At 35.7% G+C, this 51,054-nt stretch overlaps 3 protein-coding genes and 1 long non-coding RNA gene across 7 annotated transcripts; 2 read left to right on the top strand and 2 right to left on the bottom strand.

Moving 5' to 3' along the window:
- The first annotated feature begins 10,265 nt into the window (after positions 1 to 10,265).
- LOC132640647 (uncharacterized) lies at positions 10,266 to 13,929 on the top strand. The gene is made up of 3 exons (XR_009582311.1): positions 10,266 to 10,976; positions 12,340 to 12,392; positions 13,389 to 13,929. It is a non-coding gene; the product is annotated as an uncharacterized LOC132640647 (long non-coding RNA).
- A 928-nt stretch (positions 13,930 to 14,857) lies between these two features.
- Positions 14,858 to 17,131, top strand: LOC132640646 (probable polygalacturonase). Its single transcript, XM_060357325.1, has 5 exons — positions 14,858 to 15,501; positions 15,601 to 15,775; positions 15,875 to 15,945; positions 16,028 to 16,369; positions 16,697 to 17,131. Exons 2-5 carry the CDS (start codon positions 15,696 to 15,698, stop codon positions 17,059 to 17,061), a joined length of 858 nt encoding a protein of 285 aa, XP_060213308.1. The 5' UTR covers positions 14,858 to 15,501; positions 15,601 to 15,695; the 3' UTR covers positions 17,062 to 17,131.
- Positions 17,132 to 17,918: 787 nt separating this feature from the next.
- On the bottom strand, positions 17,919 to 24,421 carry LOC132640645 (mitogen-activated protein kinase homolog MMK2-like). Of its 3 annotated transcripts, none has more exons than XM_060357322.1 (6): positions 23,190 to 24,421; positions 21,859 to 21,988; positions 20,574 to 20,711; positions 19,643 to 19,975; positions 18,699 to 18,882; positions 17,919 to 18,328 (listed from the first exon to the last, which is right to left on the bottom strand). In XM_060357322.1, exons 1-6 carry the CDS (start codon positions 23,351 to 23,353, stop codon positions 18,156 to 18,158), a joined length of 1,122 nt encoding a protein of 373 aa, XP_060213305.1. In that variant the 5' UTR covers positions 23,354 to 24,421; the 3' UTR covers positions 17,919 to 18,155. The 3 variants fall into 3 exon arrangements, with proteins under 3 accessions (XP_060213305.1, XP_060213306.1, XP_060213307.1); XM_060357323.1 differs by lacking the exon at positions 23,190 to 24,421 and adding an exon at positions 22,998 to 23,167; XM_060357324.1 differs by lacking the exon at positions 23,190 to 24,421 and adding an exon at positions 22,498 to 22,808.
- Positions 24,422 to 24,981: 560 nt separating this feature from the next.
- Positions 24,982 to 38,935, bottom strand: LOC132640644 (CAAX prenyl protease 1 homolog). 2 transcript variants are annotated; one of them, XR_009582309.1, is made up of 15 exons: positions 38,779 to 38,935; positions 34,629 to 34,776; positions 34,443 to 34,527; positions 34,258 to 34,353; positions 33,924 to 33,989; positions 33,695 to 33,793; positions 33,353 to 33,466; positions 33,110 to 33,220; positions 32,407 to 32,469; positions 31,400 to 31,492; positions 27,124 to 27,237; positions 26,010 to 26,081; positions 25,851 to 25,916; positions 25,475 to 25,671; positions 24,982 to 25,352 (listed from the first exon to the last, which is right to left on the bottom strand). XR_009582309.1 is itself a non-coding variant. In XM_060357321.1 (14 exons), the coding sequence occupies exons 1-14, from the start codon at positions 38,807 to 38,809 to the stop codon at positions 25,555 to 25,557; spliced, it is 1,275 nt and encodes a 424-aa protein (XP_060213304.1). In that variant the 5' UTR covers positions 38,810 to 38,935; the 3' UTR covers positions 24,982 to 25,554. The 2 variants fall into 2 exon arrangements, 1 of the variants encoding a protein (XP_060213304.1); XM_060357321.1 differs by having other exon boundaries at positions 24,982 to 25,671.
- Between the last annotated feature and the right edge of the window lie 12,119 nt (positions 38,936 to 51,054).

Raw genomic sequence — 51,054 nt, 5'->3', positions numbered from 1 at the left:
ATAAATATCATGTATGGAGGGTTTCGGAATATTTCGAGATCGAGCAAGTTGAAGAAAATAAGTTCGACGAAAATTTGAGAAATGCTGGACAGATTTTTAGTCAACTTTGGAGGGGTATATCTCTATGCATATTTGGAGTTTTAAGGCGTTTCAAAAGCCTAAAATGAAGTTCGTCAAGTCTAGTTTATGATTCAACAAACCACTCATCGATAGGACGTCGGAGTAGAGAATTATAGACGCTACAAACTGAACTGTCGCGCAGAAACAGCACTGCTACAGTACGCTACAGCACTGCTACAGTACTGTAGCTACAGTGACGCCGTTTCAGCCCTTATAAAAAGGGGCAAACCCCCATTTTTATCATCTAAAAACTTCTCAAATTTTCCAGAAAATTCAGCAACAAAAAGGGGCCTAAATCTCACATAAAAGTGAGGATTGTGAGTGAAATTTCAAGCTACGAAGTACTAATCGAAGTCCGGGCAACGCATAATCACGAATATAATTTTGTTTGGAGTTAGAGGAGCATGGGAACAATAAGATGTTGAAGAATTTGCTACTTTCATAAAAACAAGGTAAGAATCAATTCCTTTTTCTTATGTTATGAAGGTTTGTTTGTGTTGTAGTATGTAGAAATGAGTAGAATTTATGGAAATATGGAAGTTTGCAAAGTGGGTATGTATATATATTATATATGTAGCCATGGGTGTATATATGTTGTATACATATATGAGTTGAATTTTAAGTTGTATACTAGTTGTGGTTATTGTGGAATTTGTATTGGAAATGGAAGTTGAATGAAAATTGGATGAAATTGGAAAGAAGCCATGTTGGCCGTGTGGTAGATTGTTGTTGGAGATGAATTAGTAAGTAGAAAATGTGTTGGAATGGTTTTGTTGCATATATAAGAATTTTGGATTGAATATGGAAGTTGATGGAATTGTTGAATATTGAATATATAGCTTGGAATACTTTTGGTTTATGTTTGAATGGTCTTGTATTAGTATGTGAATATGAAAATATTGATATCGGGTTGTAAGTGCAAAGTTGGATTTGGAATTGTCGCATTATTTGGAAAATAAGACTATTTACGCTAGAATGCGTTCCTAGTCGATTATTGATGTTGTATATATTGTTGTTGGTATGGTTGTTGTTGTTTTAGCCGAGTTTTAACCTCGGGGATGATATATATATAGGGGAGATGCTGCTCAAATTTTTATAGACAAGAATTGGTTAAGGTTGAAATTTTAAGTCTTATGAATAGTAAATTGGTAAATGTGACCATTTGTAGGTTTTGGACGAAACGGGATTTGAGTTTTGGCAAGCGTAAAGGGCAAGAAAGGTATGTAAAGTTATCCCGATTCTTCTCTTGGCATGTCCTAGATGTACTAGGCTTGGATTTACGCCTCGGGGAATATTCTGTCCATCGGAATCCGCGTTTGAAATCGTCGCTTTTTCATTCAATAGAATTGAATTCCTTAAGTATGCTTTGATGAAAAATTATGAAAATTTTTTCCCAAATTGCTTAGGAAGTTATGGAATGTCCTAGAACCTTTGTAGGTGACCCCATAAGCTTAAAAATACGTAATTTGAGCCCACCGCTTCATTGGTTCCGAGGTGGGCCCACTATTTCCAATTTTACCCTTTATGTGTCTATGACTTGTCTTCGAGCGTTTTCGTTAGAGATACTCTAACTACTCCTTTATCTACTAAATAAAAACTATTTTAAATATTTCATTAGGTCTTATAAATTGTTTTGAATCTTGAAAACGATCTCGGATAGATTATGCCTCCGTAACCCGTTATGACATCTAAATTTACTTACTATGTTTCCGTCCGATTTCATTGATTTGATTTGACATTCGATATGCCTCATTGAGTCTCTGGAAATATATATATGGTATTTTTAGTGCATTTAGTTTCTCACTACTCCGTTCGTGGATGCCTCAATGTTTCCCCCACTGAGCCCGGGCCAGGATATGTTGTCAAGCGTGATCCTTTGCATTGTTCGCCGTGCCTCGATGTGAGGGGGCAGGTATACGCGTACATGGGTTTGTGGAGTATGTTGTGCCATGTACGCTTGTTCTGATATGATCTGATATGGCCATCTGATATGATATGCTATGTTACGGGGTTATTCCCCTTTTCTGATCCTTATGTGTTGTGGCACCAGTGTCGGGGGGTGACCACGTTCTGTCTGCCGAGTCCCTTGGCAGGGGCCGGATATGATATGGCATATGTTTCTGTACATACTCTTCATGTTTTGAAAATATGCATTTGATACTCTGGACATCTCACTCACATTTCTGTACGTTCTGTTCCGGTTATGATTTTGTTCCGTAATGGGACCATGTATGACATACGTTTCCTGTAAGTACTATTTATGCTTTATGATCAGCATTTTGCTAATCTGGATATTCCGTTCATTTTTCTGTACCTCCTGTTCCGATTATGACTTTGTTACTACGTTTCATGCTTTACATACTCAGTACATATTTCGTACTGACCCCCTTTCTTCGGGGGCTGCGTTTTCATGCCGCGCAGGTACAGACTACAGATTTGCTGACCCACCTGCCTAGGACACCTATTCTGCTATTCTGGAGCGCTCTTTTGTCCAGAGCCTATACTCTGGTACAGTCTGCTGCTGTTGGATATATGTACGCTATTCAGGGGTACGACGGGGCCCTGTCCTGTCTTATGTTTCTGTTATGTTCTGTAGAGGTCCGTAGACATACATGTGGGTTCTGTATATGTTTTGGGTTGCTATGATTTGTGATAGCCTTATCGGCTTCCATGTGTTATATATGTTCCTCTATGACACTAGTAATGTCGACTGACTTTTATATTTATATAATCTGCTAGTCTGCTGGTTTGGATTATTGGGTACGTTTGGGTGTCCAGCACGGACACTAGTCACGGCCTACGGGGTTGGGTCGTGACAATCTTCTTCCACACATAAGTACCTGATCCGCTAGGGGCTATCACAGCATGAAACTTCCTTAAGTACTTATTACTCATGAAAGTTCTCCATAAGGATTGTTTGGTTCTCATGTTCCACCACAGTTTAGCAAAGAGGGCTTTAGATATATCTTGTAGGCTTCTAAACCCCATGCCACCTTCTTCTTGTGGGTGACATAAGGTTGTCCAAGTTGCCCAGTGCTTACTTGAATTTCCCACAGAGTTGCTCCAAAAGAACTTAGCAAACAATCTATGAATCTGAGCAAGTATAGCACTAGGAGGGTCACAAGCGGATAGTAGGTGTATAGGCATGCTCTGTAAAACATGTTTAATCAGTGTTGTCCTTCCTCCAATAGATAACAGCTTACCAGTCCATGAACTCAGTCTATTCTGAATCTTTTCTATTATCTCCTTGTAGTGAATGTTCCTTCTTCTCCCATAGTAGATTGGTACACCCAAATATGTGAATGGAAAATCCTTTTTAGGAATCTGGGTGACAGAAAATACCAGCTCCTTAATGTTATGAGATGTCAAATGATGCATATAAACAGCACTTTTCTGCTTGTTGATCTTCTGACCACTCACCTTCTCATAATTACTCAAAGTCTTCATCACTAATCTCATAGACTGTTCATTAGCAGAGGTGAAAATGATAGTATCATCTGCATATGCCAAATGATTGACATATGGACTCCATTTTGGAATCCCATATTCCTTGTACTCATCCTCAGTATGCAGTGTATTGAGAGCCCTAGACAAACATTCTGCAGCCAAAATGAATAAAGTAGGGGACAGTGGATCTCCTTGCTTTACTCCTCTAGATGATTTGAAGAATCCATGAGGTTGCCCATTAATCAGAATGGAATACCAATTATTTGAGATAACTCTAAACACCATATCAATAGTAAATTCACCAAACCCCATTCTCCTCAGGACTTTAGTTAGAAATAACCATGATACTCTGTCATAAGCCTTTTCCATGTCAAGCTTAATGACAACATTTGCAGGCTTTCCTCTAATCCTAATATCATGTACAATTTCCTGAGCCAACAGAATGTTTTCTACAATACTCCTGCCTTTAACAAATCCTGATTGCTGAGGTGAAATGATCTCAGGTAGCTGATATATCAGTCTTTCATGAATGATTCTTGAAATAACTTTGCTAGTGATGTTACTCAAGCTGATTGGCCTCATATCAGAAAATGTATTAATTTCTTTCTTCTTTGGTATCAAAACCAAATTGGTACAAGTTACATACCTTGGGAGTTCATGCCCACAGAAGAATGATCTCACCATGGTCACCAAGTCATTTGCAATAATTTCCCAACAAGCTTGGAAAAATCTTCCTGTGAAACCATCAGGACCCCCTGCACTGTCTCCATTTAAACCAAAAACTGCTCTTTTCACCTCTGCTTCATCTGGCATTTCATAGAGTTGTTGATTTTGTTCTTCTGTAACCATTTTAGGAATCTTATCAAGCATAGAGAAATCTGTAGGGATATTTTCCTCTTTGAATTGGTCTGAGAAAAATCTGATTGCTTCCTGTGCAATCTCCTCTTCAGTGTCCAGCCATGTACCTGTATGATCTTGAATTCTCTGTAATTGTAGCTTTCTTCTCTTTCCATTGACATGAGCATGAAAGAATTTTGTGTTCCTATCTCCATCCTGAAACCACAGCATCCCTGCTTTTTGTCTCCAAAATTTTTCTTCAATAGCATAAAACCTTATCAGATCAGCTTGTACCCTTTGTAGCCTTTCCCTGTTAAGCCCTGTAGGATTCTGTTCAAATTCTTGCTCATGCACCTGCACCACTTTCTCCAGAGTTGCAATTTGCTTGAAGATATCACCATAAGTGTCCCTACTCCACTTAGAGAGAGCTCTTCCCACCTTTTTTAACTTATTATGGAAGTTAAAGAAGGGGTCTGGGCCATAAGATTCCACCCAATTTTCTTTGATTACATCTAGAAAAGATTCATGCTCCACCCAAAAATTAAGAAACCTGAAAGATTTCCTAATTGGTCTACTATCTGCTCTCATATTTACCAGCAAGGGGGAGTGGTCAGAACCTTGTTTAATGAGATGCTCTACCTCCAAATTAGGAAAACAATTCTGCAGAGCCTGATTTCCCAAACATCTGTCCAGTCTTTTAAATATACAAGCCTCATCCGATCTCCCATTCCACCGTGTGAACATACTTCTAGTAAAACCAAGATCCATCAGTAAAAAAATGTCTATACATTGTCTAAAATCCTCTGTTTGTGCAAACTGTACAAGAAGACCCCCAAATTTCTCAATGTCATCTGTAATGACATTAAAATCCCCACCCACAAGCCATGGGATGGTGATGTGTGAAGACATGTCATATAGATCCTCCCATAGAGTTATTCTCCCACTTCTATCAGTACTCGCATAAACAACTGTAAGCACCAACTCTTGCCCATCACCCAAATGAGTGAATCTACAGGATAACAGTTGTTCTGTATCTCTCATTATTTCTACTTGAATTTCTGCATCCACAAAAGCCAAATCTTCCCATTCACATTATGCCATGATGTCCCCATATTTAACCACAATTTGTACATGTCAATATGTCTAACATGCTGGAAAGGCTCTAGTAAGGCAACATAATTAAAATGTTTCTGTCTATGCAATAGTACTACCCTCTCAAAGGCCTGTTGAGTGTTTACAGACCTTATATTCCATATTAATGAGCTATTCATTGAGAAACTCCTTTAGAACATGCCATCCTTGTTTGTACTCCTCCCACTGTCTTGGGAGGAACACTTTTATCTCTTGGCTTGTGACCTTTTTTAGTTTTTGTCAAGTGTTTAAGGGAAATATCTCCTTTATTGTTGCCATCCATTAAATCAGAACTAATAGTTTCACCTGCTTCCTCCTCTCCAATATCTATTTTATTCTGATTCACTTCTTCTTGTGTTGTGTTTTCATGATCTTTGGCTACCAGTTGATACTTATGATTTCCTGAAATTGCCTGCATTTCTATGGTTGTATCTCTGTTGTTTTGATCTCTCTGATCCCTTGCTTGTGTTTCCCTTTCATTATTTTGTTCCTTATTTGCAGATGATGTTGTATCTCCTTCACCCATATTGTTTGTATGAGGAGGCTCTTCCGGTAAGTCCTTCATTTGATCCACTTGTTGTCTAGCTGATTCCACTTGCTGATATGAGCTTGAATTAACACTGTCATGTACTTCTATGGGTTGAAGTACGTCTTGGCCTTCAGTAATCTGTTTGTTATCATCTTCTTTTTTGTTATCATTTTCCACGATATCTGTAATTGTTCTTTCTGAATCTTGTATGGCTATCTCCTCTGACTGATTATCCCCTACCCCTTTCTCATTCTTATTATCTTGCTCTTGTCTGCTATCTATCTTTCCCTGCTCTTTCATAACTTTGTTATTTTCTGTTTGTTTCCCAAAGGCAGCATCCACCCATGGCCTAGCTGTCTCTTTAACAGGATTACTACTATGTGTGTTTCCTTCTTGTGTTTCATTTTGTTTTTCTTGTTCCTCCTCCAAGTCCACCAAAGTGTTAAATTTGTTGCATGTAGCAGTGACCGTTGTCTCTTTCTGTTTGCTATGATTTGCACTTCCCTTCTCAGCATTGAAGTTTCTGTTGTCTTTGATGGGATTCCAATTTCCCGAATTTCCTAACACTCTTCCACCTGCCAACACTCTAGCAGAATAATTGTATAAATTATTGTATCCTCTATAATTGTATTTTCCATAATTCTTTTTCCCTTCATATCCTTGTTGGTTTCCATCCTCTTGCTTTTGTTTGCCTTTGTCATTAGTCTGCTTTTTATTATGTTGTTCCTCTGCTTGTAATCTCTTGGCCTTTTTTGCTTCAATTTCTTTATCCTCTTGGAGATCTTTATTGCTTTCCTTACTATTGTGCACTTCATCAGAGCTTTTATGAGGTTTTGTCTTGCCATTCTCCTTTGGCATTTCCTCCCTTTCATTGTCATACTGAACACGCTCTGGATTTATAATTCTACAATCATATTCATCATGTCCCTGTAATTTACATTCCTTGCTATACTTAGGGAGGTAATCATAATGAATCTGAACATTAACGGTCATTATTGCTCCTGTTTTTTCATTTTCAATATCCATCCTCACCGTTTTGGGTAAATCCGCTACCAGATCTACTAAAACCTTGACCCTAGCACAACTAGGTCTAGTCTTGTTAATCGTAGCCATATCCAATTGTATAGGAATACCCACTGCAGATGCAATTGAAAAAAGAGTTTCCTTCACAAAGTATGTAGGCAATAACTTTGGGAAGGAAATCCATGCCATTGTCTTTGATGTTTCTTCATCAACCTTGAAATTCGAATCATAGATCAGTGTTCTCATTTGGTACGAGTATCCCTCTCTATCTTGAATGTAGTATACAGGCTTTGATGTGAAATTCACAAAGTCTTCAAAAAGACTTAATCTGATAAGCACATGGCGGTTTCTTAGAAAACCTGTTCTACACTCACCTTTTATTCCACATTGTGTAGGGATTATGAGACGAAGTTGTTCAATATCTGGTTGGCCATATGAGAACTTTCCTACCACAGCATACTGAAGATTTTCAATGATATTCATCTGATCAACTTCTACTTCAGTGTATTTAATGTATGGCACCCCATGTAGGTAAGTTACTGGTTTCATTGGAATTTGGGGCAGTGATTGGATCTGACTATGTAATGTATCATTCAAGGTTTTTGGTTTGAACAGATCTGAATATTGTAATGGATTAGGATTGGTTTTTGGAATAGTCGTATTTAGTGAGGGTTGGCCAGCCTCCATTGTGGACTGGCCACCGGCCATCACTTATTCCACAATTGAAGACGGAAAGTGATGCAAAGTACCAATCTTTAAGGGTAAAATTGATTCAGATCTTGAGTAAATCTAAAAATAAAAATTGATTGCACAAGAGAAGTAGCTAAAGAATTGTACCACTAAACAGAGAAAGAGTCAGATCTGATAAATTTGCAAATAATCTAAAAGAAAGAAGGTAGGTGAACCTTCAGATCTGCTTTTTCGGACAGTTTGAATTTTTAGTAATCCATTTTGCTTTGAATTTTCAACTTCATGAACAGACTTCTTTTCCAAGACCTTAAGGATCTGAATTCCAGCTTTCCAAATCTCAAATAGCAGATAGCACAAAATCTGTTAATGCATCAGAGACAGAGACGAAGCATATCTCAGAGGTTGGTGAGAAATCTTCTCCAAATGCTAAACTCAGATATCGATGAACATCATAACTGAAATCAGCCTGCTTTTAGCTGAAATCGAGCTTGTACTGCTATTGCGAAGGAATTTCAGCTGGATCTTTCAATGAGGAGGACGATCGGGCTAAGATCGGTGGGTGTGAATTTTGGTAGATGGAATCATTGGTTCCTGGTTTGTAATATTTTTATTAAGTTTATGTTCTACGGTGCTACCTTCATCTTTGGTCCGTTATTGAAGATTTTGGATAAGGAAGAATGCATGATTTCCAGTCTCCTATTAAAGAAATAGTTAGGTAATGGATGTGGTGTGACAACATCGTTTTGGATTTTTCATCTTTTTGACGTGTCGAACGATCATTAGAAACCAATATACTCCATTTCTCTCACATCAAATCATGCTGCTTCTTTTAACAAAAGAAAAAAGAAATTAACTAATGTCGCTTCAAGTGTCAATTCTCTAAAAAAAAAAAAAAGATCCCGACCAGGTTGAATTTTTTTTTCTAATCAGCTGTAGGATAAATTGGGCCATTTGTACAAATATTCGAATTGGATCTATCACTTCTATAGCTTTAATGATACCATTTTTTTCGATTTTCTCCATTTTCTTATTGTATTTTTAGATATGTAAGTGAGGTTGCCTAATTGATTGGGTAGTTACTAAAGAAAAAATTGTTTCGACAATGCTAATGGAAGCTTCAAACCGCTATAGAGAAGTTGATGGCGAAATTTGAAATTCACTATTATTGATACTTGGAGCTCCTAGGTTTAAACTCTGAAGGAGGAAAGAAGGATGAAGTTGGGGAAGAAGATGAGTTGGACAAGAAACCTTAGCTATGTCAGATGGGAGGGGTAATTCCGTCCATTTATTATTAACTTGAAGTGTTGAAGGATAAAAATTAAAACAATAAGATAGAAGGGACAAAAATTAAAGACCAGCCCAAAATAAGGGCATTTGTGCTAATGACCCCACAAAAAAAAAAAGATAATGTGATATAGCAAGGCCTAAATGGAAGGCCCGTGAAGTGGGTCGGCAATAGTGCGGTAAGGGTCACGAGAGTGAATAATGAAGAAATGCCATTGCACTAAAAGCCAACACAAATGGGAACCCACCAACTACTTTCCAACTGAAAAAGCCAAAGCACAAAACCTCCCTTTGAAATGTGCACACTGCTGACACTCAAAGGTAGTCACAGACCCACAGTTTCTTACACCCCTGTTTGACCCTCCTTTGTCCCCTTTCTTGCTGTTTCAAATAGCCAATGTTCTGCAACATCAAAAATGTTATTTATATACCCAAACAGCGGCGGATTCAGGATCGAAAAAATGACAAAAGCTAAAATAAAAAATAATGTTGTCACTGAAAATCAAACCTTGGACATTGGAGAGAATTTTGAACATCCCGGACCGCTTGAACTAACATTTTGCATTTATTTAAGGTATTCAAAACTTACATATCTACATAAACACAAAAAATCTACCCTACATATACCATGTAATTTTGCCAAGGGTGTTCGGGTGAGCACCCTCCCACCCTCCTAAGTCCGCCCCTATACCCAAAGGTTGTGGTGAGTATTTATATATTCTTAACCACAAATTTTGAGTTCAAGTTATGGGAATAAAGTCGTCTTTGATAGTTAAAGCTTACTCCCAAAGTGAGATTTTGTGGCGCAAATCTAAATTAATCGAGCCCAAAAACGAGTAACGTACACCAGGCGGAAAACAAAAAACTATAATGTTGTGTATATATCTGTTACACTCCATAATAATCCGTGCTACTGTGTTAAAACAAGAAAGAATGAGTTAAGAAGGTTCAAGGAAAGTTAATCGAGTTAGTAAGAATATCGTTATATATATGGTTGTCTTAAGTATCTCGAGGTGACATGGTAACCTAAAGGATTTGAAATCGCGTTATGAGTATGTATATGAGGTAATGCGAGTGACCTTTTAAAGTATTTGAGATTATTAGTAATGATATAGAAGATGGACAAAATATATGAACATACTTTTGCGATTGGAGTTTCGTCGAAGTTGTGTGAGTTCTCTAATTATGTTTAAAGTTATTGTGATTCTCTGGACCTTTCGAGATGTGTATATGGATATTTATTGATGTATACAAGTGTGTATATGTATGCATAAGAGGTTACATGAGGTTGGAAGAGGATTAGAAGTTAAACGAAATGAATCGGAACAACTTCAATAAAATCTCGGACCCGATTTTAGTCTATATTGTAGGAGGCATATCTCCTAGTATATGAGGAGTTTTAAGGTGTTTCAAAAGCCTAAAACGAAGTTCATCGAGTCTAGTTTTCAATGAAACAAACCGCTTGTCGAAACGATATCGGGGTAATGAGATATGGACGATGCAAGTTGGATGAGCGGGGATTAAGACTTAAATGTTCACAATTTTTCAATTGTGGCCGTGTGGGCCCCACAAACACATGGCAAAAATCAGATTTTTGCCCATGCTCAGTTGGGGGAACGTGCAAGACCCCTTGGGCAGAAAAATATCCAACTTTGTTGACCAAAAGTTGCATGCCAACTCATTTTTCCCAATGCCACAAATTGAACAAGAGAGAGAAGCTCTCATCTTCTCCAACTAGAGAAAGAGAGCCACGGTCATGGAAGCTCCACCACCAAAAAAAAAAAATCAGTTTTCTTCCTCAAATCAACTCCTCATCTAGTGTACAAGAACGTGTAGTAGTTGTTAGAAATAAACAAGGAGGTGTAGCACCTCAATAGGGTTGAAGATTCGGCCAAAGTGAAGAACAAGTTGTAAGGTAAGAATGTTTATTGTTCTTGTGTTGCATGATGATTTGAATGTATAGTTCATGAAGGTTGTTGTTGGATTGTTGTTGTAGTTGAAGTAGAGAGTTAGCCATGAGTATTGGTGAAGTCATGGTTGATTTCATTTTACTTGTATTGTTGATGAATTGAATATGTATCAACATAGGTAAATGAACAAAGATTGTAGAAGTTTGGTTGTGATGTTGCATGTTGGATATTGACTGTTTTTCTTGAAATGAAAATGAGCTGTGTGTTGAAGGTTCTAATGAAGTCATGATTTATCTTCTTGAACATGTATTGGAAATGGATTGAATGTATTGTAGTTGGATAAACGGATAAAAATCATGAAATTGTGGGAAGGGTGTTGTAGCCGTGAAAAAGGGACTGTTTTAGGGGAGATTTAGGGACTGCTTTATGTCACCTTTTGATTGTTGTTGTTATGGACATTGTGGTGTATTGTATGCATGTTGAATATGTGAATTAAGGTGTTAAAGAAATGAATTATGTTGAAGCATACGAGCAGTCCAAAAACAGTGGACTGTTTTAGTGCTAGAGGTGAATTTGTATGTGTTGAGTGTTGATTCTTGTTGTGAACGTTTAGTGAAAGTGAAGTGCAATGATTCAGGTCGAAATTGGAATGATTTGTGGGCTGTTATAAGAATGTAAATGATGCTAAAACAGTTCCAAGGATCATGAAAGTAATGTCATTAAACATGTTGTTGTCGTTGTAAGGTTTTAGTGTCGACAATGTAGCTATTTGCGTACGAATTTGGTGATATATTTATCTTGTGACTGCTGGTCGTATTTTACTGAAATTATATGAAATGAAGACATGAAATAATGTGTAAGAATCATATGTGGTTTGCTTGGTATGTTCGTAAACGTTTGCAAGAATTCCGGGCACCTTTATGTTGTTGGTTAGGGACTGTTTTGGGCGTGTTGATTGGTTAGGGACTGTTTTGGGCGTGTTATTGTTAGGAACTGTTTTGGACATGCTGTCTTCTATAAATTGGAAATACTAATGATAGTTAAGAATCTATATTGTATTTACGTTGTTTGGGTTGTTGTAAAGTTGTTACACGAAAACGTTAAGGCTACGGATTATTAGGAGTAACTTGAGAATGTAGTAGCCGTATGTGAATCGTTATGGAATGTTGTGAATGTGGGATATTTGGAATGTTATGTGGGCTGTCCGGGTTGGTATTGAACATATGATTATTGATGTTGGATTGGTTGTATGTAGTTGGTTTGAATGCGAACGAAACGTGGTCTAAATGTTTGAAAGGGATTGTTAACGTTAAGATACGTATTGAATTCCCTTGTAGACTAATTGTAGCTCTTGATATCTTGATATAGGATAAGTGTATTTGGGCAGCAAGTACAAGTTAGAATACAACTAAACGCTAAAGGTATGTAAAGCTTATTCCTTCTTTTCTTGGCATGTCCTAGACGTAAGTATGAAATGATATGAACCTTGGGGTAAATTCTATTCTCTAGTTCCATGCATGACTTATGATTCTATATTTCCTTAATGCTATTGTCACGAGCCTACTACATGATTGACTAATGAATGATGTATAGAAGTTCCTACTCTTAAAAGAATGGCATGAATAGAAGTATACTTGATTTTCAAAAGCTACATCATGAAAATTGATACATGTACATGAAAGCTGAAACGTTCCTTGCTATGGCTTATAATGAGAGTTGAAAAGAATTGAATATGATTATTATCCCAATACCTTAGAGTTGGTTAGTTGCTTATCTATTGAGTCTCAAAAGATGCATTGCATATATGTGGTTGCTTATTATTCTGCTCGTGCTTATCGCTATATCCTTCACTGAGTCCCGGGCCAGGACACGTTCTTGTGCGCACATCTACTATATTATTACCGAGTCCCTCATTAAAGGGCCGGGACACGTATATGTTTATGTTTATGATGCTATGACTATATTCACCGAGTCCTTCACTAGAGGGCCGGGACACGTTATATATATATGATGATATGATGATGTGATGATATGATGATATGGAGATGGTGGCCAGGAGGGCATATATATTCCTTATTACCGAGTCCCTTATGAAAGGGCCGGGACACGTCTATGTGCATGTTTATGATACTATGATTTTAATTACCGAGCCCCTCACTAGAGGGTCGGGACACGTATATATGTTATATACAGAATGATTATGCAGCTTTGATTACAAAACACTATATTGACATTGATATGAGAATGATACAGATGAAATATGTTCAAAGGCAAGTCTTTATGAAATTCTGTTAGTTGCATTGAGTCCTATACATCTTATCTCAGTATGAGTCTATCACTATGTTTCATGCTTTACATGCTCAGTACATATTCCGTACTGACCCCCTTTCTTCGGGGGGCTGCGTTCATGCCCGCAGGTACAGACGTTCATTTCGGAGATCCGCCAGCTTAGGACACTTATTCAGCTATTTTGACTGCTCCTTTGTTCCGGAGCCTAGCTTGTGGTATAACTCCCTTATATTGAATTCATATGAGTTTATTTGGGTACGGCGGGGCCCTGTCCCGCCATATGATACGGTCATTACTCTTAGAGGTCTGTGGACATTTGTGTGGGTCTGTTTATGGTTGTTGACGCGTTTTATGATTATGACATATGTTTGGGGCGTACCCATTCGTAATGGCAGCCTTGTCGGCTTGCATATATATGTATGTTTGGTATGTTGCATATCGTGGCAGCCTTGTCGGCTTGCGTAGGAATATATATATGTTGTTGTTTAAAAATTTTAATTCTTCAGGAGACAGGTGCCTACGACATACAAAATTTTGACAGCTTTAAAAATAACACCCTACCTGTTTATACAAATAAGTTCGTGACATGCTAGTGTTAAATGATTACAGTTAACAGGCAATATGAGTGTCCAATTCGGGCACTAGTCACGGCCTACGGGGTTGGGTCGTGACAATATCGAATCAAACAAGGTTGTGGCCATAGTGGAATACTTTTATTCGTATTGAGAGGATTAGGATTCGGCTTCTGAAAATAAAGAATTCCTTAATAAGTCGGATTGGGAATCTGAAATTTATGAATTTGAGTCCGAATTTCTACCACAATTCATTTATTATATTAATATATTGAGATCAAGATTAGTTATGCGTATTTATTTAGTGAATTTTATAACACATATAGAGATTTGGTACCAAAATTCCTAGGTTCGGATGAACTCATACCCATACATCCGCCTCTTTATACCTTCCTTGGTGGACCTACTTGACGTACATCCGGTTAGTTAGACCAATGATCCTTTGGCTACGGGATGTTTAAACCCAAAAAAAAAAAAAAAAAAAACGTATGTTATGTAAATACACCTAATAATGTGGAAATGTTATGACACCTAATAACGTGGAAATGTTATGTATATAAGCCTAATAGCGTGGAAACTGCTGCATTTTTACTTGGTCTGTAGACCACCCATCAAGAGGCCTACTATAAAAGAGAGGATTGACATCACTAAGATAAGGTAAGAATATTAAAGGACGAAGTAAAGTACTTAACTGGTAACTGAAGCGTAGGCTGAGTGACTTTATCATGAAAGTTGTTTGTACTACAATCTAAAATAGTAGTACTGTAATAAATTGAGTAATCAACTTTGTGATGGTAGGCTACTCGAGTGATCATTGAAATTCTATATTGTTATCTGTACGTATATATATAAAGCAAATAAAACAAAATCAAAAAGTGGAAAAAAGGTGCAGAAAAAATGTCCATTTCAGAGAATCTTTTACCTAAATCCAAACACGGCACAGATTTCAGAGTCTTGAAACAAAAAAGTTGCAACAGATCAGTTACAAAAAATGTGTCTATATAATGCCTCATTCTCCCCTTAAGTAAGACACATCCATACTATTTACTCTTAATTTCTCTTCTTTAGTGCAGTTTAGAGCAACAAGAACCAAAACAGTATGCTCCTTCTTCCTTCTACCAACTTTTATACCAAATGCTTCTTTAAAAAGCAATTCTTCCCTTTGTAAATGTGTTTTTTCCCTCCTTAAAACTGTATAACCTTTTCTAAAATTGAGTTCTTGCTATGTTCTTGCAAAAGACTTTCATATCACCGAGGAGCAAGTGGTGGTATGAATGAGACCCCTCCATCTTTAAATAGAAGTCTTGCGTTTGAGTTAAAACTCAAACTCGTGGTGGGAACGCTTTCCTCTTATGTGGGCCCTATGTAGTGCAAAAGGGTATCTAACGTTCACGTAGGGTCCGGGTAAGGGGTCGCATTCCAAGAGGTATTACGTAGACAGCCAATCCTTACACAAGGTTCAGTGGCTGATTTCACGGCTCGAACCCGTAAACTATAGTCTCAGAGACAAATTTACCATCACTCCACGACTCTACGCTGAATAAATACGAATTAATCGATCCAGCAGTTATAGACCCATTACCTTCATATGGTCATGGGAGGGATGCGGCAGGTGGAAGGTACATCAGTCTTTTATTTGGCACTAACCTTACTGATGTTATCATCACAGGTAAAAATAGTAACATTTTATATGCCTATCAGCCATTAATTTCTCAATTTTTTAAGGCATTTTAAAAAAGTTGTGATTCTTTGTTTTATAAATGATTAGGTGAGAATGGGACAATAGATGGGCAGGGTGCCCTTTGGTGGCAGAAATTTCACAGCAAAAAGCTAAAATACACAAGGCCTTACCGGATTGAAATTATGCATTCTGATAAAATTCAGATATCAAATCTAACTCTTGTCAATTCTCCATCTTGGAATATCCATCCTGTTTATAGCAGGTGATTTAAATTTTAATAAGCCAAAATCTTCATTTTTTTCACTTTTTATCTATTACACTCAAAGTTTATCAAGAATCTTTGGTTATTGTGAAATTTCAGCAATATCATTGTCCAAGGCATCACTATTTTAGCTCCAGTAAAATCTCCAAACACTGATGGGATCAATCCAGGTCTGTTTTTCCTATATATATATATATATCAATGAGAAAAAGCTAATGGTATATCGACTCTCTTTTTCGTGGTTCTTTACAGATTCTTGCACAAACATGAGAATTGAAGACAACTACATTGTATCTGGAGATGATTGTGTGGCAGTTAAAAGTGGTTGGGATGAATATGGCATAAAGTATGGAATGCCAACAAGTCACTTGATCATCCGGCGCCTCACTTGCATTTCACCTTATAGTGCTGCAATAGCATTAGGAAGTGAAATGTCAGGCGGGATTCAAGATGTTAGAGCCGAGGACATCACGGCCATCAACACGGAATCAGGGGTCAGGATCAAGACAGGTGTCGGGCGAGGCGGCTTTGTCAAAGATGTATATGTCAAAGGGATGACACTTCACACCATGAAATGGGTATTTTGGATGACAGGTAGGGATGTCAAATGGGCGGGTCAAAAGTTACTTGGGCTAAAATGGGTTGGGTTGAAATGGGCTAAAAAGCGGGTCTTAACTCAACCCGCCCAATTTTTACTAAGTTTTAATTTCTTTGTTTGTTTTGTTATAATTTTTTAGTACCTAATGCAATTATCATTATTTTTTATATTATGGCAAATGCCTTTTTGAAAATAATTTGACAAGTTTTCTCATGTATCACCAATTTTTGATGGGCTGAGCTAATAAATAGGCGGGTCAATGACCAGTCGAAACTTGGACGGGTTATGTTTGCATGCGCTAATTTTGTCACCCCTAATGACAGGCAACTATGGATCACATGCTGACACTCACTGGGATCCGAATGCATTACCAGAGATCAAAGGGATCAATTACCGGGATGTGGTGGCTGAGAACGTGTCGATGGCTGCTCGGCTTGAGGGTATTTCTGGGGATCCATTCACCGGAATCTGCATGTCGAACCTGACAATAAGTATGGCAAAGAAGGCCAAGAAGTATCCATGGACTTGCACTGATGTATATGGAATTACAAGTGGTGTGCAGCCTCCACCTTGCCAGTTGCTGCCTGATCAGGGCCCAGAGAAGACTGAAATGTGTACTTTTCCTACAGACAGTTTGGCCATTGATAACATAGAGATGCAAAGATGTTCCTATAGATTGAATTACTGATAAGCTCTCCTAAATGTATCAGCAATATAAGTGTAATGAACATCTGAAGTTTTAGTGTTTTCATCTTCAATGTTAACCCTGGAACATCCAGCAAAATGTGCATACAACAAGAACTACTACTATGCCTCAACTTCAAACAAGTTAGGGTCGGTTATATGAATCGACTCTGGTGGTGCAAATCGCCCTTAGTGCTCCCAAAACACCCTTTCGCATGCGTGAGCAACGGCCTCTAGCGCCCAGAGCAAGGGCCTTTAGTGTTCCCGACCACCTGCCTTTCGGCCTTATCAATCCAAAGAAACCAATAGTGTGACCGATCTGTGTTCAAAACAACACCGATGACTTGTGGGGCCCCCTAACGCCGAACAAGAATTACTGGTGCCATAACAACTAAGTGGTGTTACGGAACTACCACCCCACGAGTGATAATAAGGAACCGACGATGTCACTCTATTTAAGCTCACCGCAGGTACTAAAAGTCCGCTATATTTTCTACTAGCATATAAATCTCTAACATGACTAAAAGACTTCTATCCAGAAAAATGTGCATATCTTACAAAAAATTCCAAGGTTTTCATGTGGTGCTAGAGCAAATTCATTAATAAGAAGCCAAATTAATATACCTAACAAAAGGAAACTTATTCAGAAAGCACATTCATAAGGGACCAAGCAGAGATTCTTATCAACATGCAGAACACTTCAAGAACAATGAGCCATTCCATAATCCTGGCACCTTTTATAAATAGGCATACAACTTCAAAACTCATCCGCTCACTGTCCATTCTCACATGAACAATTTCCATGTTATGTCAAACCACTTGAACAGGTGAAATGTTCAGGCATCAAAGGAGGAGTCGGTATATAGAACCATCTGATCGCAGGCTACTCTTTGGCTTCTTTATACAATACCAATAAACCAAACATAACAAGGGAATAAGTATCTGACTTTAAGCCACTAACAATTTCTTGAACTCAAGAGCTCCACCATATTTATTCAGTCATCTTCAGGGGGGAACATTACTAGTCTAATACACTATATTAGAGAAAGCTAACCAAACCAAACGCTTATTGTTTTACATCATATAACCACATTTCTTTCAATGAGTTGGATCAGGATTAAATTTTGCAGCTTCCCTCCAGATGAGCTCCTTGATATTATCTTCAGTCAGAGATGGCTGCTCAAAATCCAAACTGAAAGGCCTTGGACAAACAGGCTCCTCATTGATATCATGAAGAGGTGCCAAGTACGGATGACTCAGAGCTTCATCAACTGCAATAATCCAGAAAAAGGTCATTAACCAGCAAATCTTAACGATCGAACAGAATATATTTAGTAGTCCTCTTTCAACTTTCTGTAGCATTTTAGTAAATTTAGACAGATTTTTGTGAAAATGAGCCTTAATACTCAAAAATCCCAGAAAATGTATAGGTTTTGTGTACTAAGTATAAATATACATATAATATACATATTGTATACTGACAATATACATATCGTATACCGATAATATACATATATGTATACAGATAATATAGATGTATATACATAAAAAAAACTACATAATCAGTGTATAGGTTTTGTATATTTTGGGTAGCGCCCGTCAGCCGACGGGCCAAAAATGAAAAAGGATCTAAATTGTTACCAGTAATACGCCTGCTTGGATCAAAGATGAGCATCTTTTCAAGCAAATCTACAGCTCGAGGAGATGAATTCGGGAATTTGGCAGAAATTTGTTGCTTTGGGTACCTTGGAAGCTGTCTAACGTATCTCCGGGCATTATTACTCCGGAGAAACCCAAGACTGGCATCATCAGGTGAGCCTATAAGCTATTGACAAAACAAAATAAAGCATGTCAGATTAGAGTGGCTCAACTTGAAGCCAAAAGGAACTTCTAACTGCATGCAAATTAACAGAAATCGTAAATAAGTGGCTACAAAGGTGCAAAAGTTCAAACAACAAACAAATATCAGAAGGAGATATCACACATGGAGCTCTTCTTGTTCAGAGTTTCCATCACAAATTAACAGAAATCCTAAATAAGTGGGTACAAAGGTGCAAAAGTTCAAACAATAAACAAATATCAGAAGGAGATATCACACATGGAGCTCTTCTTGTTCAGAGTTTCCATCACTATTCAGCATATTCCTGCTAAAGCTAAGGGGTCATTTGGTCGTCGGTCAGAGTTATGCAAGTATTAGTTATGCAGGTAGCTTTAGGAATTAGTTGTGTAGGTATCAGTAATGCAGGGATTAGTTATTCAATCTTCTACCTTGCATAAAATAATAAATAGATTCTCTCATAGCTTTATACATATATTGGTTATGCATAAAAGAAAAACATGGACCAAATGTTGTATTAGCAATGTTATGTTTTATGTGGGAAAAAAGACCAACCAAACATGGTATAACTTATGCTAGATTCTATGTGAAGATTATTTTCTCTTTTTGTTATAACCAAACAATGTATAAAGTTATGCAAATTTTAACACGTGAATAACTCCTCTCTAACCAGCAACCAAACGACCCCTACGGTATCTGTCAGAATGTTGCATAATGCAGAAAATACAGATGCTATGTACAAGTATACCTCAGTGATAAGTCTCAACTGGTGTACATAATCTCTGCCTGGAAAAAGGGGTTGTCTTGTCAATATTTCACCAAGTATGCAGCCTACTGACCAAATATCAATGGCCGATGTATATTCTGAACAATTTAGTAGCAACTCTGGAGCACGATACCAGCGTGTTACACAATACTCCATCATGAAATCTGTCTCAGTTGTCGTCCTTGCTAGCCCAAAATCTCCAATCTTTAGGTCACATTTTGCATTCACAAGCAAATTGCTCGGCTTTAAATCGCGATGCAAGATATTGGCAGAGTGAATGTACTTAAGTCCTCGCAATACTTGGTACAGAAAATGCTACAAAATCAAAAAAGGTGACCAATCATGTTATGATGTATAAAAAAATGCTGATAAATCCCAAATGAGTATATTTCAAAATATGAAACAACAGCATCAGAAAACCTAGGTTATTCTTGTTGAGGGTAGGCGTAAAATGGGTGGGGCGCTGAGGTGGCATGCCAATGCCACATGGCGTCCGCCTCATCAAAATGTTAGTGTCATGTGGGATTGGGTGTCCACCATGGACAGTCTTAACGCAGGAGGGGTATATCTAAACCATATAGACAACAGCGGGGTATTTTTTAACCGATAGTATAACGGAGGGTAATGATCCTTTTCACATAGTGAAGGGGCAAATTTGACCCTTTTCCCAAATAAATTCCCCAAAGGATGTCTCAAACCAACAATTCCTAGGTCCATCGCTATGAATTTGATTACAATTTAGAACAAGATTATCTCATCTAAAAGCTTAAGTTGTTAGAGAGAGCACACTTTTATTTACTTAATTATATTCTCAACTAGAACGACATATCCAAATACTAAATCCAGCTAGCCGGTTAGATAAGAAAAACAACAATTATGGAATATTTGGTACGCGACATGAAGTGTAGCTTACTCGACAGTGTTCATCAGTGAGCTGTTGGTTGGAATGAATAATCTGATGAAGATCAGTGTCCATCAGTTCATAAACAATGTACACATCATTGAAATTCTTCTTTTGAGGAGGCCTTATAACATCTTTAATTGCAATTACCTGCATATTGGAAAAAAAGTTGAATGTAACTGGGATACAGAATCATTAGTCACAAGAGCTTAATACAAATTAGTACTCAGAGATTAAAAAAAAAAAAAACACATACTTCCCATATTTCAAGTGGAAAATCTTACTATTAAACTCGACATATCATCTTAATCTTAGAAAATGGGTTGAACTTGACAAAGAAACAGTACATTTTGGAAGAAGTGTTCACTTCAAACTTGTAATCTTAGGCATCTCTATTCTCTCCTAACTATTTATTAGAAGTATACCTTTAATTAACCAACTCCTATTACAAATAAAAAGGGCTACAATTTCAGAGTGATATTCATTATGTTTTTTTCTCTCTTTTTTTTTTTTTTTTTTCCAATATCATGCATGGAAGGTATGAATACAACTGGTGATACCAATTCTTACTGGTGACAGAACTTTTGAAAACAAGTGTGCATAATAGTATGGAATATTATAATTTTGGGACCGCTCAAAAGAATAATGGCCAGCAAATGTTTAGGATTTGTATATTAAGTATACATACACATATAGTATACATACATATTGTGAACACAAAATATACATATAATATGTATAAATATCCATATAATATACACAATTGTTGGATATGTTTTGTATATCAGTAAGTATCTTTAGAGTCCTCAAGTTTATTCTTTTTCACATTACCCTTCTCAGCCTGCAACCTTTTAGTGATACAGTATACAACTCAAACCCCACTCCAGAGAAAAAGAAAACCAAATTTCATATACTCTCTTCATCCCAATTTAAGTGTCTTACTTTCCTTTTTGGTCTGTCACAAAAAAAAAGTGTCTCTTTCTATATTTAGTAAGTTGACAATTTTAATATTCTACAAGGCAAGTTTAAGACCACAAGATTTAAACACACATCTTTAATTTAAGATCACAAGATTCAAAAGTCTCCCTTTATCTTTTAAAATCCGTATCTAGTCAAACGGACGGAGCCGGAGGGAGTATATCAGCAAAAACCCACATGCAAAAGGACCAGAGGGAAGTAGTAAACTAGCTAGTAGTAGATGTCAACTTTCTAGTGAATATACATGGTAAAGACAAATTAAGATGGATTGGTCAAAGGGGAAATATTAAGATTTGTGGAGAGGTGCAATAATACTCACATTCTCATGATCCATGTGACTGAGAAGCTTTATCTCTCTTAATGTCCTTTTGGCATCTATAACATTATCAAATGCATTCCCAATCTTCTTAATAGCTACTTCCTCACGTGTCTCCGAGTTCATAGCAGCACTGCAACAAAATTTTGTAAAAAAAAAAAAATTAACATGCATTTCTGCTTCACATAGTAATAAAATAGAGGACAAGTGCAACATAAAAGATCCTAATTGCAACAGGAGAAAAAAGTTAAATATAGTCTAAAACTTTAGTACCCCTAATAATTAATAAAGGCTTCAACAAAGTCACAGGATATATCACATGTAAAGTGATCATACTGAACAACTTCCAAAAGTTTACATTAGATTGATGAGAGCACACATATATACAAGAAAAAGTAAGTTTGAGCAGATAATAGTCATGTGAACGGAAACGTAGAAGCAACCATATCAAAAAGCTCAAAATATAATGGAAACTCATCATAATAAAACCTTAGAGACATGTAATATTAGAAAATGACCAATTGAAGAAGTGAACATCATTAAGCATCATGTGCGGAACTAGGGTATCAGAAGGGGCTCATCCGAACTCCCTTCGACGAAAAACTATACTACTGTATATACAAGGTTAAAATTAACTTTTACATATATATAGTAGGTGTTGAATCCGCTTCATTTCTTCATATGTTTACTTCTTTATGTTTTGAATCCCCTTAGTGAAAATTTTGATCCCGACACTGCTAAGCATCTCTCACTCTCTCTCATAAGATAAGCGATATGGTTGAGTATGATCTGATTCAGATTTTTTCACATAGCAATCACACAATCTGACTCACTGGATCCAACTTCGAATATTGAATGGTTAAAGCCTTCAAATTTGAGATAGAAAGAAAGATTTTGGCAGATACCAAAAGAATTCTTAGAATATGACATTTCTATGACTAGAAAAACATTTCATTGAGTGTAAAAATGAGAAGTTTAAAATTCAAGAGTTTCCAAATATAGAAAGATATTTTATTTTATTTTTAAAGACTTAAAAACAAAAAGAGTGAAATATAAAGTGGAAAAAAGTGAGTAATTACATTTTTTGACACTATATAGACAAAGAAAATAAACATATATAGGTGAAACGATGAAGCTATAACCTCAAGGTAAACAACTCAATCTCCATGCAGGGGCAAGCTTTGCTCCTCTTCAGAGAGCACTATCACTATGTAAATCAGATGGTAATAACATAAACATTCACATACCTGTAACTATTAGTAGGGGGGCAAAAGAAGACACGCAAAACTTAAAACCTACGCATATAAAAAGATAGTAAGTATTTCTTTTCTTACCAAACCATTCCATTAGCTCCACGACCAATAGGTCTAATAGGAGGAACATATTTTCTTGAAACTTCAAAGAGAGAACCATGCACATTATACTGCACATATCGACCACCATGAGTTGGAACTCCTCTTATGTTACCATGATCAGCTGAACTCGAATCGATAGACATAGCTCGAGAAAATCACCCAAAATTCAGACCAAAAAAGGGTTTAAAGAATCTTGTACTACAACACTAAAATGAAAGGGAAGTGTTTTTTTCCAAGTTGAAGAAGAAGAAAAAGATCCTTTGCATTTCCTTTCTTTTCCTTTTTGGGTGGTGAATAATACAACTAAATTGTAAAGAGTTGTGGTGATTCTCTTTTCTTTCTTTCTTTCAATTTTCTAGAGAGTACATACGTGATCATGTGGGAACTTTTGAACTGGAAGGGTGCCATTGTTGTTGCCCGTGAAGGAAATTGACTTTTCTTTGAGTTTTGCTTTTTTCCTTTCTCTTTATTGTAATGGAGAGTCCTCTTTAAAATTTTCACCACACAAGTGTGTAAACATTGACTACATACCATGCTTCCATTTATTGTATTTTACATGCATAGGTAATACTATAGAATTTTTTGTGGCAACGATTTTGTTTGCGGTATACGTTAGGAAATTCTCATTTTGCCATTCAACTAAAAGTACACTTGGCGGTTGTCTGGTTGATGGTTTTGAATAATTAATCTCAGCCTAAAATCCAGCACAGTGCATAAGATAATATAGTTTGGTTGGTTACATAAATCATCACAATATAGCATTTGACGTTGTATAAAATAATACAGGCATTAAGTTATGTAGGAATGTATGTATTATTTTATTAGATATAAAATGTGGAATAAGATACGTGTATTAACAATACGGAATTGAACTATTAAGGTATTTAATGTTAGTTTTTAATGTATAACAATCTCCTCATTATCAATCACTGCATAATCATCCCTTCATTATTATTTCCTTCCTAAATAACTCTGCATTATAATCCCATATAACTAGTATGTGAACTAAACAACCGCTAACTATAAGAGGAAATTACTCTAAATATCTATTATAGCACTGATCACTCACTTAAGCATACACCTCACAATATCTCGTCTTTGAACCCCTACTTATTGCAATACCTATGTAGATACAGAAATTACTTACGTACTCTATTCAAACTCAAACCCCTTTATAGTAATGGAAATCTCACAAGATTGTATAGAGTTCGTTATATGGAAGGTTGTTAGTGTACAAATTAATTCTAACACTAAATGAAGGAGGTACAGATGAGACAGCAAATCACATGTGATCCTGATGGGCTCGAACCTTAGGCAATAAAGATAGTTGAAGTACAAATATTTAGTAAAGGGGTCTGCAAGTCTCAAACATAAACTGGGAAGATGATTGAATTGCTTAAAGGCTCGGATTGCGCCATATCTGAGCAAATGTTATGGTTAATGCATTGCTTTGGAAGTCTGAACAATTTGGCCCACATTGCATAACACTCCTACGGAGGAGATTCATGGATTTGAGTAAAATGGGGTGAGGTTTTGTGCCTTGAGGGAGAAAAAAAAAAGATATAAACTTGCACGATCAATCTATAAAATAGGAATGGATTGATCACTTAATCCGATATATTGACATGATTGGCTATGCTATGGTACTCTCTTGCCTTGTTTAAGTATACTTTTGGTCTTACTAATAAAATCTTGATGACTTCTTTTTGACATGCCACTAGTAAATCACGACAAAGAACGGATTCGAGGTGGACATTTGTCGTCATGAACATATAGCAAAATAGATGAATTGATTAAAAATAGGCACTCAACAATTCCATCTACTTACATGCTAATTATCTTTAATATCAAAGTGCCCTATTTATCAATATAACATGCTTCCTGAAAAATCTTTTAAAGAAAACAGCAATCGCTAATTACTTACTAAAAAGAGAAGCACTAGCTATACCCCTTAATGCAAGGACTATTCACCACCTACAATTGTTTGTTTTCAAGTAAAAGGATGCTCCTTAATATGTATAGCAGTTCTGCAGTCAAAACAATTAGAAAGCTCTACATCTCGAAGGCTCGAATCGCCATCATTTGATTATATAGACCCTAAAGTTCGACCAACTCTAGCAGCAAAATTGAAGCTCCCGAATTCTGTAAATCATACAACCAAAACATAAAGTCATTCCTCCTCGCAGCTCCAGTAACCTTCCTAGCTCAACACTATAATGTGGATGTATATCAACAAAATTATGGCATTGGGAAGTAAATCACACCTATTGTTTTGTATGCTTGCAGTTCGGCGGTGCAGTATAGAACCAACTCTATATTGAATAGTGAAATGCCCACGTATTTTTCAATCTGTCTTCTTATCAGCTTCATCAATTGCAGTCAATCTTTCAACTAAAGGAGGGTGAGAATAATGATAAGCCGAATACCACGGATCTGTGTTCATAGCCGACAAGTTCTCTTCCTGCAAGATGGCGGACAAATTGGTATCACACATCTAGTTATTTGGAAGTATCGTCCAAGATGCAATGATTTGAAAAATAGAAATTACTTATACGGCTTAGAGTTTTGAAGAATTGGTTCAGGGTTTTCAAAATAGGATATCCAGAATGGAGAAGCATTTAGGATAGAAGGAAAACCAACCTGCAGTTTCACGAGACCAGCTCGAAGTGGTGCAGCATAACCAAGCTTCTTAGCAAAAGTGTCAGCCTGGGGATGAAAATAGTGGAGTTCAAGTGAACACAATCAAACATTATACAATAAGTCAAAATCTAAAGATAAATCCATACAACATGACGTTACCTGGAACTCAAAAGCACGGCTTACAAGATTAAGACCAAAACTCACAAGGTGCTGTACAGGTATGACAGTGTGCTGCAACCACATTAAGTTACATTGAACAAATTAATATAAATAAACAGCAGCTTCTTATATTTCTCAACGCATTTCAAAAGACACAGTGCTGAACTCCAAACTTTTTGTAAATGCAAAGATTTTTTGACATAGAATAACCACCCGTATAACCTTTGATTGACTATTCACAGGGTATGGCTCTTCAATCACCGTTATTTTATTATTATTGCCGTTGTCCAAAAGATGGAATTTGCTCTCACATAGAAAGACCTTTTCCTTTAACTTTCTCATACTTGTCTCTTCCTTCAGTTCAATCTTGCTAGTTTCAAAAACATCCTGCTTAGAGCAAAAGCTAGATTGATCATTAACTATTATTGTATTAGTTCTTTCGCTAAGCTTCGCCGAGTCATCTTCTTTTGGGGTATCAGTTGGGCCTGCCTTATGCAGGCTAAATGTGAGATAAAAACTAGTGCAATATATGTAGACCTCAATTACATTAACTACAGATGAACCAAAAAAGCCTAATTACAGATTCATTTGTGAAATGCCGTCAATCCTAGTAAGAATTTACCAATCAATCTATCAACTATGCCTCAAAAGCTCAATCATTTGCACAACTATATGAATCATTTATTTAAGGATTTCTAATTCTCACTTGGTTGGTACCACCTATATGGATGTTTTGCATTAACTTCATTTATCCACGGGCTTTCACGTCTTTTGAGATTAAAGCAGAAACATGCAGACTAATCAAAAGAAATCATATCAAGGAACATTTAATACCATTAGTAAGACTATGATAAGAGTAATTCTAAAATCTAGAAAGGAAGACCCTTGAATTAATAAACTATGGACCGGTCAATGTTTTCAAACCTAAATTATAGAAAAGAAACAGCCATTTATTTGGATAACATATAGGCTAGTAGGTTTTCTGAATTTGGAAAGTTGGATAACCACATCTCATCCTTCCCAGTAGCCACACTGACCTAACAGATGTTTAATTATAACTTTTTTCTTTTGAAACTAGATTTTTAAGTATAACTTTTCAAGAGCACAGTATTACCTGAAATATGATGAGTCCAATAAGAACTGGTTGGGTATCAAACCCAAAACTCTGAAACAAATCCTTTGAATTCCTAACAAGAGTGTATCCTCCAAACTGCAATAATGTGAGGATCTGCATGGAATAATACTCATGTCAGACCAAGAAAAATATGATTATAATGTCAGAATAAAAAATATAATTGTTTCAAAACAAAACAAATGCAGAGGTGTGCTAGTCAGGTAAAAGAAACAAGCAACCAGGTATTCTTGGGCCAACGCTAATATCTTGGAGAAAAGAAAAAGGAACCCCACAGGAAGAGGCATGCCAATCAGGCAAGGAAACAAGCAGCAAGTTACTCTTTGGCCAAGTTGAGTACAAGTGCCAAAAACCAGACAAGCGATATCTCGAGTACATAATCAAGGATGAAGCTACAACATAGTCACTGTATTTTAATGCTAAAAAGTTCATCGTAGCAGCATCTCTCTATCCTAATACTGTTACAAAACGAGAACATATCAGGTTTGGTGTAGCTTCACTGCCATTCTTTTTTTGAGTCAAAGGTAACCATTTGTATTAACTTAACACCTAAAAAATGTTAAGTTAAGAACTTTACAGAATCATACTTACAGCAAAAGTCAGTGCCCCTATTCAAAAGTTAAAACTTATACATTGCCAATTAAATCTACCAATTCTCCTATATCCCCTCATAAATTCTGTTTACACCAAAAAAAGAACAAACTAAGACAATCCATCCTGATTTCTGAATGGAACTGCTAGTATCCTCAAAATGTCTTGAATTCCTTTCTTTCCAGACTACCCACCATATACAAGCAGGGATGACCTGCCACCAATCTTCATCACTATTTCTTTTCCCCACACTTTTCCAACTGCTTAGAAGTCCCAATGTAGAACCAGGCGTTACCCATTCAACACCCAAAATACAACAGAACATGTGCCACAGATTTGTAGTTGTCTTGCAATGCAAAAAAAGATGATCATTGTTTTCACCTTCCTGCCCACATAATAGACACCTTGAACAAATCTGAAAACCTATTCTTTGTAACCTCTCATGTGTTAAAAAAGCTTTCCTAATCACCAGCCAGACAAAACAAGAAACCTCCATAGGAGTTTTTACTCTCCAAATCTCCTTCCATGGCCAGTTCACATTAATTTGACTTCTTTGGTTCAGATGCCAATAGACAGATTTAACTGAGAAGAGGCCCTTGCTATTCAATTTCCATCTAAGACTGTCTGATCTCTCAATTATACCTCCAGCAGCTGTATCATTGTAGCAACACTCTCAATTTCCCAATCAGTAAGTGCTCTCCTAAAATTCAGATTCCACCCTTGCTGGTTCCACATTTCATTAATCGTAGCATTACCTTGAAGACATTGAATACAGAACAGGATAGGTGACCTTTAAATTATTCTGGCCAATCCAATGATCTTCCCAAAAAACAGTCTTTCTTCCATCACCAACAGAGATCTCCACCTTGTCCCAGAACTCTTGCCATTGATTCCTAATAGTTTTCCAGACACTACTACCATAGGGACTGTCAATCTCCTCTGTAATCCACTGATTCATCATCCCATACTTTTGAGCTATGAGCATTTTCCAGAGAGCCCTGTCCTCTATGTTAAATCTCCAAAGCCACTTCTGTAAAGGACTTTTATTTTGAAGCCCCAAATTCTTTATGCCCAAACCACCTTGTTTCTTGTTAAGCGTCACTACTTCCCAGTTCACCAGATTAGAGATTTTTTTTTTATCCTTGTTTCCTTTCCAGAGAAAGTCTCTTCTCAGCCTGTCAATCTTCTTTTCGACCCCTCTAGGCATTGGGAAGAAAGCCATCATATATGTGGGTAAAGCATCTAGCACCAAATTTATGAGAACCAATCTTCCACCTAAAGATAAGTATTGAGTTTTCCACCTAGCCAATTTTTTATCACACCTTTCAATCACATCATTCCATATGTCATTTGAGATGCTCTTTGCCCCCAAAGACATCCCCAGATACTTTGTAGGAAGGGCACCTACATGACACCCTAGATTAGCTGCCAAAATCTGCATATTATGTACATCATTAACTGGGTATAAAAAAACTCTTGCCCCAGTTGACATGTAAGCCAGAAAAAACTTCAAAGATAGTTAAAATTGCTCTGAGATGTCTAATCTGGTCTACCTCAGCTTCACAGAAAACAAGAGAATCGTCAGCATACAAAAGATGAGAAATTTCCATGCCTCCAACACCATTGATTTGGGAGCCAAAACCTCTGATCCACCCATTTGCCTTAGCTGTTTTTGATCATATGATTAAGACCCTCCATAGCTAACAAAAAGAGGAAAGGTGACATTGGATGACCCTGCCTGAGGCCTCTTTGTGACTGGATGAAACCCTCAGGACTACCATTGATCAATACGGAGAATTTTACATTGGTTATGCAAAATTTAATCCAGTTGATCCATTTAACACCGAACCCCATATCTTTAAGAACTTTTAGCAAGTACTCCCAATTAACATGATCATAAGTCTTTTTGAGGTCCAGCTTACAAAGAATCCCGATTTTTTTTGCTTTGGTTCTGGAATCCACTAGTTCATTCGCCAACAAAACTGCATCCAGAATCTGTCTCCCTTTAAGGAAAGCCATTTGATGAACATCCACCAATTTCCCCATGACTGTCTTCAATCTTTCAGTGATCAACTTGGAGATAATCTTGTAAATTCCTCCTATGAGACTGATAGGTCTAAAATCCTTCAGTTCTTCTGCACCATTCTTTTTAGGAATTAAAGCTATGAAAGTTGCATTAAACGACTTCTCAAAGAGCTCATTCTGATGAAAGTTCTGAATGGTTGACATTATGTCCTCTTTAAGTAATTCCCGAACATTCTTTAAAAAAAACCATTGTGAAACCACTTACCCTTAAATTTGATAATCGGTGTAGCCACACCAAACAAAGCCGTTCTTCTTAGCCTCAAATTGAACCGCAACACTATCCTCAAACTGAAGAGCCACCCCAAACAAAAAACCATGAACGTGAATGTACTAATGTCATTAAATTCCTCTCATCAACCTAAAAGATGAGACGGGAAAGTCAAACTGACTCGAACCCTCGACCTAAATTTGAGCTAGCTCAGTGCAACGAATTGCATTGCTACTTCCTGATAATCTCTTCTATCATTTTCCAATATAACAAAGTATCACAAAATCATTCAACTTAATTCTCATCTACATTTTCCCAAACAATCATAGTACAGTAACTCATTATTCTATGAAATTAATGAGTAGACCTCACCTCTTCTTCCCCATACAATGACAAGAAGCGATAGCATTAACAACAACAAAAAAAAAAAAAAAAACTATGAACCGCTTGGGCTTCTCTTCATATTCCTAGGCTTTGATTGACTCTATTATAAATGAAGAAATCAAGGACTGGAATAAGAAAAGAAAAAGATCGGGTGGGAGGAGAAAGAAAAACAATAAAAGTGAGCATTGTGGGCAAAAGAACAAATTGAGAGACTCTGCAACGGGAGAAGTCTGAGGGAGTGAAGATAGAGAGGTGACACGAAGATAGAAAGAGAAGAGATAGAGGAAACAAGAAAAAGGAACGCCCTTCCTCCTGGTTATACCGAGGAGGCAAAAGTGACAATTTGATTGTTATGCACCAGGCAGATTAAAATCTCCAGATAAATATCCCCTAATAAGATAGGGAAATCAGATAAATTTCTAATATAAGAGAGGTTGATTAGTATTTTAAATTTTGGAAGCATATTAGATATGGAGTTATACCAAGGTGTCTTTAACTTATAGAAAAAGTTATATCAAGGTGATTCACATAGCTTGGATACATCTATCAGATGGGGAGGTTTATCTATTATCTCTAAATAATAGTAATAGTTATAATCATAATAATAATAATATAATAATAATGTTATTATAATAGTAATGATGCTGTTTGCTTACACTAATCACATACTCAAAAGATCAAAATTTGACATTGTAAAGATAATAATATGCATGCTATTCAATTTCAAAGGATCAAATTTATCACAGAAGACTTGAGTTTCTGTTTGTAATGACTTTCCAGAAGCCAACTTTATACCAAAAAATAAAATCTTAAAACTCAATTTGGTTTTTGTCTACCATCATAAATATAATAAGTCAAACTAATCCCATGATCTCCAAAGAGAACAAACTACATCACGTAAATGGAACGGCAATATCTACTTAATCTGGAAAAAGAAAATACTAACAGTTTTGTTCTAAAGGCACAGGCTCCATGAATTAATTCCCATACCTGCACAGCTATGAAGGAATACATTGTGTGATTCAGTTTCCAGTGCCCCAGCTCATGTGCAATAACAGCAACAACCTCCTCATCATTCTTGCACTACATACCACCAGCAAATAAATTAGAGGAAAGAAATCAAGAGGAGAAAATTTGGTTATTAGCATTGTAGACTACTTAGAGTACTATCTTCTTCATGAGTCTAGCTATAAAGGATACCAGATAAGAGAAGCAGCACTACTATGATTCAGCAAAGCGAACACGTGCTATTCACATACAATCTCTTCAAATAACCAAAATATCATTTTTCTTGAAGTTAGAAAAGAAAAAAATAAAGAGCCTGCATATCTAAGGTATATATCCAATCAATATAAACACCTACGCTCATTCCTCAAAAAATGCTATATTTTAGGCTGGGCAGTAAATCAGTTAAAGCAATCAACTAGGATAGGATTCGGCTATATGAATCCTCTATACCAAAGAAAAGAACTTCTAGTTTATGCAACAAGATAACAGAAATTGCTTCTTTTTTTTTTTTTTTTACAGAAAAGATGATAGAAATTGTTTCCTACAACAACTCCTTTGTGTAGTGGAATAAAAATTACATACAGCCAGAAAACTTTAACAGCTTTAATTTTTAAACTTTTTATAGGTTTTAACAGCTGCAATTTTTCTCATCCAGGTGGCATAAACTCCTGTCATAACAACCTACGAACAGAAAGAAGCCAGTGAAGTAATAGTTTTACCATTACAACTAATTAAGGTCGCATTTGCATGGAAACTCATCATCATATACCTTTCCCATTTCACCAAATCATGACCATGTTAGAATAATCTCTGAAGTATCATGAAAGTCTTTAGGAATCAGTAAATGGAGAACTTCTAACTTAATTAATGAAAATACCCACCCAAAAAATTATTTTGAAAAAAGGATTCATCGGCTAACAAACAATGAACAGGATACAAAATAATAAAAAAGAAAAATAAAGGCAAGGTCAATTTAATAGCTACCACACCTGCTGGATCAGTGTATCGTAGAGGACAATACGCTTGTTCTTGAAGAATCCATACATGTATGCCTAGCAAAATTTTGTAGATACAAGATCAGATCACGGGAGTAAGCGGGGAAATAAAATGTGAGGCATAGGCATCTAGTTAAAAAATAGATTCTAGTAACAAATTCGCACATGGCTTGACTAGTGCGGGTCGAGCCATGGCTTGCCTAATCTTGAGTATCATACTTAGGTTTTTCAACAAGTATGTGCAGGACCTTCTTCACCTATTCTTTTCAACTATAGACCAACCCAAACAGGTTTGCCATTTCAAATGTCATGCAGATCTTATAATGGCAATCAATAGAAAGGAGGAAATAGTAAGAGAACTAGCCTGTCAAACTACATCAATCAAAATTACAGAGAGATCATAGCACAATCAACTGAAGTATGCGATTGGCTTTCTATATAAAATATCACAGAGAAATAAAAGATTTCCAAACTGGGGAGCCAAGTAATGCTACACCAATCCAAAAAATCAAATTCTCTTCTCAAACTCTATCACACACCTATGACCCCCAACCACTGAAAAAATTGAACGTGACAGGATCTATGTAGAATGTGTGAAATAAAACGAAGCACATGTTCAACTACCACGCAAAGACCTAATCTTATCAAAGAAACTACCATGAAAAGACCAATAGAATAAAAGAAAAAGAATCCTCACATTGCTATGGCTCGACCTTGTGGATCCATCAACGACAAACAACTTTTTTAGGGGAAATTTGAGTGAGGAGGCCAGATTTTCTATCTTCGACCTAAGTTCTCCCTCTGGAAGCTGCTCAGTGAGTGAAACTTTGTAATCAGAATGCAGGAATTTCTTCTCTTTTTTTTTGGGGGGGGGGGGGGGGGGGGGCGGAGGCGGAGGCAGGGGGTGTTCTGCCTTATCGGTTGTTGATACATTACTTACCGGAGTGAACTTGTTGAAAAGCGGAGCAATCAGAATAGGGTAAAGAGTCATCATAACAAGAGACAGAACGAGCATAAATCCCCACAAGTAAATGGCCAAGTAAGGACCTCCCTTCTGCAGATCAAGAATTAATTTTTATTGTTAGGGGAAAAGAACGTAATATCATCTCTTGCCTCTAAGATGGAAACGTAAGGAGCATTCATGGTCAAAGCAATTCGAATACTTATCTGAAACAAATTAACATCTCAAACATAATGAACAAATAAATCATGTTTGAGATCTTGAATTTGAACCATAACCACAAATAATAGGAAGTTCCTGCAATCCCTAAAACATGAGTACCTGTACTATAGTAATGATGGCCGCAACGATGGGAGGACCAATTACAATTGCCAAAACAATTCCTTTGATCATGTCTCTGAAGAATAACCATACTGTTTGCTGTACAAGAATGATATAACAAGTTCGAAATAAACAGGTTAACAGCCTAAATAAATTGACATATGGAAAATAAGCAAAGAAATGGTGACTCCTTAAACTGGAAGAAAGTCCATTTTGTTCCAAGATATACCTTGTTGAAACCATGGCGGGCCTCAACCACAAAAGTCGAATACAGCGAAAATGGCAAATCAGTTATCTGTCAAGAATAATCAAAATAAGTCTTGCCGCCAAATTTTGAAGATGAGCAAAAGTATAACACTCTGAATGCTATCCAGACTACTTCAACATCTGTGGGAATTTTTTTATTTAATTCACTTTTATCAGCGCCAAACAAAATCATTGCGACTACGGTCAAATGCACAATTCCAGGAAAACATCAACCATCATATTGCTGGGAGGAGGAGGGAGGAGGGGGGGGGGGGGGGGGGGGGGGGGAGGAGGCAGATGGAAATGTTCATATGCACCTGTGACCAAACCATAACTCCAGCTAAAAATGCTAGAGTCTGAAATATTTCATTCTCTGCATTGAGACCAAGGTATATCAGAAAATCTCCTGATATCTGCAATCAAAAAAGACACATTAAGTCAACATTCAACAATGAGCAAAGAAGCAGAAAGGCCTTCCCAAGAGAATGGCTCAATCACTCACCTTCCAGAACCAAGGTAATATCCGGAAATATAGGATGGCAGAGTCCATCAATATGGTAACAAACTCGTGGACAAAATGGAAATAACTGAAAATAATTTGAACACCACAAAAATTAAAAAATGGCCAAACAAGAATAATGCAAGAATTAGAGTTAGATGACATTCCATGCACAAAAGGAAGGCATACCTTTTGTCGAGACTATACGCCTGGGACTTCTTGAATTTTTCCTGACTGATTACTCCCTGCAGAGGTTTTGGAAGTGTTGGCAATTTAAGAGCCACATGTTGTCGTACATCAAGGTAAGTCTCAAATATGTACATTAATATCATGAAACCTGGAAAGCTCAAAAGCACAATTAGAGGCAAATCACAAGATAAACAAAAAGAGAAGATATATTACACCACATAATAAGATAAATGGGAGGGAAGTACATAACAGAATGTGACAGCAAATAGCCAGCTAACTAAAAAGCAATCCGATAGAAGGATCCAATTTATGGAGATGAAGGTCATAAAGGGAATCACAAATCGAAGCCAAGCAGACCTTTTTCACTCATCATTCTGTCCTAAGTCATCCGATCCTCACTAGGTTAGTTTTCAATCATACATAAGAAGACATATCAAACTCCACAAAATTAACAAGAGCAAATTTTCAATTTTTTCTTGCCGACATAAGATGTTGATAGTTGTGCATACATTGTGTATCTGCCTATAATTTTAAATTTTTCTGGATGCAAAATTATATCCGACTTGAGATGAAATGTGAGACATTATAGCCTTAAAGGTCCATGCTCAAGTTGTGAAGCAAAAGAAACAACTAATACATGAAACCATCAAGGTTTCACAACAACATAAATAGATTCTACAACTGCAGCATTTTGGACAATCGACACTCATCAGTTCTCATGTAATTGAAAAAGGAACAGAGGTACAGCATGCAATACAATAAAAGATAGCAATATCTCTTGATATGCTGCCATATGTATTATCATTTTCTTTCGAACATCCGATCTCGAGTACAAGCCAAGGATAAAGACTGCCCAGATCATACGCTAAGGTCCCTAAGCAATCACTTAAGTGGAAAAGGAAGTGATCGAGCGATGACAACCAGGAGGTGGGCTTGGAAGCAGAAGCCTTAGGCTGATAAACTGATCGAAGGCAGACCAAGAGCATTACCTACGAGGATTTATTAGGATGGCTGTGGGAATGAGCGCCGCAGAATATGCAGCTATTGACTCCCTCTTGACAGATTTTACAGTTGAACGGTCTATCTTCTAATGTTAAAACAAATTACAGGGGATGGGGTTGTATAATCCTGCATAATCTCTAATGTTATCTTCCAGTACAATGCAAGTGCAAGCAAAAGTTCTGGGGGTTAGGTACTTTAGCACTTAGAGTTAACTAAGTACATCATTTACTGAATCAAAAGGTCCAGCAGCCTGTACCATAATTCTTCTTGAAAGGCAAGAGCCAGACACCAAGTATGTTTACATCCTTATTGTACTGTATTAGAAGAACGAGTTCGGCACTTAAGCACTTAGAAATAACTTATAAATGTATAAAGGAATGCAGCCTCTATGCATGCATCATTTGTTATCCTTTTTGTACTAAATTATAAAACAAGACAAAGTAACCATCAGCTTGAGATATAACGTGGAGAAACAAGGATTAGCAGCACAACAAGAGGTGGTAGACAGAGGAAATATAGAACGTGAATAGGTGAAAACTCGAATAGGGTACATTAGGATTCTTCTGTAAAAGTGAACGAATAGCAATAACTTCAATTAACTTGACAACCAAATCAAGACAGGGATCCAGTATCAATCAACTACAAATTTACAAAGTGAAACACCATTATCTCCTGATTTCAAACAAACTTAACTAATACCCCTAAAAGGCATACAAAATTGAAATAGAATGATCAAGTATCATCACTTGAGACAAATCACAGATTTCTAAAACGATTCAGTGCACAGCTCATTCAAATACTCTCTACTGTTCAATTTTATTGTACGTCCTTGAAAGAATGTTTAGCACCACAGTAGTATGATCCTGAAATTATCAATAGAAAAGCACTAACTAAATAAACTTCCAACTTAACTCCTTATGGAGTCGGATTAATAACTTATTCTTTCCTTTATCAAAAAAAAATAACTAATTCTTTCACCGATAAATGAAACAGGATTTTATGCAGCCTAACATTACCTAACAATGAAAATTAATGACGTCTTACTCAAAACTTTGCGCACCCTTATAATCTATATATTTCTTGCTTTCAATTTTTATCAAATGAAGATATCTTTTACTATCAGATATTTCCCAATTACCAAAGCATGCCTCATAGAGTTCAGTTTCCTACTTCGAGTGCATTTTCTCCCATATTCAGCAACATTTACATCAATCTAGCTATAAAGAATTGTATCTCTGTCTCTATGAATTATACCAAGCACTACATTTATTGAAGAACTCAAAATAATTGTAGAAGAGTTGGATTCTTTAAAAGTATAGACTACTATAACAGTTGACTAACATGTTGGTCGACCCGCCCCTCAAAACAACAACAACATACCCAGTGTAATCCCACAAGTGGGGTCTGGGGAGGGTGGTGTGTACGCAACCTTACCCCTACCCTGTGATGGTAGAGAGGTCGTTTCCGATAGACCCTTGGCTCAAGTAAAGCATATCAAAATCAAGTAAAACAAAAAAGGGCAGCCCGGTGCACTAAGCTCCCGCTATGCGCGGGGTCCGGGGAAGGGCCGGACCACAAGGGTCTATTGTACGCAGCCTTACCTTGCATTTCTACAAGAGACTGTTTCCACAGTTCGAACCCGTGACCTCCTGGTCACATGGCAGCAACTTTACCAGTTACGCCAAAATCAAGTATGGAAAGGAAATACAATAATGAAGAAGCAGTGTTGTTAAAGGCGCGGTTAAGCCCTGAAGCGAGGCACAAAACATGTTGAGCACTTCGCCTCGCTTTATGGGCGCTTCATTGTCATTATCAAGGCTCTAAGGCATACTTTTCCTTGCCAATGAGTGCAATCCTGAAGATGTGACACCAAACAAATGATATTTCACTTTAGCATAAAAAAAAATCAATTTCTTTGTCCATATATTTGTTTTTCATGCTTATGATTATTAATCATGGACTACACATTTGCGCGTTTCTTCATTAAAGCCCCGCTTTATTTGCACTTAAAGCCCCAAAGGACCTTGGAGCTTTTTTGCGCTTTTCGCTTTTGATAACACTGTGAAGAAGCCATGTTAAAATAAAGGAGGAAAAGAACAATATCAACAACAAATAACATGGCCACCGAAGCAACGGACAGGAGCAAAACAACATGTAATAATAAAATCAAAGACTAAGATAGTATGAGAGCAATAATAATAATAATAATACTGATCAAGGAAACTAAACAACGCTCGACTACCTACTAACCATCTACCCTAATCCTCGACCTGCACATCCATCTCAACAGCCTCGCCCCTCAAAAAAAGGACAGAAATGAATACACCCGCGATAACATATACAAAATCAAGATACCGAGGAAAACCCTAAAGTGAATTTTTTCTTCGATACAGGCATTCAACACATATTCCAAAAAAATTGTAAACAAATAAACTAAAATTTGGAAATATAAAAGCAAGAAAGAATAGATAAATATTGAAGCTATTTAAAATTACAGAATGTTGGTTGGTGTAGTTACTAGTTAAATATTAGTTACTTACTTACATGTAGTTTTTATAGGTCACTGTTACATGCAATAAATGGACAAAGATGAATACACGGGCATGCATATAAAGGGTCTAAACTTTTCAGATTAACAATAGTTTCTCAAGAACTAATCAGCAATTAACACGCAAAACCACATATACAAAAATCAAGATACCCAACTTACTTCATCAAAATATAAAATCAAGTTACTAGAAAAAGCCCTAAAGTGATTATTTGACAGATTCCAAAAACTTGTTAATAGTAAAGTAACCCCTAAAATTTGGAAAAGTAAAAGCAAGAAAGAATAAATAAAGACATATAATTACAAAATGAAAGTTGGTGTAGTTACTTATTTCATCAAAACCCTAAAGTGAATTTTCATTCTATACAGGCATTCAAGACAGATTCCAAAAAGTAGCTATATAAATACAAAATTAAATCTTGGAAATGTAAAAGCAAGAAAGATTGAACCCCACAACCAGTAGCTATATAATTACAAAATGTAGTTACTACTTATATACTTACATTAAGCACTACATGTTACTGTTACAAGTAATAAATATCATTAATAATAATAATAATAATATGTAATGGTATAGGAAGAATGAAGTTAAGAGTATACCAACAACGGCTTCCAAGTAGGGAAATGCCATGGATGATGTAATCGTACAGCCAGGGAGAAGAATACACTGACGGTTTTTGTTTTTGGAGATCAATTTAATGGGTTGGTTAGGGGAGTTTTATGGGTCATCCGACCCGACTCGTGGTTCTCGGGTCGGGTAAATCTAAATGCTGAGGTGTTACATATTTTTTTTTTTGGTAAAAATAAAAAAGGCATAATACATAAACAGACCTTCGAACTTGACATCAGCTGGCAAGTATGCCCTCTAACTTTGGATGTGCACAAATAGACATCTCAACTTGTATAAAATTGAACACATAAACACAAACACTGACGTGGCAATGACATGGCACTGACGTGACACATAAATTTTGAGGTGTCTAGATGATCATTTTGTAAGTTGGAGTATTCAACTGATAAAGCGGAGACAAATTGAGGTGCCTACTTGTGCACACTCAAATTTGGAGGGCACACTTGCCAGCTGAGATCAAATTTGAGGGTTTATTTATGTATTATGCCAATAAAAAATTATGTCATGAAACGCAATATATGACGTGTCCATAACACATATTAACTCTCACTGCTCTAGAAATAAATCTACATTATGTAATATTGTAACACCCCGTACCTTTAATGAAAGTTTTGACCACGATCCTAGACTTAGAAAATCACATAAAGAATGTGGGAATTGAAATTTTCCTGTTCAGTTGTGATATGGTGGTTTACGCCCATGAACAGTGGCCGTATTCCAATTTACGCCCATGAACAGTGATCGTAAACTGAAACCAAGAATTTCTGAACATTCTGGAATTTGACATTTTGAGGTCATATGGTTAAATACGGACCGTATTCCACTTTACGGCCCGTATTTCAAAACTTATTTGGAATTTGGGAAAACTTTTTTGATGAAAGTTGTAGAGCTTTGAAATACCTTTCCAACGGTATCTTACGGTGGTCAAACGGACATCTGTGCAAAGAGTTATGGCCATTTTACTGAAGAGACGCAGTGCAGTCCGTATTGCAAAATACGACCCGTAAACTCAAAATACGACCCGTAAACTGAAATACGGCCAGTATTTTGCTGGACGTAAAGTGCAATTTTCCAGAACACTATATATTCGTCCATATCAGTTCAACTCATTATTTTTCACTCCCTCAAACCCTAGAACGACTTCCTACTCTCCTCCAACATCAAGAACACCAAGGTAAGTCCATTCTAATTATTACAACTCAATTCTAACATATATCCTTGTAATCTAAACAAGAAATCATCATTCCTAATCTAGGGTTTTCAAGAAAACCCATCTCAAGATTCAAGAATCAAGATTTAGGAAATCTTCTCCAAAATTCAAGTCTTTAATTCAAGTTTTGGAGCAATTAAGGTATGTAGAACTTCCATCCACATGAGGGAATCTCTATGTTCTTCCCCATGCTTCGTTTCCTTGATATCCATGAAGTTCAAATCTTAGGGCATTAAACCCAACATATTGGTAGCCCGTATTTAAGTATTTATGTACATGAATTTTGTATCTATATTTGTTGTTGTATTCCTAATCTTCCATTACGGTTATTAGGAACCCTAGCTTAATCCATGAATCATGAATTCTTCCTCATGTGTTCTCATCATGTTCATATGAAACTTTATGATTTTATTTTGCAAGTTACAAGCATGTTTTCAAGTCAATTACAAATATATGATTATGAACTATTGTATTACTCATAAATCAAGAACATGTTTACAAGCTATTTCATGAAACCATGTTTACAAGTTATTTCGTGAAATCGTGATTACAAGACAAGTACAAGTTAATTCACGAAAGTCATGGGCTTCTTAGCCAACTATATTATGTTCATGTTTTTTGGAGTTGCACGAATTACCGAGGAGGCTTAGATAGCCTGAAACTATGTAGCCACCATAGGACAAGGATCACTCCGCCCAGTTAGGACGATACCTTAATTTTACACTGAATGGATCCATCAGGCATGTTACCACCTTATACCCTGGCAAGGTATAGGGGCTCTGCTGGTCCGGCGAGGTACCAGACTCCACGTATCCACGTGGTGATATCATGTGTCGGTTTATGAAATGCTCTCCCTACTTATCATGTTTTTACTTATGTTATATATATACGTATGTACACATGCTCATGTTCATGTCCAGGTTTTCAGTTTCAGTTCTTATCATGTTATTCCATGTCCCATGTTGTTTCTTTCGGTTACTTTACATACCAGTACATTCAATGTGCTGACGTCCCCTTTTATTGCCCGGGGGCCTGCATTTCACGATGCAGGTACGGATTTACAGGACGACGCTTCTGCTCATTAGGATTTGCACGTACCAGCTTATTGGTGAGCCCCATCTCATTTGGGGTTTAGACATTTTATTTCTTTATTTAGTTTTGCATCTAAAGGTATGCTGGGGGCCTTGTCCCAGTAAGTATGTTTTCCAGTCAGACTCATGATAGAGGTTTCATAGACTAGACAAGTCAGTTATGTCATGTCAGACATTTGGAGTCGTATAGCCATTTTGGCTCACTCATGTTTAAACAAGTATTCTATTAAGTATTATGACTTACCATGTTTTATAAAGGCTCATCATGCATTCACGTTATATTCCGCTTATGTCATGTATCATGATAATTCAGCAAGCCATGTGGTTCGCTCGGTCACATGCAGTCAGGCACCGAGTGCCGTGTACGTCCAGGCCATGGTTCGGGGCGTGACAACTATTACTCCCCACACCTCATCCATGATCTCAAATGGTTAAATGCATGTTCAAGGCAACCCCTCGTATATCTCAATACTAGTTTTATGAGGCTCAGGCCCAAACTCAAGATAAAATAAATATTTTAATTATAGAAATATAATTTATGTTAGTAATAATTAAATTTTAAATATGTATATTTTTAATATATAAAAGAAAAACTTTCATTCACTCCTTTAATATCTTAACTTTCATTTTAATGAAATTATTTACTTCAAATCAGATGTAGAGTCAGAATTTGAAGTTTATGAGTTCTGAATCTTAATCTTTTAAGTTATTTTGTTCTAAGTTAATAATCTATACATATTTAATTAACCTTTAAAACAAATACAGAATTTGAACCAAAGCGCTACGAATTCAATCAAACCTGTAGCTGACACTCTAACTCCGCCCTGCTTCAAACTCATTTTGTGTTTAAAAGATTAATCTTAGTTAACCACACAAGAGATTTTACATATAATCTGACTTAACTGATAACATTGTATTTATTTTCAACACTATATGGCATCATTTAGTAATTTTTAAAATTATTTGAAAATCATTTTAGTAAAAGTCTTTGAGAACTCATTAAAGTATAAATATAAAATATAAGGAATGCCTACATGTAAGTGAAAGAATATTTAAAAATTCTCAAATTTCATGATACAAATATAAAATAAAAGAAATGCATACATGTAAAAATCTATAATAAGCAACAAATGAAAAGGGAGAAAACGAGAAGCAAAAATATCTAGCGAAAAAATGATTATTTTTAGGTTAATAGATAAGATCAATAGAAGAAAGTAACATGGAAAATAAAGTGGAGCGGATGGGGCTGCTGCTTTCTTAACCAGGGGTCTCGGGTTAAGCCTAGGTAAGAAAAAAATATTGGTAGGGAGCGAAAATATTAGTAGGGAGCGCTTTCCCTGATTGGGCCCTACGCGTTGAAAATTCGGATTAGTCGAGCTCCAATGCAGATATCGGGCACCGAATAGAAAATTAAAATAAAAAAAGAGTAAATAAGGTAGGAGGTTGATAGCTTTTGAAAAGTAGACCATAAGAACAAAAAGTAAATTTTGACTTTAAAAAATAAGGTCAGGACCTAAAAGTTTGTGAGGACTACAAATACCTTTGGTTGTCCCTTATATATAGTAGTAGTATCCTATAAATAATAACATTGGATATCACATTGTATACACTTGAACAACACTTGGAAGGATAAATAAAGTTCACTCTTGCTCTCTACATTTCTTGTCTACTTCCTTATTCCATATTGTTACTCTTTTAGCTTGATTTTACAACACGTTATCACCACGAGTCTCTAGCTAATTCAAATCATTTCTTTTCCAGGTGAGGTATGTCTCTACCCTATGTAATAAAAATTATATATAAAAAAAAGGTATTTCTCTACAGTTTTATCCTAGCCATATCTTAAATCCAAAGGCTATACTGCAAAAACTTGATGTCCCTGCTTGTTCTATCCTTTTCACGTAAGTGATCTTTTTCAATATACTTTTTAGTGTTGTGTATGGTCAGAATGTATTGATGTACGTAGCCGTCACTTTGGTTAATTCCGATCACTTTCTCTGTGTTTTTAATTTTATGACTTTGACTCTTTTCTAATGTTTATTGACGAAGGATTAACACAACCATGTTCCACTAGTTTAATTTCTTTCTGGTTCTAATATAGTCTTAGTAACATGATTAATGCCATATATTATAACATGCTACTTAGAATGATTATGATGATTTCTTTTCATACAATCATGGTTAGTCCATGTACATATTGCAGTGCTAATAATTTCTCACACAAACAATAGAAATGATTTTATCATAGTACCTTACTACCTTTAGGGTTATTAATGATATTGAGGTGGGTTTATAAATATGATAAAGACAATGAGTTTATAATGAAAAATTATGAATTATGTATGTATTATTATAGTTCATTCCTTGAAGAGAATGTGACTTGTGATAAGCATCACGAATGCTCGTCCATTTTTTAAAGTGAAATGTGTAAAGTTATGGATAAGGACCTGCTGATGTATGGTTGACTAAATACCACAACTCACCTCTACATGAGATTTGAGAGAATCAAAGAAATTTTATTTTGAGGTCACTGTTTACGTATACTTATAGTACGTCACATATATTGTGGTATGTTTTATCATGAATTACTGAAGAGTAAAAGCAAGAAATAACATCTTGCTTATAAAGGTTTTGGTCATGACCATAATGACAATAATCATTCCCTAAATGAAGATGTTCACCATACATATGGTGTTATGGAATATTTGGTTTTACCGTATTAATTGGGAACTCCAAAAGAGTTAAAGTGTTACTACACGGAAGAAGAAAATTGTTCATAATATTGGTATTGTAGTAACTTTCAAAAGACATTGACAGAAAATGAATTATATTGAAACGATAAATTATGGGAAGATTTTATATCTTCATATTACTCCAATAGAAGCGGGTTATAAATATTATGTAAAAGGTCATCCGCCTTTTTCGCCTGTTTGAACTAACAAATATAAGAATGATGATGGAATTACATGTAATAGTTGACATGACCGGTTGGCAATCTCGGTTCAAATGTAATGCCAAAATAATTGAGAATTTACGTGGTTATATGTCGAAGAAATAGAAAATTCTTCATGAATTCTCTTGTGCTGCTTGTTCTCATGAAAAATGAATTATTGTACCAGCTAAGGCTGAGATTGTATCTCCTGGTTTTTGAAACATATAAAAGGTAATATATATACGGGCCCAGACACATACCATGTGGACCGGTTTACTATTATATGATTTTAATAGATGCATCTATGTTATGATCACGTGTATTTGGCATCAACTTGCAAATTGATTTCTGTAGAGTTGTTTTATCAAATTGTTAAATTAAGAACACAGTTCCAAACTACAAGAAATTATTTGTATATCCAAATTGGTTTAGCAAACATGAATATTTCATCTAAGCTTCTCGAGTGAAATAGCTACCATGAGTGAAATGTGAAATAGCCAAATGAGTGAAATAATTTTAAAGGTTCTATTCACTCATATTTAAGTTTCTCAAATATCAAGTGAAAGAGGTACCATGAGTTAAAGTATTTCACTCATGGTACCTCATGATAATGTGTGTGTGTCACTAGGATCTAAAAAGGTACAATAAACTTTGTTCAAATCCAGTTTTTTACTGAAACTTCATACACTACGCTTGAGTTTTATTTGTAAAAGTTGAAATTTTAGGTTAAAATCAAATTTTTTTGATGCTTTTCTTAATTTATGATATTTTTATGAAAGTATTATTTTCTCATGAGAAAGTACTAAATTTTGAAAATGTGTCTTATTTTCAAATAATATTCATAAAATGACTACTTGTAAATTTCAGTAGACGAAAACAAGAGGCTTACAAAAGTACTACCACATATCATTTACCTTTATGTTTCATTCATTTTGCCTGTTTTTTTCCGCCCATTTTAATCTTTATAGCTTTTGAATAAAATAACTCATCTACAATTGGAGTGGGAATTAGAGTGGGAGGGATTGGATCCCCTCAAGTAAGCCGGTTAACCTGTTCAACCGAAACCGGATCAGTAATCGGTTATAAAATCGGTCAGTTTCCGGTCTAAAAACTGGAACCGGCCACCGGTTCCAAACATGAAAATCGAAACCGGACCGGTCCAAGACATTAGAAAACCCCTTTTTTTAGTTTTTTGTATAGTATATATATATATATTATAGTATTTATTATTATATTGTAGGTATATTTATATATTTTATATAAGTTTATAAGTAAAGTTTATATATTTACTAACTAACAGCATATACGTGTATATATATTAAGTTATATGCTCAAGTTATACTACATATACCTAAAATATACTAAGAATATACTTATATATATTAACTGCAGGAACGCACTTTGGGATGGCGCTACTGAGGAACTTTTATAGGTTAATAACCCTGGCGATAGGTTTGTCCAATCTCAGAACAAGTCGAAAAATAGCCCTAAACGCCACCTCGGCTAAGCGGGCAAAACAACAGGACCATCGCCTGAATTTGAACAGTCCGCCTGGGTTATTCTCTGTCTGACCTCAACGCCACCCTTGGTGAATCCTTGCTAATTAAAGCATTTTCACCATAATAAGTAGTAGTCTAGTGTGATATAATTCAACACAAGATGTTTAGCCTGTCATTTAGGCTAAAGATAATTATAAGAAATTTGTTAAATAACACAAAAAAAAAATTACCTAAGTGAGTTTTGTCGTAACCAGAGGAGAGAGATGTGGCAAACTTCAAACTTTTATTTAACAGATTTTTACAAGAGAGAGAAGGCAGTGTATGAAAGCTTGTCTCTTCTCATTTACAAGTGATCCTTTTATAATAGATCATGAAACAAAACGACAAAATTAAAAAGAGAAGAGTGGCCGACAAGTTTGGTCGACAAAGAAAAAGAAAAAACTACCTTTAATGAAGTAAAAGTACAATAATTAAATAAAACAAACTACTTTGCTTTATTAAAGCTATGCTTTTATAAAAGCTGATTCTTTGTGGCGGGGTCCACCTTATCACTTCATTTGTGGCGGGGTCCACCTTATCACTTTATTTTAGTCTTGGCTTTGTCCATTGCGGTACCGGAAGATTTTTCCTTTTGGCTGTTGAATTGTGCCAAAAATTGTGAAAAGTCCTCTGTATGATCAGGACTTTGAGATTCTCCAGCTAAAACATGGCTATCACCTGCTTCTTCATCTTCTTCCTCATTCTCTTCATTGTCGATGATATGACCAACCGATGCCATAGATATGTCTGGCGAAATTTGAGAAATATCAATTCCAAGATTCTTGGATAAGTCCTTTTTAAATTCTTCCATATAGAGAGCTATCATTTCTTCTTGGGATATAATCCCTTTTTTCATCTGAATTCTGCACGCAATGTGCTGAAAAGGGCTAGGAACTTCCCTTTGTCTGGAATTTATTGATTCCCGATAACTAGCAATGGTAGTTTCAATCTGGTTTATTAACTCTTGTCCTGGAATGGTTCCATCATTTGATTTTTGGATCAATTTCTTCCAGAATTTTGTATAAAAAATCATGTGAAGACAAGGAATATTATGCGGGGTATAACCCACTTCCACAGACCATTTCATTATCCACGGAATAGAGAATTCAATGAAGAAATACATATTAGCAATTCCCTCAAAGAAAATATTATTAGTTTCCAAATCTATGATTTTTGGAGAGACTTCAACCCATTCAGTATATAAACTTTTGAATGTTTCGGGTAAAATCTTTATGGTTGAACCATAATTAATCCACCATTGACAAAACCAATTAGGGATGCCTTGTTTATAAACATTGGCACAAACCTTTATAAACCAAGAATGCTTTTTATTAGGATTTTCATATAAAAAGACTTTATTAAAAGCTTCAACATAATCCCAGTAGTTAACTTTAACTGGAACTTTTTGTTTAGGATGAGTATAATCTTTTTCCTTTAAAGTACTTAATCCCCATTCATTTGGAGAGAAAATCTTTTTTATAATAATTTTTAAAAAGTTATAAACCTTTTTGCTAGTAGCAGGATAAAAATGCTGAAATTCTGCTGATCCTAGAGATGAAAGGACCATCTCATAATTCATACGATATTTATAAGTAATCGTAGCATATGATTGTTGATCAAAATACCTTTGCATTATTTGCCAAGTCTCATTTCTCCATTGGAGATCATCATTTTCTATGAGAATTATTAATTCTCGACTATCATTTTGTTCATATGAATCTGTGTCCTCGTGATCATCATCTGCAAGGGCACTGGAGTATAATGGAGGCATATTATCCTTCTATTTTTGGGATTTTATTAAATCCAAATATTGTTGGTATGTGATTTCTTCCTTAGTATTACTGGAAGATTCTGCAATATTGGCGGCTATTAGCCTTTGGTTGCCCATTTGAGCAAGAACAGTTCCACGACCTGTTCCTTTTGATGTTGTTCCTCTTCCTCCCCGTCCTCTATTAGAGTTGGGGTTAAATTGTGGCCTCATCCTGCAAATAAGATGAATGAGAGTTATAAACTCAAATATTCCCTTGTTAAAAAATCAGGGAGACTATTATCTGTCCCTTTCTTTTAATGGATTTCAAAATCAAATGGAGCTAATAGTGTTTGCCATCTTGCAAACATTTGTTTAGAAACATCATGCTTGCAGTCTTTAGAAAACATAAATTTTGCAGCTTGGCAATCAGTTTTTATTAAAAACTTTTGATTATATAAATCTCCTTGAAATTTAAGTACACATTTTACTATAGCAAGGATTTCCTTAGTCACAGTAGCATAGTTTTTCTGGCTATTATTCCATTTACCAGAATAAAATTGTACTAAATATTCTTGTTTATCATCTAGGGAATACTGTTTCAATATTCCTCCATAGCCAATTATCATAAGCATATGTTTCAATAATTTTTTGCCAAGTAGGATTGGCTAAAGTAAGACAAGGAAGATTATGAAATTTTTCCTTAATCCTGCGAATTCTTTGAGTATGATCATCAGTCCATGATTTTAGAATCTTTTTTAATCTATCATATAAAATAGATGTATCTTTTGCTAAATCTTTATAAAATGGTGAAATATAATTTAAGCTCCCAAGAAATCGTTGGAGTTGGGTTTTATCAGTAATAACATCAGGAAATTTAGAAGCAAATTCTATACTTCTATTGATAGGAATTATTTTTCCTTTCTCAATATTATGACCCAAAAATCTAACTTTGGTTTGAAAAAGACACATTTTTGGTTTGGATATAACCAATCCATTTTGTATAATTACTTTCTTGAATATATCAAGGTGTTTAAAATGCATTTCCATAGTATTTGAAAATACTAAAATATCATCGATATAAACAATGATAAAATTACTGTAAGGCATAAAAATGTCATTTATAATTTTTTGAAATTCTGAAGGGGCATTTTTTAATCCAAATGGCATGACATTCCATTCGAATTGTCCAATAGGGACATTAAAAGCGGTTTTATATTTATCTGCTTCGGCAATTTGAATTTGCCAATATCTCGATTTTAAATCAAATTTGAAAAATATAATAACATTATGGAGTCAATCCAATAAATCCTTTTTATTTGGGATTAGATATCGAATCCATTTCAAAACCTTATTAGGGGGTTTATAATTAATAACCAACCTAAGAACTCCTCGTTCCTGTTCAACATGTTTATTAACATAAAAGAGCCGTACATGATCATGGAGATTTCGAAGATCGTATAAGACCTTTTTGTAAAAGGGAAGAAATCTCATTTTTGCATAATTCTAAATATTCAGAATTCATTTGACATGGTATTGCTTTAGTGGGAATATTTTCCTCTGAAAAAGTTTCTTCATATGGAAGAGAAACAATATGTTTTTTCCTTTCCCAAAAAGCATTAGGATGATTACTACAAATTTGTAAGGAAAATTGGTTTTTTAAGAAATCTATTTTTTGCTGTAATTTAGGATTTTGCAAAATTTCTTCAATATTAAAAGTATAGATTTCTTGTTTTAGAAAACTAATTTGTTGATGTTTATTCATCAACCTATCTTTTATCTCATTTATAATTCCAGAAAATGGTTCAGTTATAAACTGGAATTCAATAGTTTTTCCTTCAAAGGTTCCTATAATACCCTTAGTATCCCATTTTTTGATAGGAAATATTTTTTGAAAAAATGGAGTTCCCAAAATAATTTCATTTGAAATGTCTTTTACTAAGACAAAACTTTGTGGTATGCAAACTTTGTCTTGACAAATATAGGTTTTTGGTAATTTAAAAGTAATACCCATTTTCTGTCCATTCGCAGATCTTAAACTATGAGTAGTTTTATAAAAATATTTTGAAGGGATTAATCCTTCTTGAATACAATTTAAATCAGCTCCACTATCAACAAGAGCAGTAAATTCCTTTTTGAAATTATAGTCAATTAAAAGAGTAACCTTTATGAAATTTTTTTGGGAAGTAATTATTTCCATAGTTTTGAGGAAATTTCCTCCTTGAGTAACTTTGGAAGTTTCTCCTTCTATGGATGTTTCTTCCATGACTTGATGAATTGGAGCTTGTATGATGCTTCCTTTGTCCTCAATCTTGGAAATCCTTTTATCTAGGATTTTTATGGTGTCTGAGATTAGAAATTTCTTGTCTTACATTGGAAATTTCTCTTTCCAAATCTTGGACTGTAGCAGGAGCAGTTATAACATTTCTCCTTTGTTGAAGAAGTTTTATAACTTCTGGCATGGTATATGGGTCTGGTGATTCTTGTATTTGAATGCCAGTTTGAATTTCTGGCTGTTTGGGCGATTCATTCACCGTATCAATAATTTGGGACCTAAGCTCTGGATCTTTAATAATTTTTAACAAATTCACAAGGTTATCACCGTCTAAAACATTGATAATGATATCAGAGCCATGGTACGGAAGTAGTAATAGGTGATATATGTTCAACACATATCTCCTAATGGATATCATTAGAAGAAAAATACGGTTAAAAATACTAAAAAAGAGGAATATGATATGCCTCAACATTTAGATTTACTTAATAAATGGAAAATTCCTAAAATCCAACCCAGATTAATATATAAGATGGGTACTTTTGAGAAATTAGGTCTCAAACAAGTGGTTAAAATCACTGAAGAAACAATTACAGTTAATAGTGATCATGCTACTTTTAGATTATTATCTGAAAGTGATTTAGCTCCTTATAGGGAAACTCATAGATTTATGCATATTGGGTTAGTACAAGTCGCATTCAAACCACTTACATTAAGAGGTTTGCCAGAAAGCTTTATAGCAGCTTTAAGAGATGGTAGAAACCGAAATTGGAAAAAATCCCTTATAGGGACAGTTCAAACCAGTTTGGCATATGGCCCTGTTTATTTTAATGTTTATCCTAACAAGCAGGTATCATTGCAGGATGATAATTCTTTAGAAGCTTTAATATTAAGTGTTAAATTACATGGTTATGATTATATGCCTGGTACAGAGGTAATATGTATCTGCTATAGAATATATTTTAAACCATTATATACTATGAATCCTATGTGTAAAATCATGGATTTAAAAAATGAAACGATTTTGATAGAAACTAATTTTGGTAAATCCAAAGTTGTTACTGGAAGACCTATCAAATGGGATGAAATTGATTTTCCCAAAGAGTGGGTCATAGAAGGAGCAACACCTCCTCAAAATAATATTAATACAAATATTTCTGAAATGGAGCAAGCCCCAGATGAGACTATTAAATTAAGATTTCATGAACCCCTACCTTTATTAGACAAAGCTGAAAATTATAGCATCAGTGGTAGATCTAGACTAGCTAGATCAAATTCTTCATGTCATTCTTATATATCACCAATTGATTATATTGTCAAGTCCCCATCTACAGCTTCTACTTCTCAGATTAAAGATACTGACATTAATAGAGTCAGTGGTCTTAAGATTGACCAAGATAATATTGTTACTAGTATTCCAGACATAGAATTGACTGCGTCTGAAATGGAATT

The sequence above is a fragment of the Lycium barbarum genome, chromosome 5, assembly GCF_019175385.1.
Source record: "Lycium barbarum isolate Lr01 chromosome 5, ASM1917538v2, whole genome shotgun sequence".
Taxonomy (NCBI): domain Eukaryota; kingdom Viridiplantae; phylum Streptophyta; class Magnoliopsida; order Solanales; family Solanaceae; genus Lycium; species Lycium barbarum.
This window is presented reverse-complemented; position numbering and strand designations above follow the sequence as displayed.

Excerpts from the sequence above, each read along its gene's own strand:
- LOC132640646 (XM_060357325.1), top strand. The coding sequence starts at position 15,696 with ATGCATTCTGATAAAATTCAGATATCAAATCTAACTCTTGTCAATTCT. Across the intron at positions 15,776-15,874 it reads ATCCATCCTGTTTATAGCAG|CAATATCATTGTCCAAGGCA; the intron begins GTGATTTAAATT and ends GTGAAATTTCAG. Across the intron at positions 16,370-16,696 it reads ATGGGTATTTTGGATGACAG|GCAACTATGGATCACATGCT; the intron begins GTAGGGATGTCA and ends CCCTAATGACAG.
- LOC132640645 (XM_060357322.1), bottom strand. The coding sequence starts at position 23,353 with ATGTCTATCGATTCGAGTTCAGCTGATCATGGTAACATAAGAGGAGTT. Across the intron at positions 20,712-21,858 it reads GTCACATGGATCATGAGAAT|GTAATTGCAATTAAAGATGT; the intron begins GTGAGTATTATT and ends TCCAATATGCAG. Across the intron at positions 18,329-18,698 it reads TCCAAGCAGGCGTATTACTG|TTGATGAAGCTCTGAGTCAT; the intron begins GTAACAATTTAG and ends GGATTATTGCAG.
- LOC132640644 (XM_060357321.1), bottom strand. The coding sequence starts at position 38,809 with ATGGCATTTCCCTACTTGGAAGCCGTTGTTG. Across the intron at positions 34,528-34,628 it reads GCGTATAGTCTCGACAAAAG|TTATTTCCATTTTGTCCACG; the intron begins GTATGCCTTCCT and ends AATTATTTTCAG. Across the intron at positions 31,493-32,406 it reads ACGATACACTGATCCAGCAG|TGCAAGAATGATGAGGAGGT; the intron begins GTGTGGTAGCTA and ends GGTGGTATGTAG.